This window comes from Alexandromys fortis, unplaced genomic scaffold (assembly GCF_014885135.2).
Source record: "Alexandromys fortis isolate MF-2015 unplaced genomic scaffold, M_Fortis_MF-2015_v1.1 scaffold_35, whole genome shotgun sequence".
NCBI classification, from domain to species: domain Eukaryota; kingdom Metazoa; phylum Chordata; class Mammalia; order Rodentia; family Cricetidae; genus Alexandromys; species Alexandromys fortis.
This window is the reverse complement of record NW_026067913.1, coordinates 13685929-13743760: the sequence shown is the minus strand read 5'-3', so window position 1 is coordinate 13743760 and position 57832 is coordinate 13685929. Positions and strand designations below refer to the sequence as shown.

The window sequence follows — 57832 nt, the reverse complement described above, 5'->3', positions numbered from 1 at the left end:
CCCCCCCCCCCCCCCCCCGCCATCCACTTCCCAGAAAGGGCAAGGCCTCCCATTGGGAGTCAATGAAGTCTGGCACATCAAGTTGAGGCAGGACCAAGACCCTCCTCCCTGCATCAAGGCTGAGCAAGGCATCCTACCATTGGGAATGGACTTCTAAAAGCCAGCTCATCCACCAGGGATAGATCCTGGCCCCACTGCCGGGGGCCCCACAAACAGCCCAAGCCACACAACTGTTACTCACATGCAGAGGACCTAGTTTGGTCCCATGCATACTCCCCAGTTGTTGGTTCAGTGTCCGTAAGGTCCCAAGACCTAGGGTCAGTTGTCTCTTTGGTTTTCCCCTTCATGATCTTGACCCGCCTTGCTCATATAATCTCTCCTTCACGGAACCCCAAAGCTCCTCCTGGGGCTTGGCTCTGGATCTCTGCATTTACTTCCATAAGTTACTGAAAGTTCTGTGATGACTCTTAGGGTAGTCACCAATCTGATTAGAGAAGAAGGACAGTGCAGGCATTCTCTCCATCATCCCCCCCCCCAAAAAAAGAGGGTGCAATAGTGGAGAGAAAATATATTTTCAAAAACATGTATTAAAGACTCACTATCCTCTGAAATCCCTAACTGTATACCCATAAGTGTTTAATCCAATAGGTCCCTGAAGAACTGAAGTAGTGGTTGGATAAATATTTACACATGTTTGATTACCAACACCTTCTAGAAATATGTAATGAAATATTAGTGGTTCTCTCCTCTAACTCTTACATGAGATGTATGGTTAAATTTACCATGCCTCTAATTTAAGCTGTTAACAGGGACAAAAATGATGTGAAATATTCTGACTAAGTTCCAATCTTTCAACATTCACTATCCAAACAATGTAAGTGCTATATATATATATTATGTGTGTTTCCATATATGTAGATATAGAGACAGATATCCATGTAGACTTTGAGCAGGTGATGTTTGATTGAGTGATAAAACAATAACAAAGAAATAATCCTTGAGGCTGAGATTTGTGCCAGAAATCACCCAACTATATTGTAAGTTTTGCAATTGTTGAGAACACTGTGGATCTTCTCTGAAGAATGCCCCCTCACCCTGTCTATAACCTTGAATCTCCTACTTTAGGATAAACCTTCTAAGCAGAGCACTACACAGGCAGCTATGATATCAGTGTGTATTTTTTAAAACTAGTTTGGCCAAGCTATGGCACTCCAGACCATTTTCTAGGGAAGGGAGATGGCATCTTTGTCTAGTTTATTGTTCTGTCTTTTGCTCCAGAATTCTGTCTCAGATCACTAATGTGCTCTTCAACCTTTATCCCAGATGCTAGAAGAATGTATGGAGGCCAAAGAATCATACTCAGAACAAATGATGATGTGTCCTGGTTCACTTCACAGTAGGGAAGTGGAGTAGATCCTGAAACTGACCCTTTTACCTCACTGGAATGTTTCCTAGGCCCCCTCACATCTGATCTGTTATAGACTTTTCATTTCCATTATTTACTGCTGACGCACAATTGTCCATTTTAAGAATGTACCTCATTCTTCAGCAGTAGATTCATACATAATGGACTATAATAGAATTCTAGACTGGAAGTCACATAGTTATTTCTAGTTCAATCAGTATAATTAAAATTCAGTGTCACACCTACTTCTCATATTCTGCCCCCAAGAGAGAAATTTGGATTTTTTTTCGTAAATTCCAGCTTTTACCTCATCACTATGTCCTGTTTGGAATTTGTATGAATCTTACTCATTTCATCTTTAAAATATTTCTTGAATATTTTATTCTCTTTCTCAACTTTTCAATTTCCTGTAGTTTATTTCAGTATAATACCTTTATAGTTGGCATTCCTAAATATAGTTTTGTCCTTCATTTAATCAGTTACACTGCAGTTATGACCCACTCATTCATTCTTCTATCTATCTATCTATCTATCTATCACCTATCTATCATCTATCTGTCTGTCTGTTTATCTATCTATCATCTATCTGTCTGTCTTACTGACTGTATGTCTATCTATCATCTATCTATCTATCTATCTATCTATCTATCTATCTACCTATCATCATTATCTATCATCTATCTATCTATCTATCTATCTATCTATCTATCTATCTATCTACAGGATCTTACTGCTCAGGCTGCTCTGGCAGATCTGGGTTCTATCCACACTATAAGTGGCATCTGCACATTTCCTGGCCTTCATGGCTTTCCCTCAGAAATGGGATGGAACTGAGGTATTTTCATGGTTTTCCACGCAGGCAGTATTTTTCCTCTTAAGACTCTACTCAGGGCCTTCTTTGACAAACCTTTCCACATCATCAAACGACACCCCCAATTCCTTACTGCCTACCATGCTGTGTTGTTGTGACATCTTCTAAACAAAGTTCCTATTACTTAGAGTGCCCTCCTGTACTTTGGCTTTAAGAACTACTTTAAAATGGGGAATGGAAATAAGAGTGGAAGAGCTGGGAAGAAAGGGGGAAAGATATACAAGAGGAGAGGAAAGTAGAAATATGCTTTTAAATGAGAGATATATAACATTAGAGAAATATAACATTACTAAAATATATGTACATGTTATGTGGGGGGGGAGTTGGCATACACATAGTGTATATAGAGTTACACTGATAGAGTGACTGTTTTCCCAAGAACCGTTCACCTTCCAAAACAAAACAAAAGCAAACGACAAAAAAATTTTCCCAAAAGATAACTAATTGAACTTACAACCTCCTCAATAGGAGGGAATCCATGCCTAGTACTATGAAACTGGCCAACTACTTATACTGGAGAGATCATAAACATGAAAGGCAAAGTTACAACAGCCATTTTCCTTAACAAAGGTAATTTTTAATTGAATCCTAAATAGATATTCTTATACCCACAGATAAGATTACATCTCTACCCTCATCAGGGAATATTCCTTTCCCAACAGATGGAGAGCCACAACTGGTCTGAATGCAGAGACTAAGTGACTGTAGGGTGCCCATCCCAAATGACTCATGTAGTGGCATTTCATTTGTATTCTAATAACTAAAGCTGGTCTGAAGATCACAGAGTAAAACAGTTCCACTGATCTGCCTTACAGACCACACAGTGGCAACACACACCTTTAATTCCAGTAACCACACTAGTTTGCCATAGAAACTGGGCGTTGGATGCTTTTAATCCCAGTGGTGCACATCTTTAATTCTAGTCTTAGAGAGGAATATAAAACAGAAGGAGATGAGATGATTCTCAGTCACAGTCCCAGAGATTCCTGGAAGAAGAATAGCCATTTAGGACTGCAGTTGTGGTAAGAGCCAGTGGCTGGCTGCTTTGTTTTCTGATCTTCAGGTTGAATTCCAATTTCTCTCTCTGAACTTTTACAAATCATGCTTCAGACACATCTACCATACAACCCTTTACTTAAAGCTAATAGAGGACAACATAAGAGGGGACAGAAGGATTGTAAGAGCCAGAGTCCATGATATTTGATGCTCCATAGTGTCCCCTAGATGTGGCAAAGAAAATACACTCATAAACTTTCAACAATATGTCTGCCTGAACATGACTGGAAAAAATGACGACACCAGTTGATATATGACTGTGGACCTGGAAAATTCTAGATGGTCCAACCTGTAGATAAAATGATACAGGTAGTCAGTGGCTTCTGAGAGAGGGAGAGTCTGTGTTCTTCATGAAAGAATTCTCTCTCTCTCTCTCTCTCTCTCTCTCTCTCTCTCTCTCTCTTTCTCTCATAGGTTGTATGATTCCAAGTGGTAAATCCTGGATCCATGTTCATGAAAAAAAAAAAAACATAGGAAATTGTATACACATATAATAGTGATAATTTAAGAGGAATTCATGAATTTAGTACAGGGATGATGGAGTTAAATGGAGGAGAGGTTATAGAAATGATAAAGATATGGTACTCAAGTATGAAGCTCTCAAAAACAATAAAAGAAAATTAAAGAATTACGTTCTCTGCCGCATTTCCTAATTCCTTCAGTAGTTTCCCATTCTCCTGTGCCTGGACCATTCCTTAGTTAACAGCACCTGCTATTGCCCTACATTATTGTTCTCGTTCCTGCTACCAGTGTCATTCAGGTTTTTCTCCATTGGCAACATAGCATCACTTGCTAGAGCTTGACTGATCACCTCTATTATGATGGGTAGTTAATGTTGTTTCTGGGGATGGTGAAAGATGGCTCAGCTGCTAAGGACACTTTTTGCCCTATTAGGGGACCAGTGTTTAGATCTGAGTATCCATATGGTAGAGTGAGGGAGTCACAAACACATGTAATTTCAGATCCAAGCAATATAATGCCCTATTCTGGCCTTTGTGGGCATCTCAGCACATAAGCACGCACACACACACACACACACACACACACACACACACACACATACACACACACGGGTGGAGAATGAAGGGAGAGAGAGAGAAGTAAACTAAGAGATGAACTTGTTTCTATCCAAAACAACTGAAATTCACGTAATTCTTCAATTCATGTCATAACCCAAAGGCTTAAAATTGTCTTCAATATAGGAAGTACAAGAGAACACATTTTAAAACCTGAAGTGGTTTGAATGCTATGACAGTTCTTAGAGCCCAGAGACTACCAAAACCAGCTGCAATCTATTCACAACAGTAAAACATAGACCAGGAACCAAAATTTATTAAATATTTGGGAATACATTTTGTTAATCACAACTGAATACCTCAGCAACTCTTTTTGCTCCTCTGAAGCTAATATCTATGAGTCCGTTCTCTGAAAGGATGCAACACTAAGGTAGCCAGAATACTACCTCATCAACTACAGCCTCTGCATGGGCTACAAGATGTATTGCCTGAGAGTCATGTAGATGGCTCTTGGAATATCAACTAAGGTTGGTAAGCTTCAGTAAGAGTTAGAGAATGCTTAAATGTGTGTTCTTGAGCAGATTTAGTTTGTTGTATTGGTTTCAGCAGACAGATTTCCTCTCTAACTAGGAACTGATTGCCTTTGAGTATAAATATTGAAAATTTTGAAATAAAGTCTTCTGTCAAGACACAGTTGAGCTCTAAAACCATACTGATCAATTACTGGCCTTCTCTTCCCTTCCTCCCAGTCTACCCAGATGATGCAGCTGAATGATTACTTTTTGTTTGTCTACTTTTTTTTATTTGTATTCATATGACTGAATTTGTCTTTGGAAGAATAAATTTTTTATCAAGTCCTCAAGGAGCAGAAAAAGAGGCTCCTTTCCATTCATCATCCTTTCTCAAGTTAGTCTTTGGTTGGAGCTCACTTAATTGATCCAGAATGTCAACAAGCAATATGAGGCTCTACCGTCTGACACATGAAGTAAAAAATTGTTGTGAATCCCAAACTACTCTCTTAGTCATCACTAAACCCCACGAGGATACAAATATTTATTAGACTGTTTGATCTGCAGTTTCAGTGCCGTAGGCAAGTGAAACATTAAAAATTAGTTTGGGAGATTATATCATGTTTTCACTTAGAACTAAAAGGACAGAAACCTTGTTTTAGAATAACTACGCTACTGCTTCTTTTTTTTTTTAACTGCTTCTTTTTAATACCCACTATTTTATATCAACTCAAATAAGAAAAATTACATTTGCATATTTTGCCCATGAAGGGTTCTGTAATGTTTCCAGAAGGTAGGGTCTTTGATCTTACCTGCCATTATAGAGAAATGACAGGCGTATTTGTCTCAAATGCTAATAGACTATGGGGTCACTTGAGATACTTTTGTTCTTATATTCTCCTGGAAAAAATAATATCTGCTTTAAGAAAGAAAACATAGGCACTCTCTTCAAATAATTTCATCAGGTCTGCAATTTAGGGAATATTTTCAAGGCAATTTTCAATACAATTTTTGAGACAAGAAAAAAAATCGCAAACTGTTTCCTGGCCTTACATCAAAAGTATGTCACAACTATTCCAGCCTGAGCTGGATGTGTGCCTTCCAAACTAATCCAGTCTTTGTCATTGAAATAGTTGTATGAAGTGCTTTCTCTTTTCTTCTCATCTCCTAAATGAGATCATCCACTTAAGATATCTTGATGAAATGCTATGGCTTTTAAGAAAATTTAAATGTAGGAAATAACATTTCTTAACAACGCTCTGAGCATAATTTATGCTCTCTACTTAAAACGGAAATTTATATTCAATTGTAGATTTTTTATTTGTGTCTTTCCCAAATTACATCTATTTCCTAAATAATACTTATTGCCTAAGACAGAGAAATTATCAATTTTTTGTCTTTAACTGTCTCTGTCTCTGTGCCTCTGTGTCTCTGTCTCTCTCTCACAGACATCTCTGCTTTCTTTCCATTTTCTTCTCTCCACCCATCCTCTTCTCATCTGCTCTTGTTCATTCTCCCTCTTCCCTTGTACCCTGGCTCTGGGAATTGAACCCAAAGACTATCACACAGTGAGATGATGCTCTCCTAAGCTATATACCCACTCCCATGCCTGTTTCATTTCACCAGACCTTGTATTAGACAATTAAGACATAAAAAGAAATAAAATTAATAAAATGGTTATTATAGACTAAATGAGATTAGCCCAAAAAATCCCTTTTAGGAGCAGGGGATATGTCACCTTAGGAGAAAGCAAAAACTAATCACTGCTATTGTAAATTTCACGGTGTACTTTTGGTTTGGTTTTGCTATGAGCCTACCTCAGTTACATTGTGATGAAATGTTTTTATTTTTCTTATGGGAAGAAATATTTCCCTCCAAGGACTAGTCAACCAGACTTCCATATGGATGTGTTTCCTAAGAATAAATTTCAAGGAAATATTCTTTGTAGTGGATAGCTTTTACTCAAATAAACTTAGCTGTTCAGTTTCCACTGTGTGTTGGCTTTTGCTCATCTTCTTCTAACTCTCCTAATCAAAAGGCACAGCAGCACTATCACCAGAAGATGACTTTCAGCTCTATCTGTGTTCCTATCTACAGCTCTGTAACTGAGCTTCAAAGGGAGGCCTAATTTAAGACCTACGGTGTGTTAAAACCTGTAGTTCTAGATAAGGAGTTTCTCTCTTATATAATGCATTCTAAAATGAGAGCCAAAAACCTGCATCAGTGTTGAATATATCCTGTTCAACTTGGAGGATTCTTGGAGCTGTAAACTGAATAAGGGAGTCCAGGGTTTAGAAGTGACATTAATTAGTGTTGGTGGCAAGAAGACTTTAGAAATGTTGATGAAGAGAAACCATGACCTCTGGAAACTCCTTAGGGTCTTCATTCTGGAAGAAAGAGTTGCTGTGTTTCTTTTTAAAGCTTGGATCAAATAACTAAAGCAGACACTGTGACAAGACCATTTGCAGGAGAGAAACCTACAGAGTGACTCACCCACCAAACTGACATTCTGTACACCTACTTGTTCCTTGCCTCTGCTTTCTCAGTCCTCCCAGTGTTTGGAAGGCAGCCCTCACGCCAAATCCCCAGGAAAATTTACCTGTGCACATACTTTCTGTTTATCTTTGTCTGCTTCACTATTTTTTAGATTAGGTGGGGTAATGAAGAACATAGTTAGTTTATAGTAGAGGGGTCTCCACATAGCAGAAAATTATTTTTCTCTCCAGGTTCACATTCATTGCATTGCTTTGCTATGCCCCATCACTGCAGCCACTAAAAGCTGAAAAGCAACTCCTTGCTCTTGGAAATTCTTCTAACTTTCAATTTTCCCCCAAGTCTTCTCATTTAGGGCCTCTACACTGAGTACAAATTTGTAAGCTAATGTCAGCAAGGTGACCTTCACAGCTTTTATGCTATAATACAAAGTCAGCAGATTTCATTTGCTTTTAAGACTATGAGGAAATTTCTGTGGTGAATAGTGACAGGTTACTTTCAAGGAATTAAGCTAGTGCTCATATTATTTCTAACTACCACTCCAAATGAATATATCACCTCCAAAAATGTGTCTGAAAGAATACATTACCAGCAAAAATGTGTCCCGCTTGCCCAACGTAAGCTTGAATGGATTGCACAGCTAATGCTTGGAATTATTTGCTCATATATATTTATTCAAACTTTTATTGCATATCAATGTGGCAGGCATAGATTCACTGTGCTGTGCACCATGACCTTGATGCCATCATCCTGTCTCCAGACTGAAGGGTTGTCTTGGTCAATTTAAATAGACAGAAATTTATATTACAGACATATCTCATCTTGCAAAAAGGATGTCTGATACTAAAAAAGGAGTATGAAAGTGCCCTTAAATTTGTAATTCTAGACACATCTTAAATCAGAAACACAGCTTCATACTTAAAATTATCCTGGAAACGTTAACCCAACCATCCCACTCATACATGGAAACATGGGATTAAATAAACATTTAAGTTGTACAGATGTGTAGCTACTGAAAAAAAAAAACTGGAAGAAAAAAAAACCTGTTGTCTTTTTCCATTCTTGTTTAAGCTGTTTCTATAGATCCTTTATTTTATTTAACACTGTTCTATTATATGAAAGCCTGAGTTTGCTATTATTTAAGAATGTGAGTATGATTGCAGGTTTTTATAGATTGTGCTTCGGGAAATGGGCTCATCTCTTCCAGAATAGCCCCTTCATGAAACAGTCCAGATTTCACCTGTTACCACTAAGGCACTTCCCTTGATTGCTTTGTTCTGAGCACATTTGAGTGTGTTTTTCATCAGCACAGAAAACTAATAGGAAACCATAATTTATTGAATGAAAACAGTTCATTTATTTGAGTACGGTTAACTACCTCTTGTAGGTATTCTATTCTTCCCAATTAATTTATCTCAATTACTTGCTTCTATTTGAGATAACTTGTTGATATATTTTTGACCTAGAGAGAATGCTTATTAAAATGGGATTACTATATTAGCATTATACTTCTTATCAAATATTTCCCAGATACTTCACTCACAAATATCAGCAAGAAATAGGAGAAACCAGAAATTTCTTGGGTTTCTACCAAGGATCTCTAATATAGTTGTTAAGGTACAACAAGTCTCAGCATTGTAAAATTGCTTCTGATATCCTTACATCTTCAGGCATGAGAACACAAAGGCTTGTTTTGACTAAGTTGTCCACTGTGGAATTAAGAACGCTTGAGGACTGGATATATATACTCTATTGTGCTAAGCCTGGTCTCTTTGCAAATCATAGATATGGACACAATAGACCACCTCTAGGGCTGAACTTTCCAGAAGAATTAATTAACATATCTCAAAGGACTGCTTGCAAGCTCGGGAGAAGCACGTTTCAGCCATGAACTCAATATTTGAGATCAGCACAGTAGGTTTCCTTAAAGTCCAATTTCTTTGTTTATGCCCGAGAGCCAGGTCATTCAGGAGAGATACCAGATCGATATCTGGCGATATAAATTTCCTCTATGGTTATATAGGATAAAATATGGCTTACATTTTATTTTCCATACATAGCAACTCATAATGACTCATCTGTTGCTAGCTAGTGAAGTGCTTGGCAGGTCTGGGGAGCGCATAGAGCAGGGCTGAGGAACTAGAGCTATGAACTGGTTAAGGATGAGAGTAGTGAGCCTAGAACCAGCTTCTGATTCCAGCTCTGGTTTCGGGTAGTCCATTCGTATATCTGGGACCAATCCTTCCATCTGTAAAATGGAGCAAGGAATACAAATGAATATTTCAGAGAAGCAGTGAGGCAGAGCACGTTGCTGATTAACACAGAATATCTTGGATACAGAAAAGACAGTGAAAAATTTAAAACTACTTCAGCATGAAGATCATTTGCTGTAAATGTGATTGAAATCATTCTGTTTGGCAGTTCGGCATTGGCTCTTAGAGGTAGCTAGTCATCCCGAAATGGTTATGACAATAAAAATCCTGTGTAAATGTTGTAGAAAAATAATAGCAACACGTCAAAGAGGAAAGAATGAACATATACTCTCCACACACCCAAGCCCCATCGCCTGAGCATCATGGAGTCATCTCCTCATTCCTCTCTCATGTCTCATAGTCTCTGTGGCAATGCCTTCAGGACCTATGTCAAAGAAGTCACTCGGGTGAGAGTCACTAATCATGAGTGATGACATCATGAGGCACCCTGACAAAGGCCCTGTGACTTGACTTTATAGTTAGTGTCTACTGGCTTTGATGTACCTTGTGCCATCTGGACACTTTCCTAGCTACAGGCTGTTAGAAGGTTTCATATCTGCTTCCCAGTTTCCCTCACTCTTTGAATAGGCCACCTTTCGCATAGGCATGTGACTAGATAGATATAGAGTCATCTAAGCTTGACCTCACCCCAAACATCTGAATGCAGTTGCTCACACTTGGTGGAGCCTTGGGGTTGGGAGCCCAATTTGTTCTCATGGTGTTGTTATCCAAATACACACGAGGAACAAATAAGGCTTTCTGATAATATGTAGTTTGTAGAGTATTGCTATACTCTGGACTTGTTTTATAAAGAGAAGTCATACTTAGGAGGGAAATGAAAAAAAGTGAATGAAGGCTGTTTCCTTTGGTTGAGAAAAGCATTATATGGTATTTCACTACAACAGAGGTTGAGGGTGTAGAGCAGAACATATGGGGTCAGCAACTGAGTTTGTGACTACTTGGTCCCAGCTGAAAGTTTAGAATCTAAATTCCCATCCCAATGAATTCCCCAGGTAATGACTGCTCATTAAAGTGAGAATCATACCTCCTGGTTGTTACCCTTATAGCCTTTCTGTTTCCTTCTTTCTTTATTTTCCCTGAGCTTTAGCTATAGAGGCATATTATAGATACCTGTCTTAGAGCTGGGTATCCTAGACATGATGAGGAAGTTGCACATGTGAAATTTCAACAATGTGGTTGCCTACACAGAAACTGTATTTTCACAATACCAGTTGATATGTCAATGTGAAGAGGGTAAATTAGAAAAAAGACACATTCCTAGATGAAGAACTTCATTCAAGAGAGAGGGAGAGAGAGAGAGAAAGAGAGAGAGAGAGAGAGAGAGAGAGAGAGAGAGAGAGAGAGAGATTGAGAATCAGTTTTCTCCAGGGACAATCACCTGATAAATTACCCAATTTCAGTCACAAGACACATGTCTATATGAGCAGCACCAAATGAACTCAGTAACTCTCACACACATATACACCACATATATACATCATATGTTGATAATATATATTATATTATCTTCAGTAAAGAAGAATATGGCATGAATTTTGGAATAGGACAGAGGAGAAGTAGGAGAGGAAAGAGAGAGAAGAAAAAATAATGTAAATATAGTATTCTCAAAAAATTAAAATATGAAAAAAAGAATAAGAAGCATGTTCCCATGATACGCACTTTAGAATGGGTAGAGAAAAAAGAAGATCTCCAAAATCTAGTACTGAAGGACTCAGAGATATCTTTGGCCTCCGTGTTATTGTTGGGACATATGCTCCTGTGAGAAATTGTTTATTCTCACAGTTCAAGCAACTTTGTGGTGACTGAGGTAAAGAAAGGGCAGAGACTAATTCTGCCTTCCAATTCGGTTGGCAGACTTCCTTTCCACACTGTCCGTTTCTGCTTCGGTTCTTGAAGTTCCATCCATCTCTAAACAATGTACTTCCCTATTTCCTAGGAAAACAAGAGGCTAGAGTCCTTCCCACGCCACAAATACACCTTTCTTCCCCACCTTCAGTTGCCTCCCATGCATCAAACTGACAACTCCCTGAGGAGTTCAGTCTAGTTTTCTCTATAAATAACCCTAAAGACCTAAGACGTGTCATAAGAAGAGGAAGAAAGAAGCAGTGTGACTTCCTAACTAGCTTACTTTGGCTCCGGGATGCCAAAGCAGATGTTACAAATGATGCAACATCTCTGCTTAGGGCCTCGGTGTCGAAATCACTCAGCAGAGCAGACACAGGCCTTTCCATTTTACTGCCTGTTCGAGCCTCTGAATAGTACAGCATACCAGTCTGAGGATCGGATGTCTCCCTCCCTCCACACACTCCCCAGGACTGGAGTGGAATAAGGACAACCTCCGTGATAGAGCTGGAGGTATAGGACTGCTTTCTCTCTTCTCTTTTGTTGTGTTTCTCTTGAGTAAGACAAGCCTTTAAGGTAGGCCTTTTATGTTTGACCAACTCACCTGAGCCATCAGGAGCCCCACATTTCCAATGTAACTCCCGTATCTCCATCTTGATTGAGGCTTGAAAGCACCCATGGGAGAGTCTCAGCTTTAGGGCACAGCTGTTGTGTTGTACAAGTCCCTGCTGCCTACCAGGAAGTGTTGATTCTTCTATTGTACTGCGGTTAACAGTCACCTTAATTTTTATTAGAGGTTTATCTTCAGTCCTTGCCTAAGTTTTCTGAAAAGCCCAAGGGAATCTGGTAGTTGATTCAGACTTGTTAGGACCTTGCAGAGCTTTCTTTTGTGGAGCTCATCCACCCCTAAGCCCATTCCTTTTTCTTTGGGAATGAAAGCAATCAAACAAGCGAGCAGGTATGGACTGATACTTATATTGTGAAGCTGTAAAAGATTCTTTTTCACTGGATCCTCATGGAAAACAGCCCCGACTTTCACTTTCTTTTGACCTACTGAGACACAGAGAAATAAAAGTGGCAAGTGGCTGTCTTTAGGTCCAGATATAAGAGAACAGTTGTTGTTTAGTAATGGAAATTTCACCCAGACTATGTGATTTGCACTGAGTTAATTATTAAATGCTAACTGCTTTCTTTATAGTACTAGACATCTATGAAATTTCATACATATGCAGACCATGGATGTGTTATGCTCAGATTCATGTTATAAAACCAGACCCTGTACCTGAGTTGTTTACACAGAAAAAGACTCACTTTAAGCTGGAGAAGAAAACTGCTTTCATCTTGCATTGTTAATTGTAATCAATTGGTAGTAGCTGTTTGGAGCCCTGTGCTAAGGATAATATTGAAGCTACCTCAGGGCTCAACAGAAGAGAAATCCATGTTAAACCACACAAAAGGGAATGGCAGGATTTGTCTGCAATATTCTCTGTACAATTTATAAAGACTATTACTGTAATTCCTTACTATTTGGAAAGTCTGAAATCACCAATATTCTGAGAAAATTACCTCTGATTCACTCAAGGTGCTTTCTGATTTATAAGTATGTGGGTTATTGGATACGACAAGGCATCTTGCTACATGACAGTGTATATTGCCATTCATAAAGATTAGCATACATGTGGAATGTCATGTGCTTGCCGTTTGGTCATTGTTTCCTCTGTTCTCTCATTTTACTGCACGTGGTGTTAGAGGACTTAGATCAAAACACTAGCTAAAATGCAACTTCAGATCAGAATGACCTTGAGCCAGTACCTCAGCCCCTCTGAACTTCACTGCTTTCTTTGAAATCAGATAAAAGAAATATATCAAACAAGATATACTGCTATACTTGCAGAAGAAATTGTAAGACTTGGGGGTGGGGAAAGGCTTGAAGAAGATGAAATTTAACAGAAACATGATATAGATATTAAATAAACATCAATTTTATCTGAATTCTAATAGTTTCTTTCTGAACCTGAAATTCTCAACACCAAAATATATGGAAAAGGATACAGTTTTAGCTACATAATGATGTTCCATACTTGAGGATATGAGCATTTGTAAGGGGCCAGTCCTGTTTGATGATGGTTACTGTCATTACTGACCTCCTGGAGTCACACAGAGCTTATGATTAGGATGTGGTTCTTTCCAGTGGTGGATAACATCTTTGCTCTGAGTATGTTAAGCACACACATGCAGATATGTTTCTCACAGCTGAATGAATTGGAGTAACTGTGCTCACTGCAGGATATCATCCACAAAGCAAGCAACGAGGGCTAAAGCAATAGCCATATGCATTTTACTGTACTAAATTAGGTAAAACAAAAATTAAGAAATTACAGAAATGGATACATAAAAGACAAAAGATATATTAGGATAATTAAAACCTCAAGACTGTTGCGACAGGATGGTAGTACTACTTCAGGCAAATATAAGCTTGATAACTTTTCATATACTCTATTCTTGATATAGTCACCTCTGATATCTTGGCTTAATCCCAAAGCATGTGTGTCTTTATTTAGGAAAAAGTCTGAAGACTAGTATGTGCTCTTCCCTCACTGATTTTGTGACAATGGTAAAGCACTTTAATCTGTATTTATATTACACCTATCCCTCATTTGTGAAATTAAGATAATACTTAAATTAAGATAGAATAAAATTTGTTGATGTCTGGTTAGGAATCAATTACACACACACACACACACACAACTTGAAAAATACTTGTGTGCCATGATATATTACTGTCTCAGTCATTGACCTCTGCACTGAATTCTGCATTACTTCCATGGATAAACACAAAACTTCTGGGGGATGTTAGAGATTTCCAAGTTGCAGTCTGCAGATCCTTGATGTAAGGCTCTTTTCAGTTCTGAATGTGAACACTATTTCCCCAGTAATCGCTGAATGCCATTGCCTTTCCTCCACTGGTCTTGAAGCTGATGAAAAAAAGGAGTGGGAGAATTTGTGATCGCAATGGCGCATCTACACAGATGCCAAAAGATACGAGTACGCTAGCAGTTGGATTCTTCACCATCAGGTGCACACAGTTTATAAATCAGTGGAGTATAACTTTAAATGAATTAGAGGGAAATAGTTTGTATGCATTGTATAAAGGAAAAAGGAGGAAGGACTCAGAAGTCTGGGAAACCATTTTTCATATTTTTTATTTGTTTCTATTTTTCAAAGAAAACTCTTTAAATAAAATATAGTTACATGTGACGGTGAGAGGAACTAGGAGGAATAAAGGGAGGGGAAATCGTAGTCAGGATTCATTGTATGAGAAAACAATCTATTTCAAAAAAAAAAAGGTAAAACAGCAACAGAAAAAAAGAGACAATTACATCATTTCCTACCTCTAGTCTCTTTCATTCCTTTCTCACGTTTACCTTGTCTCACACACAAGTGTGTGTACAACCAGTTGAGTCCATATGGTGTTGCTCTATGCATATTTAGGGGGAATGACCATTTTTAGAATTAGAAAAACATTTCAGGTGCCCATCTCAAAGGAAAACTAATTCTCTCTCAGCCATTTTCAGTTTTAGCTCTTAATCTGGGCGGGGGGGGGGTGGGGAGGGGAGGGATGTGATTTTTTTTTTTTTCATTCATGCAGACACATCAATTGGAGCCTCAATCTTGAAGCAGACTACCTGGTTCTCTGACTCCTCCAATCTTTTCCCTCAACTTTATTGATGCTCCTTTAGCCTTTGTTTCAAGGATTGTGTTGTAGTACTATCAGCTGAGGCTGAACAATGCCACAGTCAGCTGTTCTTGACATTTTGACTAGTTGGGCTTTCTGGAATGGTATTGTTGATTACATGAGAATGGCCCCATAAGCTTAGGTATTTGAATCGTTAGTAGAAATGTTGTAATTGGTAGAGAAGAATTAGGCTATGTGGCCTTATTGGAGAAGGTGTGTAAAGTAACTAAGGTCTCTGAGATTCGTAGCATTCAATCTTTCTCACTGCCTCCAAATTGCAGACAAAGGTGTGAGCTCTGAGCTGTTCCAGCTGCCAGAACTTTGCTCTGTCATCACGGACTTGAACCCTCTGAAATTGTAAACCTAAGTTAAACACTTTGTTTTATACTTGGCTTTGGTCACAGTGTTTTATCACATCAACAGAAAAGTAACACAAACAATAGGACCATTGGATATTTTCTTCCCTTGGCAGCTTACATAGAACCTCACAGTGTTATAACAGCTACACCCAGTAGAAAACATTGTGGAATAAAATCGAGCTTAATTCCTTTGAGTCCTGTGTCTGAAGTCAGTGGTGTATTCATTAAGAGAAACTTACATTCATCTTTTGGATTGTGTTAGCAATAGCTTATGCTGTTTAGGAAGTCTTTTGGACTCTCCTAATGAATAACTCAAAAGGAGGTTTCTCATGCCTGGTGTGGTTTTTGTAAGATGATCTATGACTCTTGGTGAGAATATTATCACATCAAGTGGCATAATTTCACTAAAAATGTGTATGCATACATACGGAGATACATGTTCACATATACATAAACACATACACACATACACTCGTATGTAAATATAGGTAAATATAAAACAATATGACTCTTTCTGGCTTATTAAATCATCCTTAATGCTATCCATCTTCCTTTCCTCTCCTTCTGTATTGACTTCTCTCTGGCCTCCTATAAGAAATTCCTCCATTTAAAAAGAATTATGAATATGGCTATTTTGCCTGCCTGCATGTCTATATGCACATGTATGAATTACCTGTAGGGGCAGAAGAGGACATGTAATTATGGAACTAGAGTGACACATATTTGTTAGCCACCAAGTCAGTGCTTGAACTTGACCGGGAGTCCTCTGGAAGAGCAGTCATCTCTTCAGCCCGGGAATACTGCGGTGGTTTGAATTAAAATCCCCCCCCCCCCCCCCCCCCCCCCCCCCCCCCCCCCCCCCCCCCCCCCCCCCCCCCCCGCCAACGATCCACAAGGAGCCACACTATTAGCAGATATGGTCTTGTTGGCGTAGCTTTGTGACTTTGTTGGAGGAAGTGTGTCACTAGAAGGAGACTTTGATTTCTCAGATGCTCAAGCCAGACTCAATGACCCACTCTTTTCCTGCTGCCTGCCAGTCTGGATGTAGAACTCTCAGCTACCTCTCCAGTGCCATGACTAGACCTCTGAACTGTATCCAGAGTTATTAAATATTTCATTAGAAAAGTCGCCTTGGTCATGGTGTCTCTTAGCAATAGAAACCCTAACTAAAATAGATACTAATCTTGATGAACATAATTTTGTACTCTGGAGATGCTATCCAAAGCATTGACACTGTGCTGGAGTGCAAATCTAATAGCTCTTAGAATTTTGCTCTGTTTTCTGGAATAAACTTCTGTATTTTGTTTTTCTTCCCACTATACTCTATCTCAAGAAGTACAGATTATTTTTAAGATAAAATAGAAGTGAGTGTTTTAGATTGTCTGACCAAGTAAATGAGTACCTTTGTTACTTTCAGTCTTATAATTACAGTTTGTGAATGGTGCCCAAGGCTCTTTTATCAAATGCAATACATGGCATATTCTTATTGATGTTATTGTTATAAAAATCTATAAAAATAACAATCACAACTATCCAAGCTGTTCTTTCACAACTATTTCTAATTTTTTTCTAACCTAAGGTTAGGCATTTATATTTCTAAAATTTAATTCTGGTGTTTTAGCTATTGTCTCAAGACACTATATAATTATCTTTTTTAAAAACTGTGATTCTACCACACAGTAAATAACCTACTCCTTAGGGCAAGTCTACTTAATATTATTATTCAAGTAACTGAGAACATCTAAAGGGAGGATAGAAATGTACTGACACTTCCCAGAAACTTCTATGAGATTTCCAGGGTGCACCGAATGTACATAGGGAAAATTCAATGAGCTAGACTCCACTTCTGCCATGTGGCGATGTACAGATTAATAAAAATGGGTTAAATCAAAATGTGAGAGTTAGCCAATAAGAGGCTAGAGCAAATGGTCCAAGCACTGTTTTAATTAATACAATTTCTGTGCGATTATTTCAGGGCTAAGCTAGCCGGGCGACCGGGACAAACAAGCAGCCCCTCCTTGCAACATACTTCATATGTGTAAACTATCCCAGTAGATTAAGTGTCATCATGAGCTCCTTTATAGGTTTCTCTGGGTTCATTTACTCCTAGAAAGTTAAAGGAAGACTAAAGTTTATCATTTATCAAGAAAGGTAAATGTTTGTGAGGTAAGGTCAATTTAGTCCTTTGACTTCAACAGGAAAAAGGGGTCTCTATTTCTTCAATTATTAGACATTACAAAATGATTGGCTTTTGGATGGCCCTAATTCTTCTGTGACTACTCAAATTGACTGGGTAAATGACTACACAGGACAAGGAAAACTAAGTTAATGCATTTGATATTTTCTTTCTTTTTTTCTTTCATTCTTTCTTTCTTTTTTTAATATCAAGGACATTTCTTTTGCGAATGAAAGGAAAGAAGGAAGGAAGGAAGGAAGGAAGGAAAGAAGGAAAGAAGGAAGGAAAAGGGAGAGAGAAGATGGTCAATAGGGCACAGCACCAGGTTTTCATTGTTTACTAATTTGTCTTTCTCTCATCATTCCATTCACAGGTCAATGACAGCTCACGTGTGCTCATGAAGAAGAGAAGCACAAACACTTTGGGATGAAAGCCTGATTTTCAGACGCAAAAGTACATCATGTAAAGACTAGGAAAGCAGGCCTTATAAGCAGACAGCCCAAAGACCCTTTAACTACTGAACTCTTCTCTAGATTTGAAGGTTGAAGTTCTGATATATTTTTCCTTGTCCACTTAGCTGTATCATCTAAACTTGATGAAAATGACCTTAGAATGGCCATCATTTTCTTGAAAATATTAGGAAGTGTCAGAAAGCTACAGAGAATAGAAGGGAGACAAGCACTTAGTAGGATGGACTTCATCGCGACACTGGGTTGGGAGTGTGGGATGAGAGTTGCTGGGCAGAGTCCAAGGCAATTACAAACAATCTCTCTTCTTCCAGGTTCAGAAGCCTAAAAACCCCTTCACACCAGACTAAGGATGCCAGGAAAAATCAATAAGCTATTGAATCGAGTTCTCTGGGGGAGAACACAGTGTATTTTGTAATTTCAAAATAGCTCTTTTATTAGAGAGCTGAAGAGAGGATAGCAGACATTACATTTCTATGAAATATAAGTCAGGCAACATTCAGATCTCTTTTAAAATTAATAGAGTTTCAATCTTTTTTTATTTGGGCAATAGATTGAGTTGTGTTGCCTGCTAACTCTGTTTTCATTTTGATTTAATAAGTGCTTATTAAGAACATTTTTTTTCCTAACTGTGTCACTGAAACCTCTCTCTCTCCTCTGGACACTGCATTAAGTATAAAATGGATTGCAACAAAGCAACATAAATAGATACTTACTTTTCCTAAGTGAATCACATGTGTATAAAAAATAAACGTAGTGTCAGGCATGATGTGTAGAGGAAGGGTTGTTCCTGCTCAGGTTTAGTTGTCAAAATCCACAGTATATAGGCTGACAGCTTTTGAAATACATAAACTGTTTCTCTCTCTCTCCGGTTTCCATAGTAACAGAGTGCACAAAGCCTTAGTTTTTTCACATAGAGAGAAAAATATGGGACTGGAGTTCGGAATTGTCTGGAACAAAGGAAAAATAAAGACAACAGAAAATTAAGCATGTGTAGTTTTCAGGAGACTCATTCATGGCTCCTTGAGGTTTTTATTCCAAGTGTGTGTTTAAGGGCAGCTTGGGTTGCTTACAAGTCTTTGCTCAGGGCCTGAATAGTTAGCACATTGCTAACAAACAGCTCCTGGTCACCACCTTGGTTTTGAGAAGTTTCATTTATATGGGCTCTGTAAGGTATTCCTGCTGTCTGCTTCTTGATCAGCTATTCCCTCTTTAGCCCACCAGGTTGACTGTTAAGATCTCTGCTCTTAACAGTCTTAAGGTCTTTCAGTTCTCAGTTCACTGACTTAAAAATCCAGTGACAACGTTCTAAATCTAACCAATACTAGGAAGCTGTGGCAAGTTTTTAAAGGAAGACTGTCATGATACCGGACAGTAAGAAAGGTCTTGCATCCCTAGCCTGGCCTGCCCTTCATAGGAGATTCTCACAGGCAGTAGTTAGTCAGTCAGTTTGCAAGCATCCTGAACCAGGGTATCACTTACTGCCTGTATTGCTTTTTAGAGGTGCCTGTCTCTTTAATAGTAATTCATAACCATTTCTCTGAGTTTGCCTTAAATGTCATCTTTCATGGAGATAGACACATATATGAAAACATACAGCCAATGCAATAAGTACTTTATTAAATAACCCTTATAGGTACAAGAAAAGAAATATTGGACTCACGAGTTGGCTCAATACGTGAAAATTAGTTTCACCAACTTCGAGGACCTGAGTTCAATCCCCAGAACCAAGATCAGAAAGAGAAGACTCTCTATCTCTCAACCCTCCCCCCTCTCTCAGACACACACACACACACACACACACACACACACACACACACACACATGCATGGCAATCATTGAATAATTTTTAAAACTACAATTCAACCAGGAATACATTTTTCTTTTAAAAAGGAGAAATCATTTTTTGGTTTTATCTTAAAATGGATTGAGTGTAGGAACCTTAGGAAAAAAGCAGGGGAGGGGCCCATCACCAGCTCCTAGCTCCTCCTAGTTCTAGGGTCTTGGAGTATGGTGTATTGTAAACTCTAGTCAGTTGGCAATGATTTTAATAGAAGCAATGGTGCATCTTCTGCTTACTCAGAGACCCCTTAATGAGAAAGACTATCTATAGTTAGCTGTCTACTTAGAGATGCGTCCTGCCAAGAGTCAGCCAAGCCATGTATACCAGGAATCTGAATTAGTTTTGCTTGAGTAATACTGGAGCAAGAAGCAAATTGCCAATCTTCCCTAGGGCCCAAAAGTGCATATATTCCTGTAAGCAGGAATTTTAACCAATGCTCCTAGATCTTGGCATTTTGTTCAGAATCCCCAGGGGGATACTTTGAAATGCAGGACATGTCCTAAATACATAATGACAAGATGAACTAGATTACATTACTGTCTGTTAGTAAATAATAAACCTTTTAAAGACGCATATGATTGAAAACATATTTAAACCGATAGACTCCAATGACTCCTGTGGGGCTTTTTGGTTTGACTGGAAAAATAAATAAAACATGTTTTTCAAAATTGCCAACCATACATAGGCATACTAGTCCACAAAGAAAATTACTGGGTTAAGAAAAATCTTAGAACCAATGAGAAACAGCTCAAAATACAAATCCTTCTTTACCAGCAGAACTTGGAATAAGAATTTCAGATATTTTCAGGTTTTATAATATATTTCAGATATTTTCAGGTTTTATAATATTGAAGTTCTGTTATCATTGGGCTTGCCAAATGAATTTTTGCTAAAGATGGGTGTTCACCACATGAATCATTCTTTAAATATCGTTTTCTATCCCCCTATGCTGTTTCTCTTGTGATAACTTCACACAAGGTAAGAAAAAAACGTATCTATGGGTTAACCACTCATTTTTCAATATTTGAAATTGTGCTTTATAGTTTAGACTAAAAGAAAGACCACAGCTCTCTTTCCTGTGCTTTACCACAGAGCAGCTACAGCTCAGAGGTCAGTAGCTCTGACTGTCTAGAAGTCTCACACGCATAGAGTGGGCCTGTGACGATAGGGTATCTATCAACCCAATGGCAGCCAATTGATGCTCTCTACAGAGAAAAATACATATATTCCCAAAAGTAGAAAGCTGAAGTAATATGTTGTGGATTCTGACAATCTGTAAAGAATTTTCTAGGTAATTTTCAGAATGAAGGACATGTTCTGCATATGTAATTTGATGAACTAGACTCAACTGGATAAACCACTACTATCTGTCTGTTGCAAGGAGAGCTACACCGCTTGTTCATCATGGCCACCTGGCTATCTTAGCACCAAAATAACCACACAGAAACTGTATTAATTAAAACACTAATTGGTCCATTAGCTCTAGCTTCTTATTGGCTAACTCTTATATTAATTTAACCCATTTCTATTAATCTGTATATTGCCATGTGGCAGTGGCTTACCAGGTAAATTCCCAGTGTCTGTTTCCAGTGGATCTATGGGGTCTCTCTGACTCTTTCCTTCTCCCAGAATTCAGTTCTGTCTTCCCTGCCTACCTAAGTTCTGCCCTATTAACAGCCCAAGAAAGTTTCTTTATTCATTAACCAAGAAAAGCAACACACAGAGGGGACTCCCACATCATCTGTCTGTAAATAATAGACCTTTTAAAGAATAATATGATGGAAATGTGTTTAAGTTAGTAGCCTATGAGGTTCCGGTTCCTGAGAAAAGGGGCAATTCTGAAATACTTTGTCTTGCCCACTTAGTCATGTATGATTGTAGTGTAAGCTACTCATTTCTGGCTCTATGGATAGCACATCTCAATAAACATGCTCTACTTAATTCTTTCCTGCCTGTTGTAGTTTTCAAAGCTTTCTTCCTGGAATTTTCTCTGATTTTCCTTTGTATTTTACAGTTTCAAGGCTTCTCATTCCCTGGAGCTCACAAGATGCTCCTTCTCTTTGCTTCCATGTGGACATTCTTTTTAGGCTCTCAGTGTTCGTGAGCTTGCTTCAGATTTCCTAGCTGATCTGAAAGTACAGAAATGAGTTCCTCTCAGCTCAGGCAATTGCAAGCAAGAGAAGGTTTCTTTCTACATTTTGCTACTCTCCTATATGGATTTTCTTCACTGCTAGACATGTTTGTTTGAGGGATGCCACAAAGGGAGAGAAAAGGACAAAACTTAAAGCTCTCAGAACATGAGGAATCATTGAGCCAGAACTACTAGCCTCTCCTGGGTTTGCTTGTCCTTGATGGTCTCTACTAGGCTTTCTATACATGGTGCTTGGGCTCAGAGACAATAGAGGGCAGACATGGGAAATTTACCACTTTGGGAGCATTACTCTCAATTCTTATTTTTCTCTCCCATTTTTATGCTACTGTTTTCTGTCTAGAATTCAGAGAGACCTACTAAATCCTCAGTATGCTATTGCTATGTAAGTTACAAAGACCCATGGTCCTGCTTCTGCCATCTGCTTGTACCTGCTCTGCTATGAATGGAGCCTCTTTGGAGCTGAGCAGCAGTCTGTGACTTTACATAGGGGTCTTCTTGGTATTTTCTCCTCTCTTGCCTTGCATATCTTTCTTCAGGGGTCATGTTAATTCTTATAGCCATACTCTACGTTTGAATTTCATAGCAGGTTTGGCTGTATCCTGGAGGCCCATTTTTTCACTTGCTCACTGAACCTCTTTGTATTTGGATACCTCACTGTCACCATCACATGACTCATAAAATACAAATGTTGTCATCTCCCCATAATCTCATTTCCTGGTCTGCTCTTTCTGCTGTGAACGTAATGATGCTTTTGTTGTATCACTATGATATGTCATCTTCAACTCTTTTTTTTTTATTTTGTGAATTTAACAAGTCATCAAGCACCAGTCATTTTTCATTTCTAATTTTTTTACTTACCCATTCAGTTCAGTTTTACTGAATATTACTGCAAGCCCTGGTTACGGAAAGTTCCCACCATAGTATTGATGGTGCTACTGTACTGCTACTGCATCCACTAGGCATCATCCCACATTATCGTTCACTAAATATTGATTACAATTCCTTCAATGCACTTGAGGAATAGACCCGAAACACAGCCTTTGCAGGCAGGACTGGAGATTGCCAATGGACACACAAGTGAAGAATGGTTCCATTGTTTTTGTTCAATACACACACTGTATATATCTTCCTGCCTAATAGCAACAAGAAGACTAATGCCAAGCTCCGTGGCAAGTTATAAAATTTGCTGGGCTCTGAATGCAGAATTTTCTAGCCTCTTTCCAAAGCATGCAGTGTGTTCTTGGGCTCTACTATACCACCTCTAACTCTTAAAAAGCTGTTTTGAAGCAATATAAGTAGGAATGAGGAAATGACTTTGGACCTCTGTTCTGTGATCTCCATTGATTTGGCCTTCCATAAATCTTTTCAGAAAGCCAACAGAAAATAATCTCCTTAAAGGGTTCCTTAAACTATGTGATTTTGCTGTTGTAGGAATTTCCCTAACTTCCCATTTTCTTTTCTGATTTTAGAGTTTTTAATAATTTGATTTAAACAAATAGTTCTGTCATTACTCCCACAATCTGCCCAAATAGTATAATCCACTATTCCATGATATTAATGATTTATTTACTGGTAATCTTTGTTTTCATCATATTATTGCCCATTGTTTCTGGCCGCATCTACAGGCGAACTTGCACTAGAATAAATCTTCAGTTCTTCACCAGACAGATCCTCTCCAATCTCTCTTCAAACCTTTGTATTTCTCCTACAGTTATGTCATTGCAACCATAATACATCACAAGAAGGAATTGTATTCTATTTTTTTCTACAGAGGTGGTTTGTTTGTATGTTCTTGTGTTTTTGAATTCCTACTGTATCCAGCATAATGCTGTCAATATTATATCTGAAAATACCTTTTGAGCTCTATTAAACCAAATGTCAGACTTTGAGTTAGGGCAGTGCAGTGGCCTGTGAAACATCTATTGTATACTGCAGAGTTGGGAGATCATCCACACTTCCTGCTCATGCTTTAGTAGAACTCCCAAACAAAGCAGAAAGGTGGGTGTTTGCCTACTTCTATGTGAAAGTAGAAGCAGGCTCCCATGCCCATAATTTAGTGAACATAAAATTGTGAGATCGACATGACATTGCCTAAATTTTCATCTCCATTTCAGCTGGTGATTACTTTTTTGGGTTATTATATTTTAGGAAATTTTATGGTAGTTTCTTTGACCATAGAACAATAGGAAGACAGAGAAAATACAAAATGCCACATTCATTTCGTATTAGCAGTTAGTTTGAGGATCCCACCACTATACAATAAATCATACCTATTTCTTAAAACCAAATGTTTATGTGATTTTACTTTTTAAAATTTATCTAATAAAAATAGTACAAGGTAAATATAAAAATCTAACCTTGTGGAAGCATTTAAAGTACCTCACTAGCTAATAATGTAACTAAGAGTTTAGATATTTCATTCATAAAATCAGTTATTTAAATTATGTGACTTTTGTTTTGGTTTGTTTTTCAAAACAGGGTTTCTCTATGCAACAGCCCTGGCTGTTCTGGAACTCACTTTGTAGACTAGGCTAAACTCGAACTCACAGAGATACACCTGCCTCTGCCTCCGCCGAATGCCCATATCATTTAATTATAATATGGTTAAATTTTTTTACTTCTGCTTTCAATACTGTTATCACACATTAAAATAGAACTCATAAATGTATACAATCTTTTAGTTGCTTCTATTAGAACTGCAACTTAAGTGGTTTCTCTGTCTTTGTAGGGAAATGCTAGGTTAAATGGAAATCTTTCTGTGACTCTGAACTAAGGTAAATACCTACAAGTGCATATTTACAGCCTTTGAGGTTCTACTGCTCCTAAGAACATCTTGTTTCACTGAGTCACTCCAGTGCATAACTTCTTTGTTTTTACTTACTGAGCTGGAATTTCCAAAGTACAAGTTTTACTGAAGACATTATTTCTTCTTGCTTAATAAGTTGTGAACCATATCATAGTCATGCCAACTTCAAAAGATTATTTTGACACTAATTCTGCAACAGACATTTTATGCAAAAACTATTTTTTTTAAAAAACTTTCCATGGATGTAAAAATTATATTTTTAATCTAATTTTTAGTCCAAAAGTAAAGATAATAGGTTGCACATTGAAGCTCTTTATGGTTCTTAGTGCAGGTCACTATGCTGCTCTAAAAGAACCTATCACTAATATCCATTCTCCCCAAACTACGCTGCACTGCTGGCTTCATTGTTGCCACCTGGAGTTTCCGTTGGTGGCCTATTAGGAAGGTTTAGTGGAAGGCTTATTAATATTGCTTTTTTAATTCTAATAATTCAGACTTGAGTCTTTTCAAATCACTAATTGTTTAGTTTTATATGAATTTCCTCACTCTATTCAAAAACTGGTGTGCATATAAATGATTTTATTCTGCCTATGGATTTGGGTTCTCACAGACGACTATTACTATTGCACTGAACTAGAAGAGGGCTTTGAAATGAATTATTAATAAATGTTATCACATGCCATGTCATAGTTTATGAACCATTTAATTAGCACACAATTTGATCTTCCAACAATGCTTGGGGTAGCAAAATACAATAATTCATCTTTAAAGGTAAGGGGGCATTTGTAGTAAGGCTCAGGTGGTTTGTAGCAGAGCTGCTGTAGGACATCTGTGTACAATGAGAGACTCAAACCTAGATCCATACTTACACTTAGATGCTCAGCTGGTCCGCAGCCATCCTTTCTACAGCAGCTGTATTCAGCACCTGGTCCCAGGGAGCACTGGCATTTCGGGAAGCTATGAGACAGGCAGCCTTTTGTCATGTGTTCTCTGTGTAAACTATTACCTCAATGCTCTATGTGGCTAGCCTGGAAATATATACACACTTCGTTGTCAAAACTGGATTTAAACTCATGATAAAGACAAGGCTGACATCAAGCTAGTATTTCCATCCTCCTGTCTTAACTTCCCTACTGATGGAGTTATAATCATGAGCCATCATATGAAATATTTTGCATAGTGAAGTCTTCGATAATAGATTCTCTAAGATCTATAATTACCCCTTTCCTCCAGCTAAATAGAGATTTTTTTAAGTATAAGAGTCATGGTTGAATGATTTCCAAAGCAGAAACAAAAATGTTGGGTTTTCTCCTTAAGCTTCTAGCACCCCATTTCAGGCAGAGAGCAACATAACTTGTTGCTTCTACAACACCAGCACCTGATAATTTCCTCCTATGAACAATTCTTTCCATTCCAGCTTGTCTTGAGATGGCTTAGTAGATAAGTGGCTTAGTATGCAGTGTGAGGATCAGAGTTCAGATCCCTAGAACACAAGTAAAAGTGTATCAAGTGTGACGGGTGCCTGTGATCCCCATGCTCAGGAAACAAGAGCAAGGAATCTTTGGGAGTAATCTAGATATCTAGACTAGCTAGAATTAAGAAGCTTTGGATCCAATGAGACACCCTGCCTCAATAACAATGTTGAAGAGAAGTCTAGGAAAACACACACATAACACACACACACACACAGTTTCAGAATGAAGATACATATCAGTGAAGAAGACTTGTCCAACAAAAATCTAAAACGTTATCCCTTTCAATTGTTAGACTGGAGTTGTTGTATGTTTTAATTATTTAATTAACATTTGAATAAATTAACAACATGTTGTTGGTATTATTTAGGCAATCTCATTTGATAAAACGTAGACTTTGAAAAAGCAATGGAACATGACCTTGCTTTAATTGACTCCACTTTCTTGCCATTTCATTCAGTCAGGAGTTATGATTGATATATGAAGATCTAGAGTTAAAAACTTGTGTACATATGCTTTTAAACATTTACAAATTGAAGAATCACTGTTAGAACAACAGTCACTTTACTTCATGCATTCAAACTTTACAGAACTTAATCCTGGCTTAACTTCCTCTGGAGATCCTTAAGGAGTCAGGAAGGCAAGATAAAATCTAAACCTCCTAAAGAGAATTCAGTCACTTCTGCTTATGCCTGTGCTTGGTGGGCAGGGGTAGCAAGCTCACTGATTCCTTTCTCTGAATGGGCAGGATGCAGACTCTAGGAAGTACCTTAGAGATTCTTGGCATCTCACTCCTCTATGTTTGCAATTTTCAGGAAAAAAAAAAAAAAAAAAAAAAACACCTTAGATTCAGCCCAAAGGAAAAAAGAACACATTTTCTCTGGGAAAGACATTCAAGGAGTGTGAGTCTTAGGGTCCTTAGCCCATGTCCTTGGAGCCCTTTTAGATCCCTTCTCTCTGCCTGTTCCTCTTTGCCTAGTCATTATTCTCAATTAGAGGTTGCCATGCAGTCATTAGCCATCGAACCAGTTTAGAAATTTGGTCACAGACTTCATCAACACTAGCTTTGAAGGATACAGCATTTGCTGGCTGCACGGCTTCTGAATAAATAAGCTAGCTTTCCTCATAAGTATCATGTTCACAATTTCAACCAACTTTACTATTTTTTTCCTGGGACTTAGCAACTGATTAGAGTTTCTCTTTTTGCTAATTCAGCTCTCTGAGTAATAAATATTTTATCTTATCAATAAACATGAATTTCTGTGATCTCAAAGATATTAGATCCTTAATTAGATAGTACATCTAAATTGGTTAATCAGAGTGTTTTCTGGCAGTTTTTGAGTCAAAGTTATCCTGAATCTCTAGTTAGTCTTTGTAATATTCAAGCTGAACAACTTAAAATTCTTAGTTCAAACTACTTACAATCTGTATTAATCAAAATGCTGTAATTAAATTGGGCATGGACTTATTCGGTAACCGTATTCACTTTGCATTTAAGTTGTATCTACATGAATGTCTGACACTAGTACAGTCTTTAAATATTAATGTGGAAGGGGGGAAAAGAGATGAAAGGAAAAGCTGAAGCCAAGAGAAAATAAGTGATAGCAAAGACAATTGTAAGATAATCTCTTCAGAAAGCTAGGAAGCAATAAATAAATAAATAAATAAATAAATAAATAAATAAATAAATAAACAGAATCAACTCACGGTAGCAGTGCCCGGTTCAGACTAGTACAATTTACACACGCTGTAAAGCTCCAAGGAGTGAGAAGCCATACGAGCTCCTGCACAATAAAGATTAGAGTCTCTGGGAAGCAGATTTTTACTGTCTTTCTCTCCCCTCTGCATTAGAGTTTTGTTTTGAAATCATCACTAAGCTACAAAACAGGTTAAAAATGAAACAAAGCCAAACAAATAGAAAATTACATTTCCTTTCACGTAACAAAGCAAAACCAAAACCCTCGGCATCCATCTGAAAGCCTAATTTTGTATCTCCAGAGATCAGGCTCCCTATCATATCGAGATAAACATAATGCCGGATTAGACAATATCACGAATAATCTGATTTCGCTCCACGCACAGTGGAGGACGATGGTGTGATCTGTGAAGTCTCAAGTGGGTAAGTTGCCAAATAGCCTGGGTGTGGAGAAGGAAGGCGAGGAGTGTATGAAAGGCAACGCATGGTGAGTGTCTCTCTCGGCAGCAGATAGAGAAATTATGTTTGTTGAGACACTGTACTGTTGAGATTCTGAGAGAGAGTATGCCCTCAATTTTGCTTCACTATGCTAGTGTTCATTCAACTGATGAAGTTCTCAACTCAAAGGGCACCATCCACTTTGTTCTAAGTTCCTGCTGGAATGGAAAAGCTGACAAGGGAAAACTTACACAAAGGATATTGTGCTGTTAAAGTTTGTTCAAAGCCACACTTGTCAGATCTCTTTGAAATGAAATTGAAAAGGAAAAACCAATTTTCTTTGAGGACAAAGTTCATCTCATTTGGTGTGCTGCACCTGTCTAATTTTCTTCTCTGAGAAAGAAATCTTGACTAGGAAAATTTGAAAAAATAGTTTATGCCGGTGCAGGTATATATCATAATGTTTAATTCAGACTACTGTTGCATCCTGAGAAAAATAAATATGAGTGAATTACTGCCTGGCGGAAGCTGTGCTAAATACCCAGGTTGACTGAAATTATGAGACACCATTATTCTGTCTCCAAAATCTCTCTGAAGGGCAGTCGTCAGAAGGCTCCCGGAATGAGAGCTCTCTAATGTTCTCCTTTGTCAGGGTTGTGCAGATGCACAGTGGGATTCCAGTCCGTTATCAAACAGAGAACGGAGACGCCTCCCCTGAAGAGGCTTCGGGTAAATGCCTTCCGTGTTTCCAAATTTGAGGAAAAACAGCAGTTTCTATTTTTAGGGTGGTGTGTCTGTGAATACTAAAAGTCATGATTGCATTTTCAAATGTCACCAAACAGTGCCTTGATAAATTTTTATTGACAAAAATAAGAGAACAGTGTGGATCTGATGTTACAGTTTTCTATGAAGAAGAATCTTAGAAGGTTGCAGGCCGAGGCAAAATAAAACAACAAAGAAAAGTGAATTTGCCATTCAGACTGCAAAGAGGTGTGGAGCTGTGTTCTCAACTAAGGACTTACCTGGAAGAGACAACAATGTTATTTTAGTCAACAGAAAATGTTATAACAAAAACCAAACTCGGCCTAGTCCTCTAGTTTCCATCTGGGGTGTCTCCTATTTCTCCCTTTGTCTCAGCCTTTGTTTGTGTATGAACTGTCTTTGTTCATTCTTCTCTAGGTGCTGGCTACATGTTTATATGTAAATCTCACAGACTGGCAATAAACGTGTGACTCAAAATGAGGAAGCATTTTGAAAATGGACAGGATGAGCAAAATGTCCCCAAGGTTAGTGTGTGGGGAGCAGATGATCTTAGCTTTCAGCATCATCTCCCTGCTCAAGACTGCTCAGCGTCTTGGCTTCCTGTCTTCTGAGCTCCACCAGGAAAGGCATTGCCAATCCCTTTTTGTTTGCTGTGTCTGAATGTTGGTTGATCCAGCTAAATTCTTCTAGTTTTCTTTTCAATCTGCTTGTATCTCTGTAGATTGCTTCAAATAGCCTTAGCCTTTGTATAAAATTTAATTCTTTTTAATAGTGTTCACTGTGACATTGAGGAACAAAGACTCACTATTGAAACTTTTAGAAAGCAGCTTAATTCCTTTTAGAACCACTGCTCAAACGACAAACATCCTCAACAATTAAAGAAAATCTTTTATAGAATGTCGATTATTTAACTAAATGCAAATCAAGCTTACTGATTTTCATCACACTGTTTGATTTTAATTTTTTTCATTTTTGAGAATTGTATGCATGTATACAATGAAATATTATTATATCTACCCCTACTTTCCCCTCCTACCCCTGCGAGACCTTTCCACCAGTCCCCCTTCCAATTCATCTCTTTCTGTTTATCTTCTTTTAAAAACTAACTTTGTCTTCTATCAGTCATGGAAACAAATTGTTGGGGTCTGAGCGAAGGCCCAAAAGAAAACCAACAGCCATGTATGTAATAACAAGGCGCTTTATTAATTTCAACATTGGGATGCCACTTGGTGACCCCCACCCCCAAAGAAGGTCACAAGCTCCTTTTAAGTGGAGTTAGGGGAATTCCAGAGAAGAGGGATTAATCTGGGGCTGATTGGTAGTGGAAAGATTAGTATGGGGCTGATTGATAGAAGGTCCTAATGATTAGAATACCTTCCAGCAACAGGGTAGGGAAAGCTATCTTTAGCCTCAGAACTACCAGCTGGACACTAGAGATCTGTGATGATCACCAGGTCTCTAGACTGAACCTGTGGGGCACAGGAAGATGGTGCTTTATCACAAACTGCACACAGCTGAGGCCAGAGTTTTTTCTGCACCTGAGACAGTACATGTAGGGAGGAAAAAAATTTTTGGTCATTAAATCCAGTCAGTAATTCTGCCCTAAAATTGGGAAGAATGAGTGGTTTCCTGATATACATGATCTCAAGTAGGGTCAGGCCTAGGGTATAAGGAGACATGTGAACCCTGTACAGGACAAAGGGAGGAGAGACACCCAGTCACTGCCAGTCTCAAGGCTTAGTTTGGTAAAGGTCTCCTTTAGGGTTTGGTTTATTCTTTTTATCTGGCCTAAACTTAGGGACCAATAAACACAATGAAGTTTCCAATTAATCCCCATAGCCTTAACTAGGTTTTGTGTTACCTGAGAGATGAATGCAGGTCTGTTATCTGAGCCCAAGAGCCTATGTAGGGATATCCATACCTTGGGATAATTTCTTCCATCAGCTTTTTAATGACCATGGCAGCCATCTTGTGCTTAGCTGGGAAAGCCTCAGTCCAATCTGAAAAGGTATCTAAAAACACTAGCAAATACTTATAGCCATACAGGTCTGGCTTTACCTCTGCAAAGTCAATCTCCTAATTGGTGCCAGGCCAAGTTCCGCTCTCCCGTGCCCAGTTCTCGTGAGTCCACTTTTAGCATTGATGAGATGACGTGTGGGACACTGGCCTACAGCTTCTTTTGTTTTGGCCTCAAGGTCAAACACCTTCAGATATGCTCTTCTCAAGAGATTCTGTATTTTCCTTTCTCCCAAATGAATACTTTGGTGTATTTGTCGAACTAGTTGAGTGGTAAAATCTGATGGGAGGATGATTCCTCCTTCATCGCGGGTCCTGAACCATCCTTCCTCCTTGTGTTTGTGCATGAGTGGATTCTTTGGAGCTCTTGGTCAGTGTAAGCTGGAAATGCTGACAACATGGGTGTTAACTGTCTTTGGTGGTATGAGCAGCAGGATGACTGATGTCTCGAGGTCAGCCTCCTTTGCTGCCATGTCTGCCCAGTTGTTTCCCCTTGAGATTAGGTCTTATCCTTTCTGGTGTCCAGGGCAGTGTATGATAGCTATCTCGTGGAGCAGCCATATGGCCTGTAAGATGTCTAAAATCTCATGTTTGTTTTTGATAGCCTTTCCTTCTGCAGTCAACAGTCCCATCTCCTTGTAGATGACAAGTACCATGCCAAATACATACCAGCTATTGGTACAGACATTAAGTCTTTTCCCTTTCCCAACTGCAGTGCCCTTGTTAGAGCTATCAGTTTGGTCCTCTGTTGATGTCCCAGGAGATAGGGTCTTCAACCACATGACGTCTTCCTCAGTTGTAACCATCTTTGATGAGACTACTGCCATCTGTATACCATGATACCTCAGCCCTTGACAAAAGGATGTACTTGAGGTCTGGTCGGATCCCATGGAGATGGGGCAGGATGTCCAGATAATTGTGAAGAGGCTGATCCAGGTCTGGGTCTGGGAGCAGGGTGGCAGGATTCAAGGCACTACTGTGGTGGGTTAAAGAGCAATGCCTGATATTGAGTCAGTCGTGCAAGCATTAGTAAGCCATCTGTCAGGAGGATGTTTAAGGACTCCCTCAATAGCATGGGGGTGGTTACTTTAAGAGCTTGCCCCAAAACTCGTCTGTCTGAGTCTTTAACTAGAAAAGCTGTGTCTGAAATTATGCAGATGCAAAGAGGCCAACCAGTAGCCCCTGGATCCAGTGCCTTTTTCATGGACCCAGGGTTTGCATCACTACCACTTTGGACACTCCCTTCTTCTCATCCACATACATGTGGAAGGGTTTGCTGACATCTGGTAATGTCAAAGCAGGTGCATTCTGTAGAGCTGCCTTAATTTTATTGAAGGCGTTTTCCACCTGTGGGGTCCAATTAAGGCCAGTTTTTCTCCCTTTCATGGCCTCATACAGAGTCCAAGCTAATTCAACAAACCCAGGGATTCAGAGCCCATATAACTCAGCAGACCCCAGAGATTTTCTCACCTCTCGGCAGTAGCTGTGTCTGGAGATCCTCATATGGTCTCTTTCCTTGCTTTTGACAGTCATCTTTTGTCCCCTGGAGTATGGACCCCAAGTAAGTTACCTCAGCCTGGCTGAGTTGAGCCTTCTTTGCTGATACATGATACCCCAAGTCTCACAAAGTTCTAAACAACCCTAGTGGCAGCTTTGCAGGCTTCCATGGTGTCAGCTGCTATCAGGAGGTCATAATAAGCTGATGTTGGGGGTAGACTTGTCGGTACTTTCCAACTCCTTGTGTGGAGTGCTTCATCATAGATGCTAAGAGTTCTTGAATGCTTGGGGTAATCATGTCCAGGTAACCTATCCACTGAATCCATTTTCTGGATATGTCCATTTGAAAGCAAACATAGACTGGCTGAAGCCAATGGCTGACTGAAAAAGACATCCTTTAGGTCCAACACAGTGTAGATGACCTGTTCTGGAGGCAAGACACGTAGAAGAGTGTAGGGATGGGGAACTGTTGGATGAATGTCCTCAACCCTTTTACTTACCTCTCGGAAATCTTGCACTGGTCTATAGTCATTGGAATTGAGCTTTTAAACTGGCAACAGGGGTGTGTTCCAGACTGACTAGCAAGGGACCAAAATACCCAGGTCTCTGAGGCACTTAATATGGGGAGTGATCCTCTCCTAGGCCTCTCTGGCCATTGGAGTATCATTTGACATACATTGGCTTTGCTCCTTTTCAGCTGTATTTGAAGGGGAAGGGGGACAGTGGGCTGGAAGCCCAGATCTCTCAGCCTTTGCCAAGCTTGGGAAATTTCTTGCCAGCCTCTGCCCATGCTTCGGAAATTTTTTGGATCATATTTTGGAACAGGTCTCTATTGTCTCTTTGATTTGGGGGGAGGAGGTCACAAACAATTTGTATTCCTCCACAAGTGACTAGTGAGAAAATATAGAGCCTCTCCCTTTTGACCAGTAACTGATACTCCAGTCTGGTCAAAATGGATGTAGGCCCCCATCTTAGTTAATAGATCTCTTCCAAACAGTGGGTATGGGCACTCAGGGAAGACCATAAAAGAATGGGTTACTCGGCTCTTTTATATGACCACTGATCTTGGAATAGCCTATGAGTTCATCACTGTAGCCCCTAATGCCAAGGATTCTTTTGGTGCCATTTTGCCTAGGGGTTGTTTGAGGAAGGAGTGTTGTGTTCCCGTATCCACCAGGAAATCTATGGGTTTCCCCTTCACCTTTAGGGTTACTCAAGCTCGGGGAAGGGCTCTGAGCCCAATCCCCATGAGTCACTTAATTCTTCCAATTTAGTACCTTTACTTTTGAGTGCTGTCATTGAGGGCATTTATTTTTCCAGTGACCCAACTTTCTACAGTAGGCACAATGGTCCTTTTGTAGACTAGACTTATTGTACAGTCCCTGCTTTAGGCCTTTCCTTTTACCTGGTGAGTCTCCAAAGGTCAATGCCTGTCTTTTAACTTCTGGGCTGCCTGACCCAGCTAGAAGGACTTGGGTGCGGTCCCTGCTCTGTCTGTCTTTTGGGGTCTTTCTATTATTGAATACTTTCTCAGCACCTACAATGAGTTCAGCCAACCTCTTACCTTTATAACCTTTTAGTCTCTGCAACTTATGGAAGATATCTGGTGCCGACTGGTTGACAAAAACCAGGCTGACTGCACACCAGTTCTCTGATGCTTTGGGATCCAAGGGTGTATAGGTCTTATAAGGTTCTATCAGCCTTTCTAGGAATGCTCCTGGTATTTCTTCAGGCTGCTGGCATACCTGACTAACTTTAGACAAATATGTAGGCTGCCTCGAGGCAGTCCAGAGATCCCCCACCAGAGTCTGGTGGTAGAGTGTCAGCTTCTCCCTACCTTGATCCATGCTGAAATCTCAGTTGGGTCACATCACAGGAAACCCAACATTTATGAGGTCCGCACTGGTGGCTGGTCTTCCATCTGGGCCTGCAACCAATTTCCAAGCCTCTGTTCTGATCTGGTCGCTCTCCTCAGAAGTGAAGAGGACCTGGAGCAATTGGAAACAATCATTGCATGTGGTCTGCTGTGTGAAAAGGACAGAATCCAACAGGTCAACCAGCCTTGTAGGCTTCTCAAAAAACTTAGAATTCGTAATTTCTAATTACAAAGAGTGCTAGTGGCAAAAAGCCAATGGACTAACTGATTCTTGTCCTCAGTATCAGGTTGGTCCACAATTCACAATGAAAGAGCCATGGAGCCAGCCCTGGCTGGCAGCTCCTCTCTCTGAGAATGCATGCACATATCAGGGGGAGGAGGACTCCTCCACCCCTCCCTTTCTGCCCTCCAGAACCTCTCATCCTGGGGGTACCTGGGGGCAAGATGGTGGGATAGAAAAGAACTCCTCCTCTAAGTTGCCTGGAGAAAGAAAGACAAGGTACAGTGGTGTAATAGGCAGTGATCTGTCCCCCTCTTTTCTATAAGAGTATGACCATATTCCCAACACATATATTTTGTGGTGAATCAGCTTTGATTTTTTTTTAAATGAAGAAAGCCAACCAGAATCAGCATAACATGCTCAAATCTCATACCTCCTCTGGCCTCCTACAACTATACTCCTCTGTTCCTATCTCTCCTCCTCTGGTTCTTCCAGACATTCTTATTTCAGACAACCTTCTCTTCTCTTTATTATTTTACTTTACTGCCTTTTTTTTTCCAGACAAATGGAGACTTTATCAAAGTCCTTCTTGTGGTTTCCTTTAGTAGTCTAGAATGTTGTATGCCTATAATACTCACTATAACACTTCAAATAAGAAGAGAAACATACATATACCATAGCAGAAATAACTTTACAAACAAACCTGTACCAACAAGAAACATCTGAGACTAACAGTAGCTTTTTTTATCCTAACCAATGATAATTTGTAACCAATCTTTCTAAATGATGACAAATAATTTATAACCTGTGAATCTAAATGAACAAAATCCTCACATTTTTTAATTAAAAAAAACAACAAAGGGATCATTTTTCTTAGGGAGTGTCAGAACAGGACAGGGTTACGGGTCAGTAACTGGGAGCAAGGACCTTGGTACACAGTGAAGAACCTGGCTCAGGAAGGAAGGGAGCAGGGAGATCAGAAGCCTTTCACATGGGCAACTTGCAGGCACAGATTGCCTACCTGGCAGTTAGTATCCTGAAAAACAAAACAAAACAAAACAACACAACACAAATAAAAAACACTGACAGAAATAAACCGGTACAAACACAGGAAAAATAAACCAGGAACCAGAACCCCTTGGGGAATTCCATTTTGCAACAGGCACAACCTGTGTTCCTTATTCAACCAAAGGGACCCGCTGTCCCAGTTTGACCAATGGGACCCAGCTGTCCCTAAAAAATGAGTCTAAGACATCTGTTGACAACCACATGGTGGAATAGCCTCTAGCATTTCTGCCAGGTAAACCTCAGCCTCCAGATTCAGTTAGCTCAAGCCTCCAAGAGGCAGCAAAAAAAAAAAAAAAAAAAAAAAAAAAACATAGACCACAGAACAAGGAACAGAACCGACCAAGACAAAGAAAGCTCACTTTACTTACCAGCCAGCAGGGTTATCAGACACGCAACGTGCTAGGAGAGGTTCTGTGGGTGCCTTCCCAATACACCAATTGTTAGGCTACTATGAAAGCTTTCAAAGAAGACCAAAAGCCACATATAACAAGAGTGCTTTATTAATTTCAACATTGGGGTGGCACTTGGCAACCTTCAAAGAAGGTCACGAGCTCCTTTTAAATGGAGTTACTTACGGGAATTCCAGAGAGGAGGGATTAATCTGGGGCTGATTGGTGGAGGAAAGATTCGTATGGGGGCTGATTGGTGGAAGGTAAAAGTGGTTAGGGACCAGCAGGATAGGGAAAACTATCTTTAGCCCAGAGAAGTCTAGGGGGTGACTACTGAGCTCGCAGAGGGGCTTTGGGGGCCTCTTGAGGTGGAAGAAGGGCTTGTGGGGATGCTTGCTGATGCTCATTCCTAAACTGTGGTTTTCATGAGACCTGCTTGGTCAGCTCTGTCCCATTCTAGTGAAGTGAAACTAAGATCTGGTCTCTGTCAGGATTCCAGTCGGCTGCCCTTCTTCCAGCCTTTTCATGAATATATTTCTATTTAGTGAAAACATTTTCAGAAATTTATTGTTCTGGGTATAACTTAAAAGTGGCATGTTGTTTGTGTTCAGTGTGTGTTCGAAACACAACATACCGTGTGCTTGTATGGTTTCAGTGCCTGTGTGTCTCAGAGTCCTCAGCACATCTTTACCTGACAGGAGCTCCTGTTTCCCTTAGTGCCTATTTATGTGCTAAATATTTGCGGATGGAGGTAGACGGCTTTGCCTCTTGAATAGCACCAGTTGCTTTTCCCTTTATAGTTTCCAGAACACTAAAATCATGCCACAGGAAGCTGTTATTTCCTTCACCTTAAGCTATACACTACATGCTCCTTTTTTATGACCCATGGCCCTCAGACATAATAAATGAAACACCTGCTTTGTAAGATCCAACTGCTTGCTGATTCTGTACCTTACATCCTTCCTTCACTAGTAAAGTTTTGCTTTGTAGTTTTTAACACCTTTATACCAAGGTAGGTCATAAGGAATCTCCAACAGAACATTAGCTAAAATAAAGTGGCTGTATTTTACAACCTCATTCCCTAACGTACCCGGTGCTTACTCTTTGTCCTTTTGGTTCTGGAGTATAATTTGTGTTTAAATATGTACTCATGTTTGTGGCAGAGGACATACTACTGGAAGAAGAGCCTGTCTTCTGCCAAACTCCTCGGCACATCCACATATCCAAACAATCTAGCTCCCACTGAGGGTATAAAGCAGCTCTATGAAACTACAAAGAGACAGGAATCAAAGAGCCCCTACAGTCAAGAGGAGAGAGGGCTGTTTGTTGTCTAGAGGACTTTCACGCCAGTAGCTTTTTCACTATGTTATGCAAGAGCCAAGAAAAGTCAGGCACATACTTACTGTTAGAGACTTCTCAAAACAGGAAAATCTTCATAAATCTAAAATCTTTCATCAAATCTAGAGTGTAGAAATAGTAAAAATAGATAATAAATCAAAGAACTTAAAATTTAAGTTACTCTAACAAAGCTAAGATTTACCCAAAAGCCTGGATGTTTGACAGAGTAGGTGGACAAGTTCCCTAGAAGATCCATGTAATTTAAGGAGTGAGTTAGCACTTAGAATGCATAAGATATTATTCCAGTTATATATTTTTAAAGAACGGGTGGAGGTTGTATATTAAAAGTAGTTTGGGCTGGTTATGGTGGGTCATGCCTATAATACTAGCATGCAGAAGGCTATGATAAAAGGTTCACTGTGAGTTTGACCAGCCTAGTATGCAGAATAAACTTCAGGTCATTTGGATTGGAGTGAGACCCTACCTCAAGGAAAAAAAAAAAAGAGAGAAAAAGAAAACAGAAAAAAAGAAAGGTGTTTGAATCTAAATGGAAACATTGTGTTCCCAAAGCTGCAGGCTTCAGAACAATCATATTTCAAAACATAGTCAATTTTGTTCTTGCTGTTTTATTCTGTGAGACATAGTCTTATGCAGCTCATACCAATGTCAAATTTGTTTTGTAACTGAAGATGACTTTGAACTTCTGATTCTCCTTCCTGAGTGCTAGGACAAAAGGTTGTTCCAACAAATCAAGCTGCAGTTTATTTTTGTGGCTCAACTATGATTAGTTTTTAAGCTTGGGGAGGGTTACGAGAGAGAAGTACATTCTTTCCTCTCTATTGTTGCTCCCACTGATCTGTCTCAGGTCACTATCCACATACTTCAATAACTGTTTACAATGATCTCTTTCAATTTCCTCTCCCACATATCTATTCATTTCATATTCTAATGTCAGGTTAATCATCCTAGAATACAATTACATGTCAATAACTATGCTTCTCAGAACACTGGCACGGCTCCCTGTAGGACATTGAATTAAGTTCAGATTCATTCTCTTTATAAACTGGACCCACTCTTGACTTAACGTGCAACAAAAGCAAGCAAGTTTCTACTTTCTGTATGCTCTGGTCCCTTTCCATTTTGATGGCTGGCTCACAATTCTTTGTACTAAGCATGCCTACCTACCTCTTTTCCAGCACCCTACTCTATGATACTCTTTGAACACAAATACAAATGACTTCATCATTATAAGCATTTCTTTGTGACTCCAAAAAGATGATTCAATTCACTAATTTTGAACATATAAAAATTATTTCTTACTTATTAATTATAGAAATAGTAGGTAATTTATGCAGAAACAGATGGAATTAGGTTTAAATGTTGACCTGGTCAAATTTGGGTAAATTATGAAATTTTCAGGTATCTATTTTCTTGTCTAGAAAATCACTGTATCTTTTTAAGGATCAGTAGTCATCGCATTGATGCTTTTGTTCAGCTTCTGTCATACATCAAATCGGTTAGTAGTAATCCTAATTTTAGACTCTGTTTTGAACTTTAGCTGCATCTGCGTATGCTTTGTGTATCATCTGCTTTCTATTGATGACTAAGAATGTGATCATTATTTTTTCTTTATTTATCTTCTCTGTATCCATACAAGTTTTGATACACAAACAGCTTACTGGCAATTCTCTTTACACCCCAACTCCACATCTATCTTATTATAGCAGAATTTTGGATAAATCCATGATGGTGGAGAGGAATTCCAAGTTTCTATTAACCCTTAGGAGCAATGCTAAGTAATACTCCATGTTTGTCTTTTAAGTTTATAATGGGGAAAACATTTAGCTCATTTATACATATTCTAATTATAGTTTCTTACTTACAACATGATCTGATGGGAAATCTAATAAAACCTAAAATTCAATTAATATACATTAGGAAGTCCTTAATTTAAGTAGTGTTAAACCTGTGAAAATGGGCTAGATCTAGAAAGTTGTGTACTCTATTCCTTAAGTCATTCGGGGCATTGCTAGCTTTGCTCTTATTTCAGGCTACACCATTCCAACCACAGGGAACATGAAATAGTAAACCAGAAAGGTTGTAAATTTGACTGTCCTCAAAAAGAGCTGAATACATTCCATGACAAGTATGCTCATTATTGGACTGAAGAAAAACAGAATGTCATGAAGACTTCTGGTGAGATTAGATAGTATCATTTTAACCTTGATAGAATAACTACGAAACAGTCTTAATAATAATAAATATGAATATATATGTAGATATATGTACATATGGCTACTGTAATTATAGAAATTTCTTTTGCTTTAGAATTGCTATTTATAACAAAATAAAGAGTAACAGGTAAAGCCTAAGAATTCATCAAGTTTCATTTATTGAAATGAAGAAAAAAGTATAGGAAAAGTTGGAGCTGATAAAAAGATTTCAAATTCACCTTTGAACATATTAAATTTGGAACAGGGTAGGAATACACACATATCCTCGGGCAATTGGGCTTTCTGAGTCCTAAACTCAGCAAGAAGTTTGTGCTAGATCTGGAGTAATCAGCATAAACGTTGACTTAGATTTCCCAGAGGAGAATCCTGCAACCAAAGAAAAAGACAAGAGCCCCCAGTCAAACAAACATTTGATCTTCAAGCACAGGAAGGGCACTCACTCCTCAAAGGACAAACAAGGAGACAGAGAACAAGGTGTCATTGAGAGCAATAGAACAATAAAGGAAGAGGCAACCACAGTGTTAATGGTGAGATTCTGAAGGAGGTTTGCTCTTTGAAGCATCCATTAGCCTTTAACAAGGAAGATATGTCAAAGCTGTGATGTTCCGAATTGATGTTCTCCCTAATAATAATATTTCATTCAATATACTACATGTAATGAAGAAATTTGATTATGAATGGCACAAGAGGGGCACAAACAATAATTTTTAAAATGTTCTTCTTTTATGATTGCAATATCTTCTGTGTTCTTCTGTCTATTGGTTCACTGATAGGGCAATGGGTTATCTTTTGCCAGGAAATGATAACTTTTGAACAAAGAGGTATGTAACTGATGTCTTCTTTGGTATGGTTCTTTTTCTAAGACTTCAAAATAGGTATCCAGTGTCTAAAAAGAAAAGTTTTTAACATTTGCTCTTTTGTTTCCTTCTGACTATTAATTAAAAAAAATAAAATTTGTCTGTCTACTTTTTCATGTTACCTTCTGAAAATCTAGTCATTTGCATTAGCCTCCACATATTTTATTTATCTATTTAATTTTTAAACAAATTTTCCAGATTAAGGAACAAAACCGTTCGATGAAACTCAAAAAATAAATATAAATAATGCAAATGTTATGATGAAAATGATAATGTTTGAATAAATGTTTTTCAGTTTTTGAACATTTATATTAAAAGAAGTCTTAGAAAACAGCAATGTGCTCCGGATCATAAACACTTTTTTGAGCCTTGATATAGAATAATGAGGAATACTCTGCTTAATGGAAAAGTAATATATTTTCTTCAGAGAATAAAATGGTTTCTATCTCATCAATATGAAGAAAAATTTTAAATAAAACTTTTGATTTTCATGATCTATAAGTTACAATTAAAATCTCATGAAAGATCTCCCAAATAGCTTACATTTTCAAACCACAGTAGAATATTGCTTCAGAGAATGTTTGGTATTTTACTTCATTGTATTAATGCTGTCTAAAATAAAAGATATCTTGGGATGCCAGTTTCCACAAGAATAGTAATTGGTATCTGTGTGGAACTTAAAAACTTGGGAAGACTTGAGATACATATCTCACATAAGCCACAGAGTGATCCTGTGACTTAGTACAGGCATAACTAATGGTTTTTTCTCACAAAAGGAAACTCAACTGCAAGGTTATTGTGTGTTTTGTCCAATTTCCCTGGCTGCATTGGTGTGATCTGTTTGGCAGCATCTAGAGAATCGACTCTAAAGGATGTATGTGAAACTGCGTTGGGAAGTCCTGCCAAGTGAAGCATTAGAGACTCCCACAGGACGGGTCATAATTCAGTGTCGTGTAGTCTTCAGTTTTCAAAACTTTGCTAAACTGTATCATGCCAGTATAAGATCCCATTATCAGTGGTACATTGGTGAAGCAGCCATGTTGTCTTCCACAAGAGACACTCTAAAATCCAATCCAAAGAAGAAATTCAGGGCTGTAATCAAGTTGCTCCAGTCTTACTGTTCCTTAAGTCATAAATCCTGTAAAAAGAACAAATGGAAGCTAACCTTATGCTGTCAAGTGGAAAAGCGAGGTTAATGTCTGTGTGTGTTCTCTAAGCTGGAAAGTTTGAAATCTTACCATACAAAATAAATAAATACACTTCACCAGTTGTTTTGCCAGTTAAATGTAATCTCTCATATCCAAGTAACTTCCTGATCCAATCAAGAAACATTTTATCACTTTAAGAAGACTTACATTTATTGATGTTCTAATCCAAAGAGCATTCAGTGTGTCGTGACCACAGGATCATGTCTAATGCTTGTTCATGCAAATCATGTTTTATTGAGACTTAGCTCTAATTAAACCAATTACAGACTAGTGGTTGACTCGGTGTACCCATGCACTGGAGTTTCAAACAACAATTAGTAGACAAATCAGTCACAAGCAGTTATAATACAAATAAGAACACAAAACTTAGACAGTAAACCCAGTGATATAAATATTTATTCTGAGCTCCCTCTGCCTTTTGTTCTAAAGGTTTAATTAAATCAATGAAAAGCTACTATGCTGACTTCTCTTCCTTTCAAGGGTAGTATAACCAGCTCCATACTCCCCGGAAAGTGTCTGTTGAGATGGTACCTGGCTCTGTACAGTAAATCCAGTTAGGCATCCATGATGTTTCATCTTTCTCATCAATGCAATTAGTTTTAGAGTCACCTCTTAAACACAACTGTAGATGTGTGTTTAAAGAGGTTTTCAGAGAAGCTTAAGTTTTGAGGGGAGACCCACCCCAAATGTGAATGAGACCATCGATTTGATGTGTTGAGGTCCCGAGCTGACTAAAATGCAAAGAAAAACAGGTGGTCTTACTTCCAGCATTAGTCTCTCTCCCCTTTCGGTTCTGCCAGGATTGTAAGGAGTCCCTGGCACCTGTGTTCCTGATACCATAAGCTGAACTCTGCCTTCCAGTCACCATGACCTCTTCCCTCTCAAATGGAGACTCTGACCAATCCTTTCCTCCCCTGAGTTGTGTATTGTCGTGCATTTGTTTACGATAATGAGGACAGTAGCTAGCACAGTGTCAGACGTCTCTTCTCAGAAATGTTCACACTACGCATCTTATGAGTTTTAGTCCTAGATTCTAGGTTCCCTGTGCTGTGTTAGGCTGTTTAAGGTCATTCCAGATCTTTAAGAGCAAACCCCAGTAGGGTGGAAAAGCAGACTGTGAAGGTGATGATGAGGCATAGCTTCTTTCCCTTTGTTCCTCATCAAGTCTGTTAGGCTGACAGGGTGATGATATTAGAGGAGCTAAAGGGAGGAATCAGAGATAACCGTGGGAAAGGTTAAATAAAATTGAGGTAAATAGCAGAAAAAAGGTACATGGCAATAAGTCTGAGAAAGATCATTTCATATGTCACTATCACGTTGATGATGGATATGAGATTGCACTCAGTTCCTCATCCATGCTAAGCAAACACACTGGCACTGACCTATATCCCTGAGCCCTAAATTGAGAGTTTATAAACTCAGCTACAAAGGATATAACCATTAATCTATTTCTAACTAGACTATACTTTAAACAATGATATGAAGGTTGAAGTGATTAAAAACACTTGCTGCTCTTGCAGCAGAACTGGATCCAATTTCTCAGCACCTACGTGAAGGCTCACAGCCATCCATTACCCCAGTTCCAGGGGATCTGACACCTTCTTCTGACCTCCACAGCTACCAGACAGGCATGTAGCACACATACATACATGCCGCACAACACTGATATGTACAAAGTAAAATAAATTACACAATGACATGCCACAAAACAGGAGAACCTTGAAGTTATATTTTAAATATGAGCTGCATCTGTTTAAGAATTCTTCAAAGATGCTGGGTGTGATGGCAGATGCCTTTAATCCCAGGACTCAGAAGGCAAATACAGGCAGAAATTTGAAATTTGAAACCAGGCTGAGCTACATAGTGAGTTTCAGGCCAGTCAGGGAAAGAGTGAGAGCCCATCTCAACAATAATAACAACTACCACCACCAACAATAATGATGATATTAGCAATAATAATAATAATTATTATTACACTAACCAACATCAGGTTTCTAAGGGTCACAGTGAGCATTTATGTTTAACCAGAGTGATTTGCATCCATCCTTTGTATGCCATTTCCTGCTATTTTGCTTCCTCCAATTATGCAGAACATTTTCAATGTGGCTTGAAAATTCAGAAATCTGTAGCATAGTAGTGCAAAAGTAGAGATAGGGTTGATGTACATTCCATCTGTATTGTTATTTAGCAGGTCTTCTTCGGAAAAGGGAAGTGGAAAATAAGGTTCTGAAGGTATTCAGTGAACCAAAGTAAGTATTATAACAGGGGCTCTCTAAACCCAAGCAAACTCATGGAGGAAAATGAGGAATACACCAGTATTACCGTCGTGCACACCCAGATCAGTTTGAATCATCCCAGAGACTGCATCAGGCCCTTGATGTGCACCACAATTAAATTTCAGGAGAGCAATCACCTTAGACCTCATTACCCCATAATTCCATGTCTCCTACGTGCAGTGGATGACTGCATTAGTCTTCATTTTTCAGATTTTCTGTTTCCAGACTTCATAAAAGAAGAATTTGCAAATAAGTTTTTATCATCATTAACAATACTATCGCTAAAGGGCATATGTGAAGTTTTATGATGGTTTAGCACATTAATATTTTACAATCAGGCTTTAACATGCTTTTATCTTTTTTTTACACAAGATTAATATCCTGCTTGAATTAGTTTTATTACATGCATTTTCAATTTTCACTAAGCTGATTTTTCTGCACTAGAATTTAAGATTTTTCTTACAACTTTTTTCTTTCTCATTTGTAGGACTTAATGCATTTTATCCATCTTAACTTTTTTTTTTTACAGTAATGCATGGATTTTTCCTGTTTTGCTGCCATTTACGGCCTTGTTCCATTAGTTAAATCACAGAGCTAGTGTTAAACCGCTCCTTCCATATATTAACAGTTTTCTTCTCCTTGAAGCCTGTGAAATTGCTGCCATGCCCATCAAGACTAAGTAAGAATGTAGATTTAGTTAACAATATACTAATTTAATAAATAGAGATGATCAAATTAGGTAGATCAGGATCACATTTTTACGTCAGGGAGGATCAGACTTTCATGAAAACAATGCCAAAAACAGTACATTATATTTGAAGTCATCCTAAAATGTTCAGAAACATTTTGAAGATGGCAGAAATAAATTGAATCTTGAAATGATTGCTTTTTGTTCTAAAAATACTTGTTTGGTTAATATGAATCTTTTATTTTATGAGCAGAGTCTATACAACCTCACAGTTGAATCTATCTGTGCTTTGATACATAATAATTTGGAAACCAAATACATGGGCTTAACTCCATCTGAAACTCCTTGACTGAAGCTAACTGTAGAATCTAGAGAATCTAGGGATTTTACACTAGTGTGTTCCTGTCTGCCATTTCTCCAGTATCGGCTACCTAAGGCAGTGTTTCCTGAAGTATAATTTGTCATCAGACAGCCAACAGCAGTCCGAGTATTACTTGGCCACCTACTGTATGACTAGAGAGAAAAGTTGGTTGATACTCAGAGCTACTGCTTTGATGGTTGAGAATGACTTCACGTTCTTCCACACAGGAAACATTCTGTAGCCTAGAACATTAGCCCTTGATCCTGAGGTCCACGTCTTCATCAGGCTCACAGGCCTATGGTGTCACTGCGGCAGTGAATAAGAATAATAGCAGATGGGAATGAAATGTATATAGAAAAGGGGCTCAGTGAACCTACTCCTGTTATCTCATCTGGGGATTGATTTGATGATGTGCCATAGGTTAAACCTAGTTATAAGCCCCTTACCTCCTTTGTACTCTTCTTTCTGGAGTTATTCAAGCAGCATAAGAGAAAGAAAATTTCAACTAGCGAAATCCTCATTCCTCAAATCCATTGACTGATATTAAAATTAAACCAAACGAAACACTAGTTCGTGGTTGAAAAGAATGTATCTGTAGTAGGAAGCATCTGTCATTTTATTTCCTCATCCAGAGAAAGAATGACAATTAGAGACATAAGAATTTGATTGGTTGGAAAATCTAGATCAATAGTTTTCCATTCTCCGTAAATTGAAGCAATGAGGTGAAATAAAAATACTTTAATAGCAAACTTTCTCTAACAAAAATCCACTGCAGTTGATATATCTGCAGGCGTTCCATAAAACCTGCACCAGGTGCGACCTATGGAGATGAATGTACATCACCTTTCATTACTCTCTCCCTCTGTCTTTCCCCCCCCCCTCTCTCTCTCTCTCTCACACACACACACACACACCCCTTGCCTTATTCATTTGCAAACACTTTTTAAGATGAGAATAACAAGAATTAAGCTCCAAGGTTTCCCTCCAGACAGAGAAAGCAGAATGAAAGAGTTTAACTGAAGCCATTCTTCTTCCATGAGGCAGGGGTGAAAGCCTCTTAGCTGCAGCATGTATGTTAATGGTTTCTTGTGTCATGGAGACAGGGATGCCATTTTCCCATTGGACGAATAGCAACTTTCTGACCCTCATTAGGCTATCTAGTTGGTTCCTCATATAATAAGGAAGCAAGATGGTGGAGGAGAGGCACAATTAATATGATGTGGATTGAGAGAAAACACTCTGGGGAGTTTTGAATTGTGGCAAGGCAGATAAGGTAACAAATTCACCTAAGTGCCAATTCAATTGCTATTAGAATCCATCTACCATTCTCCACTCTATTTCATATTTAGTCATTTCAATAAAGCAGAATGAGTGATCTTTATCATTTCCATTCAGTTCCTCCATGCATTCATATATTCCCTGGACACATTGCTACTATATTCTTTGCTGTCTTATATAGTTTTGAAAAACGGATTCAAAAGAGCAGAGAGCTGATGATAGTTAGTAGTAGATGGTTTCCCTATAATTTTACCAAATTCTGATTTTAGAATATAATAATTTAACCAGGCATAAAAGCCAGGATTTTCTTTCTAAGCTCTGTTCAGAATGGTGACTTGATTATAAACGGCAGCCTTGGCTGAGTTGTGATTTCTCCAGGCTTGTCTCTGGACCTGTGCGTTAATCCTAGGTGTGTGTGTGTGTGTGTGTGTATGCTTGCATGCATGTGTGCATGTGTGAGTGTGTGTATGTGTGTGTGTGGACCATACCATCCTTGCATCTTTCCTTTGAAAATCCACATGTCTCTTTGAGAAGATTACTTCCTTTTTTTCCATACTTTCTAAATACAAATCAGACATAGGAGCTAATAATTTCTTATTGGTAACTGGGTGTAAATGGAGAGGGAGAGAATCTACCAGTGAGAACATCTTCATCTAATTCAATCACCAGGTAGAGGGCAAAGAGGCCACTGTGCGTATTTTTTATTTTTTATACATGTTTATTTAAAAAACACGTGTCTGTAGATGACATGGATGCCTCTGCATATACATTTTCACATATGTAGGGGTGCACATGAATTTGGAGGCCTGAGCCTCCAAATTTGGATGTCAGATATCTTGCTTGCTTCTTGCTGAATCCATAACTCATCATTCAGACTCTTTAGATTAGTCTTTCTTCTGGGTACTTCACACCACCAGCGTTTCAGGAATGCAGCTCCACACCTGCCCTGATTTGTTTGGGTTCCTGGAAGTGAACTCCACTTCTCACACTTCTGTCAGTAACACCTTCCCAGTGGGGCCATCTCCCTGGCCTTATGCCCCTGCCTTTTAAATAATTCCATACTTACCATTAGGAATCCGAATTCCAAAATGGCCTCCTAGAAATTCTAAGCTTATGGAAAATTTGCAGTTGCATAGCTTTTACTATAGAACATCAAGAAAATAGAGTTTGCTGGGTGGTGGTGGCGCACGCCTTTAATCCCAGCACTCGGAAGGCAGAGGCAGGTGGATCTCTGTGAGTTCGTGACCAGCCTGGTCTACAGAGCTAGTTCCAGGACAGGCTCCAAAGCCACAGAGAAACCCTGTCTCGAAAAACCAAAAAAAAAANNNAAAAAAAAAAAAAAAAAAAAAAAAAAAAAAAAAAAGAGTTTTTCAGCCTCTGGAGACTAGAGACAGCAGGACTCCGCCATCTTTCCATCTTTTTATGTTTTCCTTTCTCCATTATTTTTCTTTTACTGAGAAAGTTTCTCACTCTATATCTCAGGCTGGCTTCAAATCTGTTATGTAACCTAGACCTGCCGGCCAGAACTCTTAGCAATCCTCCCACTTCTATCTTCTTATTGCTAAGATTACAGAAAAATGCCACTACATTTGGCTCAGCCTTCCACTTAAACAACAAATGATAAATTAAGGACTTTGTGTAAAAAGGACTCCAAACTATCCTTTTCCCAAAGCTGAAATTTCCACTAAGGCATTGCAAACAAGGACCATCATTCTCAGACATTCTTTTTGTTTCTGGGTGATCTTTCTCCATAGATACATCACTATAACTCGCGATCCTGACCACCCCCTTCTATCTTTGCCCCAACATTTGCTAGGGCAACTGTGAATTAAAAGAACCAAGGAAGTCAATACCTCAAAATGTGCAGAAGCAGAGAAACGTAAATAGTATGCGTTGTCGAGGAAGCATTAGTCTCCATCGTCATCCACCTAGCTCATCTATTGAGGGCTTCTTTTCACCCCAGGGCAGCTAGCTATTTCTATGTCATCCTTCACTATCCAGTGACGGTTGTGGGCGCAAGCTGAGTTTTCTACCTCTTGAATTTTATTCTATCCAGTGCTCATTTTAGCTGTGCTAGCTAAAGCACGTATTTGTGTGCAACTCACATAAGACTCCAAGGTTTCGACCTAAGAATGCTGGGGTAAAAAGGCAAATAAGTAAATTGCACTAAAATTTTGCATACAAGTACGTTTTCATGAAGAGCTTGTCTATTAGAGGAGACTCTGAGAAATGTTGATATATGTGGACATTAAAAACAATCTCCCATTAAACACAATCACCTATTGGTATAGCCAAACCCAAGAATGGAGATAATTACAAAGAGGTCTTTTAAAAGGGGCACATGGCTGCATTTTGACTCTAAGCCAGTTAATGCTTTAGCTGAATGCCAGCTACTTGTAAGTCCTTTGTGGCAGCTCATGGCATCTTGGTTCTTCTTACACGTCTCTCTTCTCTGAGAGGTTTCATTAGGAATGGAAACCCAGGGTGGCTTTGTTTCTGCCTTGGTGCAGAAACAGCAAGCAACTTTATGATACTACATAGGATTCTGTAAAAGGCATCCTTCGGAACCAAAATCGGATCTTGCTGATGAGGATAGTATACTTAGTTTCCGTATGAAGATTGAATGATAGCTCATGGACTCGCAAATGTGACACTGTTTTAAAAAAATCCAGTTTTGTACCAAAAAAGGGAGGGGTTGAATTATTGTTAAAAAAAAATTAGCTAAATTTTAATTATTCCTTTATACCCACTCATCAGAAACTCCCTTTGTGGTAATATGAGGCCATTACATAAAGTCATAAGTGGAAATACAGAGGGTGCCCAGCCAACTATACATGTACAACAAAACTCTAGCACACACTGCTCGTGGAACATCACAGAGGAGGGGAGTGAGAAAATTCTAAGAGCCAAAGGCCAAGAAAGTGTGCCACAAGATAGTGTCTTATAGCTATGACAGGGAAGCTGCACTCTGAAATATAACAATATGGCTTTGTTAATAAGACCCAAACAAGCAAAACACCAGTTGACATCTTAAAATGGGAGAAATCTCATGGGGCTCAGCCCTAGATGAAAAGCTACAGGCAATTAACAACTACTGAGAGAGAGAGAAAATTAATCTTCCTCCAGGGATAAAACATAGAGGCAACACTGAAAGAATTTTGCAAGTTGTATTTACATGTTGATTCATTTATGTAGCTATGTAACAACTATGATTAAAGAAGACGAGCAATGAATTTGGGTGGGAGGGTGTTGGACATGAGAGGGGTGGGAAGGAAGAGAGAAACGGGAGAAGTAATACGCTAAGATACAGTAAGAAAACAATTTAAGGTTTCATATTCAGATCGTCCAGTTCTGTGGAAGGACATAATGGTAACTTTTAATGGGTATGACTGAGAAAATTACGGTCTAATTTGGCCCCTCTGCTCTACGGCAATCACTTTTTATTCCAGTAGCAGCTGGTCTGCATTTGCCACTTCTTCGTTTAGAATCTCTACCACCGAACCAAGATTTTTACGAAGGTGTTTGCCAAAATGGGATTTTAAGTGGTGAATAGTTAAGTTCCTGGGCGTACATTTCTTCTCCCCCTTTAAACTCGTTGTTAAATGAGATTGTTTTATGAGTTCATGCTTTCCACACAGCTGTAGTCATTTTTCCACAACTAAACTGTGACTATTTAAAGGATTGGTCTTTTTTGTTTATCACCGTACCTGGCACACTGAGCTGAGTTAAATGAGTGGATTAATAAAAACAATTAAAGACCTCCAGCTTTTTGGTATGCAGTTCCCCAAAATCCCCACTGCAGGGACATATAGAAAAACCTTGTCCACATTAATTCAGATTCATCAAGAGGCTTTTAAAGTTAATTTGGCTGAAGATTTCTCAGCCATTACTCGATTCTCTCTATTAGTATCAAAAGTTACCTGACAATATTACTAAGGAGAAAACACTGCATCCTCATTTTAAAAAAGAGAAACTTCATGAAAATCAAAAGATGCCTCTCTCCCCAGAGATGGCAGCACACTGATTAGATGGGAGATTTCCTAAAATACATTTCAGTAACAAGCCACTAAAACTGTCTTGAATGACTGATAAAGGAATGAAAGTTTTAAGATCCTTCCCGGGCATAAGTCCTGCATTTTAGAGAGCCCCATTTTTATTGTACTGATTAATCATATGCTCAAAGGAAGTTGGCAAGTGCTATCAAAAGCCAACTGGTATGACTTGAATGCCAACCTCACAAAGTAATCAGGGTCTAGTGGGGAGTATCATAAAATATGCCAAGATGGGTCATCCTAATGCCCTCCTAACGAAGTACGTATATTTATTCCACTTTTTAGCACCTGGATGACACCAAGCAGGCATAAACACCAGACCCAATCTTCAGGGCACAGTCCCCACAATGAGAGATAAGGGAACTCCACTCCAGCCTCGCCCGTGCTATTCGACAGAGGACTGAAACTTGCTGGGAGAGATAACTATGACTTCCAGTCTTTTCTGCTTGTAGTTTGGTGGTAAACTTATACAGAACATGCTCTTCTCAATAGAAGACCCCTTAACTTTTTTGGTTTATTTGTTTTAGACTCATTGTGAAGAGGGAAAAGCCATCAATCTAAACTAAATGCTTTCTTTAAATATCTCAGATCATCTTTGAGCAATGGAGGGCTCTATTAATCACTAATGAACTCCTAAATGCCACCTTCAGCTGAAATAATGATAGGTAAAATTATACCGTGACACACTGAGTGACAAAAAACATCCCCCTTACCTAGTTTCACAGTGCGTTAGTGAATTGCAAGGCACTGCTTTAAAGGAATAAAATAAATAGCTAATGGCCCCTCGAGAATCAACTCCACTTTGCCGCATGTCTACATCTAAGGGTATGCCACATACATACATACGCATATACATTCTTTTGCATAATTTTGACAGTTATTTACAATTCTTCAAGCCACAAACATCTACCTTCTTACCTGTCAAATTTCAGTGAAAAGAGCCATTTGCTTTGCTATAATTAGGACCATGATACTTATAAAACTCAAACTATATGTAGTTCCAGGTAGGCTAAAGAAAAAAGTTGACCTCCAGACTAAAGAAGCCTTAGAGTCTCCTGTTTCTTTACGTTGAACTGAAAACTGGGCTGACTAACCAGGAATGTAACCTTCGATCCTGATTTCTGTACTGTATACAAGAGTTGATTGGATGAGAATGTGTGGTTACCCTATGCTTTTGCAAAGAGTGTTGCTCATAAAAGAGAAGACTCTAAGTTTCCTTTGTATGACCTGAATTTCAGTCACTGATCCAATTTATAAGTCTAGTTAGCCTTTACCCAAGACAACCCAATGGAGAGTGTCTTACCTTTGATGATCATAGGATACCTGTTTTAGCAATAGCTTCCTTTTCTTGGTTTCCATCTTGCTTGCTTCATTCCTTTGACCTGCTTGAAAGTTACACCCTTTCAGACTCCTTTGTTCTGACTTAGCTAATGTGACAGTTTGTATTGACTTCAAATGGACAGAAATAATCCAGGTTAGGTAAAGCCAGGAAGCAGGCTGTGGTAGTGGGCCCAGAGAAGAATAGTCACTGCATTTCAATGAAGATTTTTAGCTGCTGTAGCAGGAGGGTGGATAGCAAGGAGCCTGTTTATGCCTAGATGAAAAAAAAAAAAAACTCACTGTAAATATTTGACTTCAGTGGCCTCATTTTTTGCTTTTAAATTTCCTTATGACCTGTCTTGTTACTTAAACCAATCATTTTCTTTCCTTCTTACTGTTAAGTTCTAAAGTTTTAATGTTTATTGGAGCTGAAGCAGAAGATTCTGAAGTCATCACCGTTGCCTGTAAACTCTTGGAGCAACTTGTATCTCCTTCCCCCTTTGCCGCCTTTTCTAACTACTGACTTCCTTTGAAATAATGGCTTCTGGAATGAAGCACAAGCACCGCAGCATGGCAGTGCCCGCTACCTGGATGCCTGTCTCCATGGGAAGCAATGCAACCTTCCATTGCAAAGGTGCCTTCCTTGGACAGGCCACTGCAGAGCTGCAGAGTACTCTGAGACAGGAATTCCTTGAAATCCCATCCCAATGGAGAGGCTCAGAGAAGCAAATGAACAGTCTAAATGCGAAAGCTTTGACTTCTCTCTCTGGCGGATCTCTCTCTTATACGGAAGCTGCAAACAACTTTGCAAGTCAGTCTTCGGTAAGGTAGCCCAGAATTGTTCAGCAAGGTCCATACCCACAGGTGATTCTGGCTATGGTTTCTTGTATCCAACATATGACTCAGGATCCTCCAAATGACTGAGTACCTGACAGAGTAGGAGGTGTCTCTGAGAGCATGTTGTGAAGTCTGAAGGAGCCCTGTCTTCAGCCTTGTTACTCTGCCACCCGTGAGTGTTTCTGCTCTGAATCTTTTGATTGCTTTTTATTTTCATCTTCTTGCTGGCCCTTAGAAGGAACTTCTCCTTTGATAGGGAAGCTCAGCCAATCACATTTGGCTAGGGGCCAAGGAAGAAGGACCTGCCCGCCCCTTGTTTTGTCTCTCTCTCGGCTACCCGGGATTCTCGCTGGACCCCGGTCGTGTGAGTTTCTCTTTCTCCCAATTACTAAAATTATATTCCTTGTTTTTGAGCTGGTCTGGTTAATTCTAACTACCGGCCGACCACGCCTGACACTCCTTACCTTTTGGTAAGCTGTCATTAATTTGTTCCCTTAATAATTATTTGTAAAGAATCTATTTTTGCTGGCCATATTCAAATACAGATCCTGCAGAAATTTCAAGAAAAAATAATTTATTGAACTCTCAAATATATGTTACATCCATAAATTTAATTTACGATTCGTTATTATAACTTCCAACATTCTCCTTTTCATTTGAATTCTTCTAATTGAGTCCTTATCTTATAACTAATATTCTAGGGGATATTTCATGCAGTTGTTTAGAAGTCTGGATTTGGTAAATATGAAATCTAGAGTTCCTATAGCTCTATTGTTTTGATTTCCCTATTTATATATGTATGTTTTGCCATTTGGGAATATAAGTTGGTATTTCTGATACCTTTTAACTAAATGACCATCACTGCTAATTTGTAGGCATTTTGTTCTACACTGAGGATTTTATATGCTTATTACCAACAAACATTTAGGATAAGACTAAAGGAGACTGACCTATTCTGATTAAAGAACTGCTAAAAGTCAGTGTTCAGGTTATCAAGGCTGCTAAACTTTCTGCCTGTTTGTGTGTGTGTGTGTGTGTGTGTGTGTGTGAACTATTCTGTCTCCCCTCCCCTCCCCTCCCCTCCCCTCTCCTCTCCTCTCCTCTCCTCTCCTCTCCTCTCCTCTCCCTTCTTCTTGGTAATACTGCCATGAGAAGCTAGTGTGTCTCCCTTTCACATTATCTTTCTTTTCTCTCAAGCTTTAAAGGCCTGAAGATCAGCTTAGCCTTCCACTCCCCGAGGCCAGCATTTACAAACAGGGAGAACCTGGGCTAAACAGGTCTTTCAGGAACTCTTTGCAGGAATTCTTCAAGATCCTGGCCCTCTTGTCCTTGCTGACATTGCATTTTTCCCAGTATGTCTTTCATTGTCTGATTCAGCCTTTCACATTCTTAAAGGAGCAAGGACTGGCCTTTCTGCAGTAATCCATCATAGGCTGAAGTATAAGCCCTTTACTGTAAGAATTTAATCTCTTAATGTAGACAAGTCCCCTTTTATCATCACAAGATCCTGGTAGCTTTATCCTGTTCTTTGGCCAATGATTAGAGTTTTCCCAGAAATGCCCATCATAAATAAAGGCTGTCACAGTGGTGTGGACCGGTCCTCTCACTTCACCACCGAAGTAAGAATGCACAGTGCCCATGCTATGGAGCAGACATTGGCATCAACTTCACATAAGGACAACAGTTGATTTGGATGTTTAGGTTTCTACAAATATTTTACAAAAATATTTTACAAAATTAATTATGAGACATTTTGTTCTTAATACTTCAGGTGATTTTATGCCTTTTGAAAAATGACTATAGATATACAGTTCAGTCAGCAGAGAGATTTCAAATGCTGAAATATGCCCTTCTTTGCTTTTCCTGACAGCAATGCATGTATAAGAGCCATAACTACTTGGAAGATTCTCCACAGTGTTCTGGTGTTGATGCAGCTCAGTCGGGTTCACCTTGAGATTGACGTTCACTTTTTCCTCTCTGACATCAACATGATTTATCTCTTGAAGTACATCACATAAATTCATGCACATTTTTCTGCATGTGCTTCCAAATTACAAATAGTCGCTACATTTAGGGATCCTCCTCTCTTTCAATAGCCACATGGAGAACAGTCTGTATTATAGGCTATCTCTCTCTCGCTAGCTGAATTGCCTTCTTAAACTGACCTTTAATTTAAGAAGGTGCTTCTAGTACAGTTTCATCCAAATGCAAAATATTGTTTCTAGAGCACACCATAATGGGATTAAAATATTGACACCTAATAGCATACCCTGACTGGAATTTATATCTTATTGAGAGAAATATCTAATAAAATTTAGATACAAATGGATAAGCATATCACAATATTTAAACTTTAAATGTAAATTTATAATTTATATTAAATCACATTGCTTTTCTAATATAAATCACTGGCTGACAAAATAATATAATATAATAAGAGCAAGCTAAGCACTGTGAAAGGAAGTGAATTTCTTTTTCAAATTAAAGCTATAATAATGGATATTTTAAAAGAGATATTAAAAACAAAATGAATTAAACATTCCACTATTCAAGTATGAGATTTTTTTTGATAAATTTTCTAGCTGTAAGTAAAATCTTCCTGACATTACAAAGTCAGGATTGACAAGAAGATGGTAATTAATGCAGATGGGGTTTGGCAAAAATTTTCTGTAAGCAGTGAAATGGCATATAGTTTCAACATAAAGCACATATTATTTCACAGACAATATATAAAGGCAGCCATGGTACTATGGAAGCCATAGGTCTCTTCTTGTTCTCCAAGAAAACTTTATTGACTTACAACCTGTGAGACTGGTCATGCTGGCCCTAGTCTTCCAACTTCTAGTTTAGTTTCAAATATTTTCTTTTGAGTTAATATTTAAACAATTCATTTCTTGTTTTATAACTCAAATAGTTCTTGATAAATATTTTTATACTCATAGAATACTGTACTTTTACATACTGGAGGAAGGAAAATTCAGCTTTCTTTAGATTTATTACACGTGTAAGTTCTATTGTAGAATGACTTGTATTATATTTTATAACATGGGGTGTAGTGTGGTGTGTGTATGTGTGTGTTTTGTAGCTCAAGGTGGTCTAACTGAGGATGAGCGTAAACTTTTTCTGCCTCTCTTTTACATCCCAAGGACTGACATGAAACACCATGACTGGGTTATGCAGTACCGAGAATCAAACCCAGTATTCTACACACCGAGATGTGTCTCCAGCACCTCAATACCTGTTATAAATGCCTTTAGCTTCAGCAAAGAATTATTGTTCCATGAGAAGACTTCTTCCTCCTCCTCCTCCTCCACCTCCTTCTTCATTTTGGCAGTAGCACTATGTAGAAACAGACTAATATAAACTTATAGTCTGTGTAAATGTGTTTGTTACAAAACTCCAATGAACAAAATTTGTTACAAAATTCTTGATTTTAAGACATTAAATAACTGGGGTTTCAGAAATGATCAAAGCACATACAGGGTAATTTTCATGGCAGAAAGAGGCAGTTGATCACTGAGAATCTGATTTGCTTCAAGGTAGAGATTTGCTTCTGGGAAGTATTCTCAGGACAGAAGCTAAGCTCTCAGGTCCCAGAAAGTGACACGTTCTCCCTGCTGTTTGCTAGTTCCAGAAAAGAACGCTGAAAACGTGCATGCATTTTTCTCTCTCCCTCAACTCTAATCAGTAAGATTTGACACACCCATGGGTCAACTGGATTTGTTTATTTTTTTGATTAAGACATAAACTTTAATTGTTTTTAGAGGTATATTTTTAAGCGAAACAAATAACATAAAAATTCTCATCATGAATGTTGTCATCTATTTTTTGTTTAAAAGAGAAAAATAACAGAGCAAACAGACAGATATATGCACATGCACATGCAAAATAGGAGGTGAGCTTCTGTTAGCTTCAGTCAGCCTATAGATTGATCCAAGACTTAATTTTTGGCACTGCTATTATAGTCTGAAATAACAAATATGAAGTGATAAAAGTTGTTGATTCTTCTAGTGGTGTATTAGTGTTGCCTGTGGTTATGCTTCTTCCTTGGGATCGATCATTGGTGTATGGGTCCATGAGGATGAAAGGAGCAGAAGCAGGAAACAGGGTTCAGACAGCTGTTGGTGTGACAGACAGCTCTATGGGAGAAGACTTTGGAGAATCTGTTCCGCAAAACTTTACTCCAGGCTATAAGAAACATATAGGATTGGGAGGCTTAGGGACAAGCATAATCTGCAGTAAGTGGCACACTCCTATAGCTTGCCTTCATATGTGGCAGCAGGATCCTATATCAAAGCTCCTAGTATAAGTCTTCTGTTACCATCTGTGCAGCAGGGGAAGCTTCCAGCAAAAACTGTAGCAAGAGTCCCCCTAGAGATAAATGAGGCATTCAGACTTAGAAACAGCTTTCAGATAAGGTCACTCCTCCAGACCCAGGTTCATTCTCCATGTAAGGGCAGATAGAGAGCAGGAAGTCTTGCTGTGGGGAGGGAGTCCCCATGTTGTCAAGCTTTGGAAAGAAGCTACCAGAATATGATAGACTGCAAACTCTAACCAACCAGCAAGGCCTCCCAACAATGTCTTTGCATTTAAAACTACTAGTAGTTAGTATTTACATTTGAGATGATATTTAATAGCTATCATATTTTATATGAAATCCTAAAGTCTTAGAAATGAGCAGTACCAGCTTTCACAATGTTTGTTCTTTCTATATAATTCATCCATATTAACAAGTGATACAAAGTATAGAAGAACAGATTTTATGACATAGTGAGTTTTACATCCATGACCTGTAGGAAAGAAGAATAGAGATTGGGAAAACTAAGTGCTATGTAATATGTTTAGACATAATTAATATTAAATGAAAACCTGTTACTATATCATCCCTTAATGAATGTAGGGTAGGGTAGTTTAGAAATCACACACACACATACATATATTTGTG

The 57832-nt window shown here is 38.7% G+C and overlaps 1 long non-coding RNA gene across 3 annotated transcripts; it reads right to left on the bottom strand.

Moving 5' to 3' along the window:
- Positions 1-12364: 12364 nt before the first annotated feature.
- Positions 12365-36537, bottom strand: LOC126499561 (uncharacterized). Of its 3 annotated transcripts, XR_007591114.1 has the most exons (4): positions 36418-36532; positions 25874-25961; positions 14263-14440; positions 12365-12515 (listed from the first exon to the last, which is right to left on the bottom strand). It is a non-coding gene; the product is annotated as an uncharacterized lncRNA (long non-coding RNA). The 3 variants fall into 3 exon arrangements; XR_007591113.1 differs by lacking the exon at positions 25874-25961 and having other exon boundaries at positions 12365-12518; positions 36418-36537; XR_007591112.1 differs by lacking the exon at positions 25874-25961 and having other exon boundaries at positions 36418-36537.
- Positions 36538-57832: the final 21295 nt, after the last annotated feature.